The sequence below is a fragment of the Notamacropus eugenii genome, chromosome 1, assembly GCF_028372415.1.
Source record: "Notamacropus eugenii isolate mMacEug1 chromosome 1, mMacEug1.pri_v2, whole genome shotgun sequence".
Classification (NCBI taxonomy): Eukaryota; Metazoa; Chordata; class Mammalia; order Diprotodontia; family Macropodidae; genus Notamacropus; species Notamacropus eugenii.
The window spans coordinates 386,680,646-386,752,734 of NC_092872.1; the positions used below are offsets into that span (position 1 = coordinate 386,680,646).

The window sequence follows — 72,089 nt, forward strand, 5'->3', positions numbered from 1 at the left end:
AAAAACACTGATCTTGAAACTGACAGATATCCTTAACTTCAGAGTGTTGTATATTAACCTTTAAGGAAAAAATAAAATCTTTTAAATTTGGAATCTATTGATTCTAAGTTGGCTTAAAGATGTAACTTCAATATATAATGTTTCAGGTACACTTTCATAATTTTTATAAGCAATGACCAAGCAATCTATCAAATAAAATAATTCTTTTTAAAATACATTTGTAAGCTCCTTTACTTTAGCTGTGAGAAATCCTAGCCTCTCATCAAACCATTCCGTTATTTTAGAATTTCACAACATTCTTTCAGCAGCTTAACTTGCAGAATTAAGAAGATTTCATGACCTCACCAAGACTTAAGATACAAGGGACTGAAAATCTGGCAAGTCCCCAAAGAACTTCAGAGAGTTCCAAGAACTTTATAAGGTCTATGGTACTTTCCCAAATAGTAAATAATAATTATTATTTTAAATAAAATATACCCAATTAAATATTTAACAATTTATTTTAACCATAAGAACAACAGTCAATCACAAGAAGAGTTTGTTTTCTAATGATACAATTGTATCTTCTGGATCTCTGCTGGTAGGCTGGAGGAGTAGGTGGGACCCACCTACAGGAGATCAATCTGCAGGGTGAGTATCTAAGATTTCAGGTGAAATACAGTCCTTGTTCTTTTGTTTGAACTCTACATAACATAGGGGGATGTGTGGCACCTTGACCCAGGAAATTACTCAGGGTTAGAACTAACTTCACCTCTTTTATTGTTAAAATAGAATTCTTTAAGATGATTACCCAAGAGTTCTGGGAGGCAGTGCTGTCATCTGTTGAATTTGGCTATGAGTCCTTTAGCAGATATCTTTGCCTCTGTTCCTTTCACTCACTCTCTCTGTCTCTCTCTCTGTCTCTCTCTCTGTCTCTCTCTCTGTCTCTCTCTCTCTCTCTGTCTCTCTCTGTCTCTCTGTCTCTGTCTCTGTCTCTGTCTCTCTCTCTCTCTCTCTCTCTCTGTCTCTCTCTCTCTCTCTCTCTGTCTCTCTCTCTCTCTCTCTCTCTCTCTCTCTCTCTCTCTCTCTCTCTCTCTCTGTCTCTCTCTCTCTCTGTCTCCTTTCTTTTCCTCTCCCTACTTCCTTCAACCCTCTTGTGATGATTAGAAAAAACCATACACCTGTGCCTGTGATTATATGCTGTCTCTCTGATATCCTGGTGAATATGACACAGTGATCTGTGACTCAAATGCAAGGACAGACAGTTCAACCACAGGATCTGCTGGGAGGGATTCCTTTATCAGATATTTGTACTGTGCTTTGCCTTATTCTGATACAGTTCTTTGACAAACTGATCTTCTAACATCAGCCCTAAATCCATTCACTTGAGACTACCTCAGGTTAATGAGGGAAGCTCGAATGTGTATTAACTATATAAACTATTGTCCAGGGTCAGGCATGGACTATACACTCATATCCCAACAATGAGGAATGCCTTTTTCTCCCTCTTTACCATCCCTGTGAACTTCTCAAGAAAACCTCTGTGTGTTTAGAGTTATTTGTAATTTCTGCTACCTTGGATGATTTCTCCATAGACAACCATAAAGGTTGTGATATAAAAAAAGATGCAAAAAGGAACTTTAGAATGGTAGAATGGTTACAGACTTAATAAAGTTTCACACTTGAAACAGTTCTCCCAGATTTCTATAATGTCGTGCTAAATTCTCTTTCCCAATAAGCAGGAATTTATACCCACTTCAGATATCCAGCAGGAAATAAAGTTTTAGAAAGAAAAAAAGGGAAAAATTTGCAAGATACTTTCTCTCTGTCATTTTAGCTCTGGCCAGCTTGATGTTCCAAAACTAAAGACAGACAAGCAAAGGTTGCCTTTCTTTCCAGGAAATCTTTTTCCTGATTGGTAGAAATTTGTAGCATTATGAACTAGAGACTAAATTTATAATTGAAATGTAATCTCTTTGCTGTAAATTTCCAAGTTATCATTTGAAGTTGTTTGTTTGATTTGTAAGTGCTGAAAAATTTTAAGAAGGAGACAAGAATGTGACATTATTCCCATAAATCTTTGGAACTGAACTAATTAAAAGCATCAGGTTCTATAATTTGAGGTATTGGTAGCTAATGGCTCATAGGAACATTGAGGTTTTGAATGATACTATTTGTGATTATAATTCAGATTTTATTTGAGTTTATCCTGAAACTAAATTGTAATGCAATGTCATTAAAAGTGATAGAAATGTAATGTTTAGCCCTCTAGGTAGATCAGACCTTAATATGAAATACAATTGATATTTGGCATTAAGGCAATATTCTTAGAAAATTCACGAATAAGACCTCTATACTGGTTTTTGAATGCGTTTAGTACAGAATACAAAATTGATAGATGGATTTGATTTACAATGTAAGAAAATTCAGAAATGTATCCAGCCAAACAGACTGGCAAAAGTTTTGTATTATTTTTGAAAAGATCCTTAACATTGTTAATGTTATCATTAGGCTTTTAATTTTCTTGTTTTGTGATTTTTGGGAAACTTCTTAACAGTGATACTTCTGGTAAGCATATATAATCATTTGATGATAGTTTAATATGTTAATACCAGATTTATTGAACAAAGAAATCTCTATGGTTGCATTTCTCTACATGATGTCTAGTTAAACTAAACAGATTAAGTGCACCTATTGTCTTTCCATTTCTATTTTACCCTCTGGCTCTAGAATATCAGGGCAGTTTTCTTGATAATTTCTTGAAAGATGATGTCTAAGCTCTTTTTTGATCTTGACTTTCAGGTAGTCCAATAATTTTTAAATTATTTCTCCTGGATCCATTTTTCAGGTCAGTTGTTTTTCCAATGAGATACTTCACATTGTTTCTATTTTTTTATTCTTTTGGTTTTGTTTTATAATTTCTTGATTTCTCATAAAGTCATTAGCTTCCATTTGTTCCATTCTAATTTTTAAGGAATTATTTCCTTCAGTGAGCTTTTGGACCTGTTTTGCCACTTGCCTCATTCTGCTTTTTAAGGCATTCTTCTCCTCATTGACTTTTTGGACCTCTTTTGTCATTTTGGTTAGTCTAACTTTAAAGGTGTTATTTTCTTCAGCATTTTGGGGGGTTTCCTTTAGCAAGCTGTTGACTTGATTTTTAAGATTTTCTTACATAGCTCTCATTTCCCTTCCCAATTTTTCCTCTACTTCTCTTATTTGATTTTCAAAATCTTTTTTGATCTCTTCCATGGCCCAAAACCAATTTATATTGTTCTTAGAGGCTTTGGATGCAGGAGCTTTGACTTTGTTGTCTTCTTCTGGCTGTATGTTTTGATCTTCCTTGTCACCAATGACATAAGAAAGTATGTCTTCCCTGAGAAATTAAGACTCTATAGTCTGTTTCTTTTTCCCCTGTTTGCTCATTTTTGCAGCCAGTACTTGACTTTGGAGCTTTTTTAAGTGAAGGGCCCCAGAAGCAGCCTGTGCTTCAGCAGTGGCTGCAGCTGCCTTGGGGCTGTGGTCCATGCCAGACTGCACCCCTCTGCCAGCCTGGTACAATGACCCTTCCCGTCGACCATCCAGATTGTCTTGGGTGGAAATTTGCTTCAGTCTGTCATTTTGTGTCTTCTGCTACTCTAGAATTTGTTTAGACTCATTTTAGAGGGGTTTGAGGGGAGAGCTGTAGCAGATCCCTACTTCTGCTCTGTCATCTTGCCCTGCTCCCAAGTGTACCTATTTTTTAGATTATTACATGTAGCTGAATGGGTATCCATTAAGTTAATTCAACAGTTCATACACCTAGGACTGGAACTACAGGTATACAATTGAATATAAGGAGAGAACACAAATTGGATTACATTTAGGAGATTATGCAACACTTTCAAAGACCTCAAGGGGTTCCCTGGTACAAAACCCATGTTGTTTAACATCCATAGCCTTCTTTTTTCTTAGGCAATCAGTTAAGTAACTTGCCAGAGTCACACAGCTAGTAAGTGTCTGAGGCCATATTTGAACTCAGGTTGTCTTGACTCCAAGACTAGTGCTCTAGCCACTGTGCCACCTAGCTCCCCTTTCATGCATATCCTTCTGGTATTATAATTCATAAAATAGCAGCAGTACAGTCTCTGAAAATAATCCAAGTTGTGGAGCAATGGAGAAAGATATAAGGTAAGTATAAGCAGGATGTAATATAGAACTAGCATAACAGATGTCATCCAAGAGATTAGCAAAGAGGTTCTACTGACTCCTTTTTGCTAAATCTAGGATAAAACTCAAAATCCTCTGGTGAGCACTTCATAATCTGGCTTCAGTCTGTCTTTCTAGGCTTATTTCATATTGTTCTCCTTCATCATCTCTGAAGTCCAGCCAAATTGGTGTCCATCATCTCAGATGTTTCATTTTCCAACTTCTTTCCTTTGCACAGACTGACTCCATTCCTGGAATGTACTCCCTTCTCATCTCTGATTCATGGAATTCATACCTACCCTTCAAGGCTCAGCTCATATCCTACAAGGAGCCTCATTTAATTACCCCAAAGGCTGTAGCCCTTCCCAGAAGTTACTTTGTATTTGCTTTGTATGTTTCATATTTAATTGGAGTTTTTTGTATACTCTTTGTTTTCCCTCAATAGACTCTAAGCTTCTTGAGAACAGAGACTGTTTAATTTTGGGTTTTGTGTGCCCAACATCAAACTTGCAACCTGGCACATAATATAGTCTTCAAAAATGATTGCTGAATGTGAATGTATGATGAAGAAAGGAGGTGAGGTGAACTAGACAGTTATGAGGTATAAGAGAAAATAACAGATGGCTAGTTTGCATTGATACCCACAGAAAATTACAAGACTTAGGGAAGGCCTCAATCTTAGAGGATTTGCTTAAGAATATAGATAAGAATCTCACAGGTTGAAAAGGTGTGAATAGGTTGCAATCTGCAACCTATTAGAAAAGGCCCCACATTAATAAGATAATAGACCCAAAGGCATTGCTAAAATATAAGGCAGAACAAGTATCAAATGAGCGATATAGGTTTTGTAACTGCAGTGATTGTATTTTTAGTAAAAAAGGGGATACGTGGTCTGACAAAGGATGCTAGTTGTTCAAAGCTTAATTAAAACTACAGGGTCGGGGGAATCGCATAGCTGATCTGGGTCTCAGTCCTGAGTGGCAGCCCTGGGGTGAGGAAGAGAGTCAATATGGTGGAGCTGATGGAGTCCCTGGAGAAGGAATCTTACTCACAAATCCTGAGCATAGGAATGCTTGTGGTTGCTCCCAGACCAGAGCATAGGACAGGAGAGGAGTAAACTCTTCTCCCTTGATCGTGCCACCTTGGAGGAACTGAGAAATTACAGGTCGCTAGAGTATACCCTCCACTTGACAAAGGATTCAAAAGTCAAGTAACTGACTGGGAAAATGCCCAAAAAGGGGGAAAAATGAGACTATAGAAGGTTACTTTTCTGATGAACAGGAAAGAACAAGGCATACCACCAGAAGAAGATATAAAAGTCAAGGCTTCTGCATTCCAAACCTCCAAAGTAAGTATGCAATTGTCTCAGGTCATGGAAGAGCTCAAAAAAGATTTTGAAAATCAAGTAAGAGAAGTGGAGGAAAAATTGGGAAGAGAAATGAGAGCAATGCAAGAAAATCATGAAAAGTGAGTCAACAGCTTGCTAAAGGAGATCCAAAAAAATGCTGAAGAAAATAAAACCTTTAAAAATAGATTAACCCAAATGGCAAAATTCAATGAGGAGAAGAATGCTTTAAAAAGCACAATTAGCCAAATGGAGAAGGAGATTCAAAGAGCTCACTGAAGAAAATAGTTCTTTAAGAATTAGAATGGAGCACAAGGAAGCTAGTGACTTTATGAGAAATCAAGAAATTACAAAACCAAAAGAATGAAAAAATAGAACCCAATGTGAAATATCTCATTGGAAAAACAACTGACCTGGAAAATAGATTCAGGAGAGACAATTTAAAAATTATGGGACTATCTGAAAGCCATGATCAAAAGAAGAGCCTAGACATCATCTTTCATGAGATTATCAAGGAAAACTGCCCCGATATTCTAGAACCAGAGGGTAAAATAAATATTGAAAGAAACCACCAATCACCTCCTGAAAGAGATCTGAAAAGAAAAACTCCTAGGAATATTGTAGCCAAATTCCAGAGTTCCTAGGTCAAGGAGAAAATATTTCAAGCAGCCAGAAAGAAACGATTCAAGTATTGTGGAAATGCAATCAGGATAACACAAGATCTAGCAGCTTAAAGGAATTGAAGGGTTTGGAATATGATCTTCCACAAGTCAACGGAACTAGGACTAAAACCAAGAATCACCTACTTGAGTATAATACTACAGGGGAAAAAATGGTCATTCAATGAAATAGAGGACTTTCAAGCATTTTTGATGAAAAGACCAGAGCTGAATAGAAAATTTGACTTTCAAACACAAGAATCAAGAGAAGCATGAAAAGGTAAACAGGAAAAAGAAATCATAAGTGACTTTCTAAAGTTGAACTGTTTCCATTCCTATATGGAAAGATAATATTTGTAACTCTTGAGACTTTTCTCAGTATTTGGGTAGTTGGAGGGATTATATACATATATACAGAGGGCACAGGGTGAGTTGAATAGTAAGGAATGACATCTAAAAAAATAAAATTAAGGTATGAGAGAGGAATATATTGGGAGGAGAAAGGAAGAAATAGAATGGGGCAAATTATCTCTCATACAAGAGGCAAGAAAAAGCTTTTCCAATGGAGGGGAAAAGGGAGGAGGTGAGAGGGAAAAAGTGAAGCTTATCCTCGTCACATTTGGCTTAAGGAGGGAATAACATGCACATTCAATTTGGTATGAAAATCTATCTTACACTACAGGAAAGAAAGAGAGAAGATAAATGTGGTGGGGGAAATGATAGGAGGGAGGGCAAATGGGAGGAGGGAGTAATTAGAAGTAAACACTTTTGAGGAGGGACAAGATCAAAAGAGAGAATATAGTAAATGGGGGCAGGATAGGCTGGAGGGAAATATAGTCTTTCACAACATGACTATTATGGAAGTCTTTTGCATAACTACACATGTATAGCCTATGCTGAATTGCTTGCCTTCTCAGTGGTGATGGGTGGGGAGGGAGAAAGGGAGAGAAGTTTGAACTCAAAGTTTTAGAAACAAATGTTGAGAATTGTTTTTGCATGCAACTGGGAAATAAGAAGTGCAGGTAATGGGGTACAGAAATCTATCTTTCCCTACAAGAAAAGAGTAAATGTGGGGATAAGGAAAGGGAGGGGTGTGATAGAAGGGAGAGCAGATTGGAGGAAGGGTAATCAGAATGCATGGTGTCTTGGGTCGGGGAGAGGAGAGATGGGGAGAAAATTTGGAACTCAAAATCTTGTGGAAATGAATGTTGAAAACTAAAATAAATAAATAAATGAAAAATTAAAAAAAAAAAAGAAAAGGATGTATCTGCTGAAGGTATCCTAATTAAATTGAAACCAGAAGTTCCATTTCTATTTACTTTCTATTATATTTTGTTTCCTTATGAATCTGAACTTTTACTTTGTCTGTGATTGCCATTATGGCCCACTTAGGATTCAACTAGCAAAGAAATTGAAAATTGAAATTTCTGGCCTCTTCAATTTGTAGAGGTGTTGTATATGTAGTAGGAAAAGCATTGGGCTAATTATTTAAAGACCTTGATTCTTGTCCTGGCTCTGCAATTTGCATCTTTTACTAACTGTGTGACCATTGTTTTATGGTGGGAGGGGTCCCCTTACTAGGGGAAGTCCATATTGATTCTCAAAGACTATTTATTACAAAGAAATTTCAGTCAGTCATGGAAATATTCACACAGATGAAATAATTGGTATGTGACCTACTGACTTGTTGAAAAAGTGACTATGGATCAGTCACATAAGCTCACCAAGCCTCAGTTTCCCCATCTATAAAACAAGAATTCTTTTACTGTCTATCCACAGGGCTATTGTGAAGAAACCCTTTTACAAGCTATGAAGTCCTATAGGGGTTAGTACAGTCGAGTAGATTTCAAATTCTGTGTTTGATACACACTGGCCGAGTACTTTGACTTCTCAGATCCCAGGCAACTCTTTAAATGTAAAACTGACAGAACAGCTGCTGATTTACACTGGTGATTTGTATCACCAGGAGTTCCTTACACCACTGAAATCACAGGTACAGACCAAAAAAGGGGATAGGAAGATGCTTTCTAGGTATAAGTTCTATACACAGAAGGGGCTCATTGGACTGAATCAGAACCAGAAATCTGATGGAACAACCTAAACCCATTTAAGGCCATAACTGCTCTGAGACATTTTGGGGCATTACTCCATTTGGGGATACTTTTTATTGCACTTACAAGTTCCTTCTAGTCCCATACAAGCCTCAGTTATTTACAGCTTTACTTTCTCTGTCACTGTTTTTGAGTCCAATTTGGCAGAGAAGGGGGATAGAGAATAAACATTTATATAGCGCTTAATATATATGAGGCACTGTGCTAAGCATTTTTAACATATATTATCTCATTTGATCCTCATAGCATTCCTGGGAGGTGGGTCCTATCGTTGTCCCCATTTTGCAGTTGAAGAAACTGAGGCAATCAGAGATTGGGTGACTTCCCTGAGGTCACACAGCTTGTAAGTGTCTATAGCTGGATATTAACTCAAGTCTTCCTGACACCGGGCCCACTGCTCTATCTGCTGAACCACTTAGCTGTCTCCAGTGTAAATTTCTTTCATAATTTTAAGGCTATTTAAATAAAACCTAAACAACTAAGTATTAATGAGACTGAACAATAATTTAAGAACAGAGATTATGAAGACTCTTCAGAAATCATTTGTTGTTAGACAGACATGTCAGAGAGTGATTTCTGAATGACATAATGATAGCTAATACATTAAGTTTTATATATATATGTATGACTACTCTTATGAAGTGTTTTATATAAATAATCTCATTTGATTTTACCATCAATATTTTGAATTGAATTAATATTCTGAAGTAGATAATTCAAGTATATTTGTTTCCATTTTACATAAGAGGAAACTGAGGCCCAGAAAAGCTAAGTAATGCTTATAAGATCAAATAGCTCAAGTATTGTAGATACAGACCTTTTAAGTCTAGTGCTCATTTTACAACATATCACCTCAATAGTAAAAAGGTGTATTTGTGTAAAACATATGCATATAGTACTTGGTGTATATATTTATATATACTATACGTAATATACATATATACTATATGTTATGTATATGTGGTATATATACACTAGATATGCTATGTATATACAAATATACTGTATACATGATGTACTATATGTTATATATACCATGTGTATAGCATATGCATATAGGATTTGGTGAATGTTTACATATTATGTGCATAATATATAGTACATGTACTACATATACTATATGTATAGTATATGCACAGAGTGGTATTTAGTGTGTATGAAATAAAATATGCAAATAACATATAATATATGCATACATGTATATAGTATTTGGCAGATAACTGGTGTAGTGGATAAAGTGCTGGACCTGAATGTCAGGAAGACATGAGTTCAAATAAAACTTCGGACACTTGCTACAAACAGTGTGACCCTGGGAAAGTCACTTAACCTGCCTCATTTTCCTTATCTGTAGAATGGGGATGATTGTGGGACCTACCTCCCAGGGTTGTTGTGAAGATCAAATGAGATGATATTTCTAAAGCATTTTTCAAACTTTAAGTATTATTATTATATCGTTTGGTCTTAACAATGATCTTATCAGGTAGATAGCACAACTATTGCTAACCTTATTTTAGAGATGAGGAAATTAAAAAAAACAAACTACAGGGTGTCCTAGAAGTCTAAGCATTGAGATGAAAGATATGGGAATTTAAGAAGTATCTTTGGGACACCCTGTATATCTTTTTACCCCAAGGAAGTCATCAAGAGAAGAAAGTTGCTTCAACAATCAGTCAATAAGCATTTTTCTTCCTCTTTTCTTAGAAAAAACCCAACCATTATATGGTATATATGGGAAAATTCTCTGGGACGAAGGGGGAAGAAATACTGGGAGACATACTGACAAGGTAAAAACAAAAGATACCAATAAGTTTTTTTAAAATATATCTTCTATGATAAATGTTGGAGAAGATGTGAGAGAGTTGGACCACTAATTCATTGTTGGTGGAACAGTGAGCTGATCCAACCATTCTGGAGAGCAATTTGGACCTATGCCCAAAGGACTACAAAAATGTGCATACCCTTTGACCAAGCAATATCACTTCTAGGACTGTATCCCCAAGAGATCATAAAAATGGGAAAGGGTCCCACATGTACAAAAATATTTTTAGCAGCTCTCTTTGTAGTGGCCAAAAACTGGAAATCATGGGGATGCCCATCAATTGGGGAATGACTGGACAAATTGTGGTATATGAATGTAATGGAATGCTATTGCGCTATAAGAAAGAATGACCAAGAAGATTTCAGAGAGTCCTGAAAGGACTTATATGAACTAATGCTGAGTGAAAGGAGCAGAACTAGAACTTTGTACACAGTAACAACCACAGCATGCGAGGAATTTTTCTGGTAAACTTAATCCTTCACATTCCCAAAGGACTCTTGAGGCAAAATGCCTTCCACATCCAGAGAAAGAACTATGGAATTGGATCGCAGAAAGAAGCAGACCATTTTCTTTTGTATTATGTTTTTTAAAAAATAAAAGAAATTAACCAAAAAAATAAAAAATACATTTTCTTTTGAAATCAAGATTATATCAGAAAATTCAAAATCGACATATACTATAACTCTAGGGTAACTGGTAAGCCAGGATAGTGAAAAAAGGAAGGAATTTTTTTAGATTCAAGGAATTATTAAAGGATTCCTGAGTACTTCAGTGTCCATGGTGGGGAAAGGTATGGATGAGAAAGAGCCTTGGGCTAGAAGTCAAGGAATCTAGCTTCAAGTTCCAGCTACCTTTCTGTATATTTGGACAAATCACTTCTTCCCAGACCTCAGTTTCCTCATCTAGAAAATAAGGGAATTGGACAAATGAGCTCTTAGGTCCCTTCCAGTCCCCAAATCCTATGACAACCTTTGGTAACAGAGAAACTTCATTCCACTAAGCCAAAGGAACAGAAGGATAAAGGGTATGAATTTCCAACCTATTTCCAGTCTGGCTCATCCTTCCCAAGTTGCTCAAGCAGTGTACTCTTCTGATCATATTAGGCCACTATTTTAAAAAAATTGTTAGTGAGTCCCCATTGCCTATGAAATAATGAATGAATAAATAAAAAAGGCTTAAGTGTTTATTCTATATAAGACAGTCCCTGATCTCAAGTAGTTCATTGAGAGAAATACCTCATACAGAACTTTTCAGTCACAAGTCAGATGGAAAGGCCAAATGGTCCATGGGGTGTTATCCTATGGTGGTGGTGTGTGTTTGTTTGTGTATGGTATTATCCATAATAGATGGTAACAAGGTAATAAATAAGATCCCTGTTCTGGTAATTAGGCCTTTGACAACGTGGAGCATACTGGTACAGCGGAAAGAGCAATGATGTATTTAAAGTCAAGAGGACCTGAATAAAAATCCTGGCTCTTCTAATCAGTCAATAAAGATTTATTAAGCACCTACTATATACTAGAGACAGCTTGGTGGTTCAGTGGATATAATGTGGGCCTGGGGTAACCTGAATTCAAATCAGCCTCAGACACTCACTAGCTGTGTGACTCTGGGCAAGTCATTTAACCTGTTTGCTTTAATCCACTGAAGAAGGAAATGGCAAACCACTCTAACATCTTTGCCAAGAAAATTCCATACGGGGTCACAAAAAGTTGGACACAACTGAACAACAACATGAGTCAGGCTTTGTGCTAAACTCTGGGGATACAAAAAGAGGCAAAAGACAATCTCTGCCTTCCAGGAGCTCACAATCTAATAAGGGAGATAAGTAAACAAAAATGTACAAACAAGCTATGTACAGGATAAATAGGAAATAATCAAGAGAAGGGAAGGCACTTGATTTAAGAGGTCTGGGGAACAGCTGCCTGTAGAAGATGAGATTTTAGTTGGGACTTTAAGAAAGCAAGGGAAGTTAGTAGGCAGAGATGCAAAGGAAAAACATTTCAGGTGTGGGAAACACCCCAGAACTGAGAGATGGAGTGTCTTGTTCATGCAACAGCAAGGAGGCCAGTGTCACTGGACTGAAAAGTATGAAGTGGAAAGTAAGGTATAAACAGACCGGAAAGGTAAAAGAGGACTGGGTTATAAAGGACAAAGAATTTTGTATCTGATCCTAGAGGCCATAGGAAGCCTCTGGAGTTTTACTGAGTATAGAGTGAAGTCATTGAACCTGCGCTTTAGGAAAATCACTTTAGTGACTAAATGGTGAATTAATTAGAGTGGAGAGAGACTTGAGGCAGGCAGATACACCAATAGGCTACTGGAATAGTCCACCTTTCAAAGTGATGAAGACTTGTACCAGAGTGGTGGCTATATCAGAGGAGAAAAAAGATTATATTGGAAAGATAGGCCATGGAAACAGAATGGTTATGGGGCGTGAGAGATATTGGGGAGTTCAGGAAGATGCCAGTCATTTTCCCTGTTTTTCTTCCTTTATTTAACCAGGGGGTTAGATTAGATGATAATAACTGACATTTACATAGCACTTCCAGGTTTGCAATGCACTTTGATACATATCATCTCTTTTGATCTTCACAATAGCTCCAGAAGATAGGTGCTACAGGCATTAATCTCATATTATAGACAGGAATATGAGACTCATAAAGGTTGTCTCTGACCCCACAGTCAGGAGTAAGATTCAAACACAAGTTTCTCCTAATTTCAAATCCAGTACTCTTTTCTCTATGCCTTGCTGCCTCAAAGCCACTAACCCCAAGGTCCCTTTCAGATCTAAATACTTAAGATGTAGCATATAGAGTCCAAAAGAGAGTGTTGGACTTGGAGTCATAAAGCCCTGATTTGAATCCTGCCTCATAGTTACCAGACATGTGGCAAGGCAAGTCATTTAACTTTTCTCATGTTTCTCCCTCTGAAAAATGAGATAATTGGACTCAATGGCCCACAAAGTCCCTTCTAGCTCTAAATTGATGATCCCAGTATGTTCTCTACATTTCAGCTAACCCAAGCTATCCTCTATCCCCTTTCATATCCTGCTATCTCCAAGGCTGTCTCCTGTGGGTAAAACGAACTAATGTCATCCTTCCCATCCCCATCCTACCATGCCTTTCTTCAAGACCCAAGTCAGGTGCCACCTACTCCAAGGAGTCTTCCCTAACAACTCTAGCTGGAAATATTCTGTCCCTCCTCAAATATCTCATTAACTTTTTGCCTGGACTCTTGCTATACTCCTTGTTTCAATCATCTTACCTAACAACATATTCTCAAAGCTCTTTTTCCTCACAATGCTGCGAAGGGTATTGTATACCTATTTTTACTCTGCTTTGGCAGATAAAGAAACTGAGTTTCTGAAAGTTTATGATACACCCAAGATCCCACAGCTAGCGTCTGAGGCACTGTTCAGATGCAGGCCTTTTGGCTTCTTTCCCTAATATTAAAGTGTAATCTTCCCACCAGTTGGGACACCGGTTGTATCCTCTCTGTGTTGCCCAGTACCCCCTATCCCTCATCCTGTCCACCAGAAACACTTAAATGTTGAATTTATCAACAGGCAGTCACAACACCCCCTGACTTGTGTGAAAACCAGGTTTATTACAAGAGAAATGAACAAGCATGTGGAACCCAAAGAGTTCCCAGTCTTTACAGAAGGATACATTTTTATAACAGAAGGATACATTTTTATAACAGAAGGATACATTTTTATAACAGAAGGATACATTTTTATAACAGAAGGACAAAGGGAGGATGCCAGGGAGGGGTAGGACATGGGAGGGGAAACATTGTAGCAAAGGTGGGGAAAAAGACAAGACCCCTCCCCAAGGGGAGGAGCAAGGGGCTGGCAAAAGCCTCGTTCTCTTCCCTTGGGAACTGCTAGACTACGACGACAGAAGGGTCTGCTTCTCTGCCCAGGACTCCAGCCGCACGAGCGTTATCCCCGCCTGGAAGGGCCTGACTGGGGCCAGTCCTGCCTCCCAAGGACACACGGGGAGTCCAGCTTGGGGTGCCACGACAAAGCATGTCGGTTCGGGAGGAGCTTCGTCCTGGGCACATGCAGGGCCTCCTGCACGCTCGGGATCCAGTGTCTGGGGAAAATATGGCAACTCAAAAAGACAAGTTCAGGGGACCCTTGAACAAACTGGACTAAAAAGGGTGAGAAACTTGGCCAAGAGGAAGCCATCGGAGACTTTCGTGAGTGTGGTGTCTGCGGAAAAGTGAAGTGACTAGTGAGAAAGCTTGGAGAGAGGAAACAGAAATTCCCCCGTTATGCCTAGTGAGGGATCAGGGATCAGACTGGAGAAACTGACCGCAGGGGAAGGTGAAAGGGAAGGGTAGAGCGAGAAGAAGGTCCTCCAGGCGGGCTAGAGGAGCCAGGTCGGGAACAGGCACTTCCGGGGCGGGGCATTTTCTTCTCCCCGGCCGGAAATGTGGGTTACAAACACTGCCATAGTCGCCTCTCGCGTCTCTTCGGCCGTTGCTCGGTCTTGCCGTACAGTCTCCGTGAGCAGCTTCGCCATGGCCAAGAGCAAATTCGAGTACGTACGGGATTTCGAGACGGACGACAAATGCCTGGCCCATTGCTGGGTGGTCGTGCGGCTAGACGGAAGGAACTTCCATCGGTGAGAGCGCTGCCCAGCCAGGGCTTCGCGTGGCTCGCATGCTCTTCCGGGGCGGGTCCCTTCCCCCCTCCCCCACCTTGCCCTTCTCGCCCAGCCAGCCACTTCCGTTCGCTGTTGCCAGGGGAACCCCGCAGCCAATGAGCTTGCGGCAGGAAGCGTCACCCACACGCCCCGGAAAGGCCGCCCAAAGCCTGGAGGCTGGCCGTTAAGGAAGTTCAGAGAGGGGAAGAGAGCGCTGGCCTTGGAGCTAGAAGCCTCGGGTTCATTTCCAGCTCTGCCAGTTATTGGCAGCGTGGTTTTGAGGAATTCACTTTAACCACAACTGGGGAGTGTTGTGAAGAAAGGGCTTTGCAGGTCTTAAAGTACTTTATCAATAAAAGCAGAAGGTGTATATTTATTCTTTCTTGGGCTTAGATGGAAAGTGAGCTTGTAATTGGTGGCAAAGTACACCCTCCCCCCCTCCTCACATCTTTTCCCTCATGTTAGCAACTGGTTAATTAAATGATCCTGTGCGTCCACATTATCTAAATAGCGTCCAGATCTGTTTAGGATTTTGAGGGGGTGGCATACAGGAAGTCTATCTCCTGGCCTCTGACAGGCAGAGAAGCAGAGTTCGAATGTGGCTCTGACACACAGCGCTTTTATTTGAGGTCAAGTGACTTTTAGGGCCTTACTTTCCTCCTCTGAACTGAGGAGGTTAGAATAAATGGTTTCTACTGTTTATTGTGTCATTTAATATTTATTAAACGTTCATACTTTCAGAATTTTAGTTCAACTGGTTTCCACAAGTTGTTCAGATGTGCTAGACTACCTAAGAAGTGAGGGACAAAGGAAAATTAATGTGGCGTAGAACTGAAGGAAAGATAGATTCATGGGATAAAGTCTTACTTTACTTCTCCTGGTCAGAGCAGGAAAGGCCCTTGAGGAGACAGAAGTGAAGAGATAAAGCACTGTTATTGATAGTTTTTAACATGGTATTTAAAATGTTGCTTGAATCACAGATGTTAGGTGACTTCCCCTTGGTCACACAGCTTGAACCGTAGTCTTCTGATTGTAAACCCTACATACTACTGTGCCTTTGCAGGTTGCTGTTTCTGTTTTTCCATTGTATTATCTGTGCTAAACTTCCTTCCTGAAAACTTACCTTTGTTTCTCCTCCTTCCCACCATGAAGTTTTGCAGAAAAACACAACTTTACAAAACCCAATGATAGCCGAGCCCTGGAACTGATGACCCGATGTGCCCAGACTGTAATGACACAACTAGAAGATATTGTCATGGCATACGGACAAAGTGATGAATATAGCTTTGTATTCAAAAGGAAGAGCAATTGGTTTAGAAGAAGAGCCAGGTATTTCTCTTGAGTCTCCCATCTCTTCCTGTCAAGCCATTTTCCTCAAGACAAAGGTCACCCTTTTTGCTTTAATCATAGATTTATTGTTGTCACATGGTTTGCATTTACTTATCAGCTTGTATGTTCTTCCCCCCGTAAAATGTAAATTCTTTAAGGATAAGAACTTTAAAAAAAAATTTTTTTTTGTTCTTTGTATCCTTAAAGGCACCTACCACAGTGCTTGTTACATTTGTTGTTGTTGAGTTGTGTCTTAATTCTTTGTGACCCCATTTGGAGTTTTCTTGGCAAAGATAATGGAGTGGCTTGCCATTTCCTTCTTTAGCTCATTTTACAGATAAGAAAACTGAGGCAAACAGGGTTAAGTGACTTACCCAGGATCATACAGCTAGTAAGTATCTGTGGTCAGATTTGAACTTAGGTTGTCCTCACTCCAGCCCAGTACTGTATCCACTGCACCACCTAGCTGCCCTGTTACATAATAAATACTAAATGCATTTGTTTGAATTGAATTACTGTGGAGAAAAATAATAATAATAATTCAGTTTAGTAGACATTATTAAGTGCCCCTAAGTTCAAGAAACTGCTCTATGTATGAAGGGAATGGGAGGTACTGTCCTTAAAAACCCTGGGAACGAAGTATTACATTACAATTAATGTCACCAAATAGCTATAAATTCTTTATTGTACCCCACCATCCCTATGCTAGGTAAATATTAATATAACATGTTTTCTCTCCATCTTTTCTCTGTACTTACAAGTAAATTTATGACAAACGTGGCTTCTCAGTTTGCCTCCAGCTATGTCTTTTATTGGAAGGATTACTTTAAGGACCAGGACCTTCTATATCCTCCAGCCTTTGATGGAAGAGTTGTAGTGTATCCTAGCAACCAGACGTTAAAGGATTATCTCAGCTGGCGACAAGCAGATTGTAAGTATTGTTAAAAACAATAAAATTCCAAGGATATCTGCTATCTCATACAAGCTATTTTTGACTCTTCATTCATTTGACTGACTTCTGAGGAACTTAGAAAAAATTAGAAATTTAAATCACATAACTTAGAAAATGTTCCCTTAAGTTATTTTTCAATTAGCATTAATCTGAATGAAAAGAATAGTAATAAAAGTAACTGAAAACAAAGATTTGTCCACTAATATTAACACTTGTCTTACGCATAGTAGGCACTCTACATGTGCATTGTACTTGTAAAATATATATTTATATGTATATTTTAAAAACATATAACATTTTAAAATGTACATGCAAACATATACAACCCATTGTCTCTGAGTTCACCATCTGAAGTAGAAATGTTTCTTCAGGGGCGGGGGGAGGGGAATTGATAGGAAAGTGATTTCTTTGGACTATGAATGTTGCATATACATTTTTGAACTTTTTCTACCCAGGTCATATCAATAATCTTTATAACACGGTTTTCTGGATGTTGATACAGCGATCTAAATTAACACCCGCACAAGCTCAAGAGAGATTACAGGTATGAAAATATTACCTATTAATTTTGCCTATTAATTTAATTTTGTAGAAATTTTCCTGCAGAAGTTTACCTTTTGATGCAATTGTTTTTTGATAGACCAGAAAATTAGAGTATTGAGGTAAAAGGACGTAGAAGTCATCTAGTCCACCTCCCTTCATTTGAAAGACTAGGATATGGAGGCCAGTAAGGCCCAAGGCCACATAATGATAAAGCTGGAACTAGTATCTAGGTCTCCAGGCATTCAGACCAGTTCTCTTTTCACCATGCCACAGATACTTCCAAGATAATAGAGAACACTATATGTTTTTGAAAGCCAACTGACATTTTTTAAATGAGGCTTTTCACTAGGTTATATGTTATTTGAAAAGACTGTGTTATAGAATGCCATTATAACACAGGACAGTGACATCCCCTTTTCTGATGCATCACAAGATAATGTGGAAAAGAGTGCCACCTTTGTAGCCAGGGCACCTGGATTCACATCCTGGCTCTGACACTTTCTGTGTGATCTTGGCTTCTGTGAGCCTCAGTTTCCTCATTTATGAAATGAGAAAGTTGGATGAGATCTCTACTAAAGATCCTTTTGGCTCTTAATCTATGATTTCACAATAAGTCAATGCAGGACTAGCTTTAGTAAAGCCAATTATAATGTAGTTAGCTTATAAGCTTCTTAAGCGTAAGGATTATTAATTCTTGGCATTTGTATGTACCCCCAGCACCTAGCATAGGACCTGGCAGATAGCAGGTGTTTAATAAATTCTTGTTGATAAAGGTAAGTGTTAGTCTTGTCCCTCACACCATTAACAAAGGTGACCATTTATATTTTCTTCTATCCTTGGGTCACTATTTTGGCTTGTGAAGTCACTGGTTTGATGATGGCAGGTGGAGAGTTTTATGATTTTAGAAATTGAAATGGTTTGAACTGTTCTTTAAAACATTTCATAATTATGGATAAAAGCCCTTAAAGCATTTAAAAATTTTGTCTCCCTTCTTACTGTTTTACTAGTTTATTGGCATAGATTGAGGATAGGGTTAAGAAGTATGTAAAAAAACCTTGTGTATTTTTTTAATTCTAGGGAACACTTGCTGCAGATAAGAATGAAATTTTGTTTTCTGAATACAACATTAACTACAATAATGAACCACCAATGTACAGGAAAGGAACTGTACTCATATGGGAAAAGGTAAGAAGTATGATTTCAAATGGGATGGGGTAGAGGAATGACCATAGCTTCAGATTAGCTCCTGTATTTTTAATAAACTATTAGTAACTGTTTAAAACTTTCTTCTTGGCTGCTACTTTTAGGCTTCTCTTTATAATTCTACCTCTAAGTCCGTAAAATGGTGTTCATTTGAAAAAAGATGCTGACTAGTCTATATTCTATAAACTCAGTCTGAATATTCCGAAGGATAGATAGAGTCATGTGTGGAATGTGTGTGGAATGCCCATCTCATGCAATTTAGATCATAGAATTTTAGAGCTAGAAGGGATATAAGGAATAATTTCATTTTACAGTTGAGGAAAATTAAGCCTCTGAGAAGTGAAGTAATTTGTCGCAAGGCTAACCAGAACTAGGCCTTCTGCCCAGTGTTCATGTAAATCTATAAGTTAACCAAGATGTATAAGTCAACAAAACATTTCTATAACGTATGTAGTGGGAATCAGAAGACAGATTCAGACTCAAATCCTAGCTCAGGCAGTTACTAGCTATGTGTTCTTGGGCAAGTTAACTTTAAAAGTACTTTAAAAATATAAGCTGTTAAACAAAACTCCACTGGGGTAAAATGTAATTTTTTTTAACTGTAGGCATGAAGGTAGAAACAATCATCTTGCCTACTTTTTAATACCAGGGAAAGGTTGGGGAGAGAGATTGGTGATATCTTCCTAGTTCTTGATAATCTCTTATAATTCAATAAACTTATTTTTAGATTAAAGAAGTTATATCAAAGGAAATCAAGCTTCCAGGAGAAACAGAAGAAAAAAATGTTGAAGTGACACGAACAAGGACTAAACCAGTTGCTTTACACTGTGATATCATTGGTGACGCTTTCTGGAAGGAGCATCCTGAGATCCTTGAAGATGAGAGCTGACTTGTTTTTCTTTTCCTTTCTTGGGGTTATCCATGCAGGTATCAGATTCTTGCTAGCTAACCTACCTCTGACATTAGGCAGAGTTCTGTGAAATACACATTTTATGTAAGCAGCAAGAGAGATCAGTTTTGGGGGGAGGGAAAGAGGGAGAAAGAGGTAGCATATCTTACTCTTCTGAAGTAGAGCACCTTTTTTGTACCATAGAAATATGGTTCCATTTGCAAAAACACAAATAAAATTGTGTTACTATTTTTGCAAAGCAATTAGCTGTATCTTGCATAATTAATCTTTTTAGACTATAGTAAAAATCACTTTAAAAACTGCCACCTACTCCTAACTAGCTTAGAGTTAGGATACAGTGACTTTGAAATTCTTACCCTTCTAAATGATCTGTGTATGTTTCTCCTTGGCAGACCTGGAAATAAACATGGACTACATGTTCATGAATTATATGTCTTTTTGTATCTCTTAATTATGGTAACTCTAGATTGGCCAGCTGTATACACTCCAGTTGATTGAATCAGTCATTCTATTCCTGTGGGCTGTACTATTATCTTCAGCTTTCCTCTCAAGAGTAGCATTTCAAATCCAAATTTCTAAGAAACAGACATATTCCTTTGGGGATGAGAGGTACACAGAAGGGGTGCATAGAGGAGTGGAACAGACCTGAGCAATTCTTTGCATTTTTCAACAGACATTAAATACCTACTGTATTTGGGGAAAAGAAAGTTTGTATAAGTAATAGTTCTTCCTTAGAAGGCTTAGACATAGCATAGGAAAAAGATACCAACCCAGAGAGCTGTTTATTATAACAGTATTACATACATTACATTTTAAAGTCATCCATATTCAATATCTAGACAGCTTTTCTACTTGCAAAGGTGAAATTGGCTCAGTTCTATTTCATAGTTTTTTTGGTTTTTGTTTTTTTAGGGATCTGTAAATGATTCTTGCCCTGGGACTTAGACTGGTTTTGAAGGGCAGATGGATGATCTTTGTTTGTATTTATGATCAGACCACAGGGGCTTTTTTTTTAGAGTGATGCAGAAAGTCCCTTGAATATAGTCAGTCTGGACTGTTCCTTCTGAATTAGGGACTCTAAATGTCTCCTGGTGATACCAACCTGAACAGAGATAGGGCAAGAACAGGCAGTATCACTGTAAGGTGCCAGTTTATTTAGAACTGATTGTGAGAGGGAATGAAGTATAATTAGGAGAATGGAAGGAGAAATAGAAATTCCTGATGTATTCATCAGGAACTCAAAGAACCTGTATCCTGATTTTTCATAAAGCTTAAAGCCAAGAAGTAAATATATCACTGAAAAGTCTGAGTCTGGGCTCATCCCTCACCATTTGAAATACCATCTGTTCAACTTCCAGTCTCTCTTCCTATTCCAACAAGAACTGTCATGAGTTAGACATGGCTGATTTATGGTGTTAACTGTGTGAACCTGTAGAAGGTGAAATAAAGGATTATGGGTCTCTGTGGTATGATTTTCCATTTCTTGATACAACTCAATATTGCATCAGCTTTAAAGAAATATGGCTTATTGTGCTTGTCCTATAGCTAATGCTGTTTGCAGTATATTAATTGCTACAGCCAGAAGATAGTATTGTTTAGAGATACATCACCTTTTTAGGGGTGAATTTCCAGGGTTTGGCATCTCAACCTCTGGTTCATACCTGAACTTTAGGCTCCTACTCCCTAAGAGCTATTTTTGAGTATCCCCTTAACTAAGTTAAAGTTAAGTGTGTATTATAGCTAAGGCATTGTAGTAAGTGCTGGATTTTAATTTTAATTTGGCCCTCCAAGATGAAGCTAATCATTGTCCTAGAAATTTTCTGGAATCCTAAATGGGAAACTTGTCAGAGCCTATTGAGTTACCTACAGTAACTCAATTGTATAACATGTACGTCACAGGAAAGCACTGTTGCTATTAAGTCATCTGTTCCAATAAATTATCAAATCCTGTCATTTTGCCTCTACTAATTTACTTCTTCAGTTATTCCCAACTGCCTCTACCCTAATTCAGGCATTCTTTAGACCAGGGGTGGGGAACCTGCAGCCTCAAGGCCACATGTGGTCATGTAGATCCTTGGGTGCAGCCTTCTGACTGAGTCCAAGCTTTACAGAACAAATTATTAAGTGGATTCGTTCTGTGAAGTTTGGATTCGCTCAAAGGGCTGCATTTGAGGACCTAGAGGCTTCAAGGCTGCAGGTTTCCCACCCTTATTCTAGTATAATAGTATTCTAACTGGTCCCTGATTTTTAGGTTCTCCTTTCTACTTACAGGCCTGCCAAATGCATCCTTCCAATTGTCACTTTTTTGTTTAAAACTGTTTTTTGGTTCACAGCTGCCTACAGGGTAAAATGCAAGACCTATCTTGGCATGTACCACACTGCCCATTGTGGCTCCACATAAGGTTCTGGCCTTATTTCATACATCTCCCCAGCATGCATTTTACCTTCTAATCAAACTGGACTCTTAGCTCTTCCCATCCTGCACCCTCCTGGGCATTTGTGTAGGCCATCTCCCCTGCCTGGAATGCCTTTTCTAACTCTACTCACCCTCACCTAAACATCTCTTGTCTTTCAGGCTTCAGAGCTGGATCAATCAAGCTGCTTTCTATGGTCCAACTTGGAAGCCTTAACCCATCACAGTTGAAAGTGATTTCTTAAAACTCTGTTTAGATCTCTTCTTTACCCTCATTCTGTCTTGTTTCATTTTTATGTGGATAAGCTACGACCCTCAAACCCCAGCATCCCTACCCCTGAATTGCCCTCAGGGAATCCTGTGACTTTGGTTCAGAGTGTGCTCTGGGAAATTTATTTTCTTTGCCAATAAGCCAACAATCAACCTGCCAGGTATTTAGTAAGTGCCTAGTATGTGCCATGATCTAGGGGTAGAAACACAGAAATGAGACCCTGCCCTGCTGTGATTGGAGCCCTGTATTCTCTCAAAAGGTATTCAAAGTCACCATATTTAGGTGCCCTGAATCTAGCACCTAATGCTTCTTTCTTTCCTTAGCCCATTATTTTTTTCCAGACTAGTAATGTATTTTTCCTGATTCCTGTAGAGTATTTGACTTCCTGAGATCATACCAAATTATATAATCCGTTCACCTTTGGACCAAATGTCCTGGATCTGTCCTGTCCCAAGTCAGCACCAATTCACTGTTTCATTCTTTCTAGCCAGTCTCAGACACTGCATCTGATTGCCCACCCTAGCTATCCCTTTGTCATTAAACCTATGTGTGTATCCCCCACAATCACTCGCCCCCTCAGAACAGTAATCAAACCAAAACCGACACTGCTTCTGAAAATGACTTATTGACTCCTCTGTGGTTCTACTCACCAAACAAGTCCCTGACCATCACTTTCTTATATATGTCTATCCCCCTATTCAAACATAAGCTCTCTGGAAAGATGGACTATCTTTTGTATCTGTATCATCAGCACTTATCACAGTGCTCGGCACATATTCAAGGAAAAAGAGCACTTGAAGATATAACAATAGTAAGGTTCAATTACCCTGAGTGGTTGAAAGCTATGCTAGCAGAATACAGAGAGCCTCCGAATAGGTTCTCCCAAGGTGGAAAAGCTTCAAGGACAAAGCAAGACCAATTACTTATCAATAGCTATAATGGGAGAGCTTCATTAGCAAAGGTGATCAGGGTAATACATTAGTTTGGTGGCAGCAACTCATGAAAAAATCTCCCAAAACTTAGAGGACTTGTTATCTCTCTCAGGGTTGAGGGCTGGAGTGGGAGGAGGAAAGAAGACCTACTGATCTCTAAACATTGGGATAAATAAAGTTCTCCTTTATTTTTTTTAAAAAAGAATCTGAAGTAATTGTTCAGAGCATTCATATTGGATAGTTCACTAACTTGCTAAATTATGCTATACCGTATTTCCCTGGGTGAATTCTCTAGTTGATTTTTATCCAAGGCCTCCACATTCTTCTCCCTCTGACCCCAGAAGAAATTCTATCTATCAAGAAATCTCCCTCTTGATTTGGAATTAGCTTAAGCAGGTGCTTAGGAGAAAGTTCATAGCTAGGTTGTAGCACCCTTCTCACTCTTAGGAAGCCTCCTCAGGGATGGTGGTCTTTGGATCCTTTAACCACACTTTCCAATTGTAGTTACTATATAAGAACCATTATTCATCCCCCAAATGAGACTAGGAGTTCTCCCAAGCCCCAAGCCCTAGGCTCTCAAGATTCTCCTATTCCAAAGGCCTACCACAATCTGGGCAGCTAGCTGGTTCATGGATGGAGAGCTGCTGGAGTCAGGATGGCTTCAATTCAAATCTGTCAAATAGACACTTACCAGCTGTGTGATCCTGGGTTACTTAGCTAACTGTCTGCCCCGGTTTCCTCAACTATAGAATGGAAATAATAATAGTACTTACCTCCCAGGGTTACGGTGAGGATGAAATGAAATATTTGTAAAGTGTCTAGGATAGTAAGCCCTTAATAAATGCTTGTTTCCTTCCTTCCACTCTTCCTTTCCAGCCTGATTTCATACTTACATAATATTCTAGCCATTCTGTAATTTTGGAGTTCCCTGTATGTGATTTATGTTTTTCCACCTTGATGACTCCACCAATTTATTCAGTTCCTTAGTCACTACAGCTGCCTTGTAACCTTAGCAAAATTAATTTCTTTTTTTTTACTAAAGACCCCTTGAATCTTCTTTTCATTATTTATCTAAGCACTTGAGATAATATTTCCTCAGATACATGTTAGCTAAAGGATCCAGGTGCTCAGGAGTGCTTCCGAAGGGGTGTTGTAAAGAATTCTCATTAAATAATGCAGTATCTTGTTTACTACTGTGTCTCCTGTTACATCCTAAGAGTATGCCTGACTGCACTCCAGTAGGAAGAAGCAATGGCTGGGGCTTATCCATCAGTATTATTTATTTCCCAACTTTAATTTTAGCTGAATTCATTTCCCCAGAACATCTGCGATGGAGGGGCCCATTGGCGTGAGTCAGGGAAGTGCCACTAAGTCATGGGAGATGGGCTTATCCAGAGCCCTCCTTCCTGCTTTAACATATACCATTGAAGAGGGATAGTAATTACATGACAGCGGGCAGTGCCCATCCCCAGAATACCGAGGGCTGCTCTAGGAGGCAGCAGGGGGTAGGACGCAGGCTGGGGCATGGGAGGGCAGGCGGGTTCAAGGCCGGACTCTGGGTGGGCTACTTGGGGCAGTGATCTGGTGGGTCTTGGTTTCCTCCCCTAGAATGAGCAGGTGGCACCAGTGTCTCCAGCTGAAGTGACAAACAGCGGCCTGTGGTCCGCAGGGTTGGGCTGGAGCTTCTGCTACTGACCACCCCATGGGGTAAGCCCAGAGCCTTAGCCAAGGCCTCCCAGCGCATGCTGGGCCATCTCCAGTCATCCTGATGAATCCTGCTCACTGGATTCAGATGGCCCAGGAGGAGAAGTGAGGCTGGGGACCTGCACAGCCCTCCCTCACTCAAATCCAAGTCCAGTGCAAGTCAGGTCATCACGTCCCTGATGGCGTGGGCAGCGAAGGGCGAACACACAACGACTACCCCTGAATGGCCTGGTCTGTGAGGGAAGCGGGGAGGAGACGGGACCGGCCAAAGGACTTTGGAGAGCCCACCCCCGAGGAAGCTGCAGGCCTCAGCGTCGCTGCTGTCTCCCTGCAGGACCCGGGGCCCAGCCGCTCTGTTTTCGGAGTCAGCCCTCCGCCCCGCGCCCCTCCCTCCAGGGGGCCATCCAAGCCCGCTCCGCTCGCCTACCCCGCGGGCGGGGCTCTGCTGCCCCCTCGTGGCGGCGCGCGGCGCCGCGCCTGCTCCTTGCCGCCCCCTGGCGGCCGGCTCCTCAGGGACGCCTTCTTTTTCCCATCGTCCTCCGCTTGCGGGTGTTTCAAACATGGAGGAGCGGGAGCGGCGAGGGTCCCCGGTCAGGGCGGGGAGCCCCGGGAGCCCCAGGAGCCCGCCCAGCCCACGGCTGGACGTCAGCTCGGACCTCTTCGACCCGCTGCTGGCCCTGTACTCGCCGCGCCTGCCGCCCATCCCCTACCCCAACGCGCCGTGCTTCAACAACCTGGCCGAGTACGAGAGCTTCCTCCGGCTGGGCGGCCGGGGCCGGGGCCGGGGCCGGGCGCGGGGTCAGGCTGCTCCCACGGCTCCGGGCGCCCCGGCCCCGGCCCCCGGCCCCGCCTCGTCCGCCTCCAGCACGGCGCGCCGGACCTCCCGCCGCCGCGGAGCGCCCGCCCCGGACCCCGAGCGCATCCAGCGGCTCCGCCGCCTCATGGTGACCAAGGAGGAGGCGGACACGGGGGCCCCTGGCCCGGGCAGCAGCGGCCGCCCCGGCCGCAGGAGGAAGGCGCCGCGCAACGTCCTCACCAGGATGCCCCGTGAGTGCGGGGCAGGCGAGCGGGGCTCTGCGGGGCTGATGTGGGGTGAGGGGAGGGTCTGCGGGGCTGATGTGGGGTGAGGGGAGGGTCTGCAGGGGTGATGGGGGGCGAGGGGAGGGTCTGCGGGGCTGATGGGGGGTGAGGGGAGGGTCTGCAGGGGTGATGGGGGGCGAGGGGAGGGTCTGCAGGGGTGATGGGGGTGAGGGGAGGGTCCGCGGGGCTGATGGGGGGCGAGGGGAGGGTCCGCGGGGCTGATGGGGGCGAGGGGAGGGTCTGCAGGGGTGATGGGGGGCGAGGGGAGGGTCTGCAGGGGTGATGGGGGGCGAGGGGAGGGTCCGCGGGGCTGATGGGGGGCGAGGGGAGGTTCTGCAGGGGTGATGGGGGGCGAGGGGAGGGTCCGCGGGGCTGATGGGGGCGAGGGGAGGGTCTGCGGGGCTGATGTGGGGTGAGGGGAGGGTCTGCAGGGGTGATGGGGGGTGAGGGGAGGGTCTGCAGGGGTGATGGGGGGCGAGGGGAGGTTCTGCAGGGGTGATGGGGGGCGAGGGGAGGGTCCGCGGGGCTGATGGGGGGCGAGGGGAGGTTCTGCAGGGGTGATGGGGGGCGAGGGGAGGGTCTGCGGGGCTGATGGGGGGCGAGGGGAGGGTCCGCGGGGCTGATGGGGGTGAGGAGAGGGTCTGCATGAGGGATGAGGGGAGGGTCCGCGGGGCAGATGTGGGGTGAGGGGAGGGTCCGCATGAGGGATGAGGGGAGGGTCCGCGGGGCTGATGGGGGTGAGGGGAGGGTCTGCATGGGGGGTGAGGGGAGGGTCCGCGGGGCAGATGTGGGGTGAGGGGAGGGTCTGCGGGGCTGATGGGGGGGTGAGGGGAGGGTCTGCAGGGGTGATGGGGGGCGAGGGGAGGGTCCACGGGGCAGATGTGGGGTGAGGGGAGGGTCTGCATGAGGGATGAGGGGAGGTCTGCATGGGGGGTGAGGGGAGGGTCCGCAGGGCTGATGGGGGGCGAGGGAAGGGTCTGCGGGACTGATGCGGGTGAGGGGAGGGTCTGCATGAGGGATGAGGGGAGGTCTGCATGGGGGGTGAGGGGAGGGTCCGCGGGGCTGATGGGGGTGAGGGGAGGGTCTGCATGGGGGGTGAGGGGAGGGTCTGCGGGGCTGATGGGGGGGTGAGGGGAGGGTCTGCATAGCAGATGTAAGGCAGTGAGGAGGATCTACATGTCTAATACAGGGTGAAGTGGAGAGGGTCCAGTTTTATTAATATGAGGAGATGGTCTTGCTTGACTCTTGGAGAGGATGAGGTGGTGGGTCTCCATTACTGATATGGGGGACGTATGGATCTGTTTGACTGACAGAGAAGTTTAAGGAGGGTTGGCATGTTTGATGTGGGGAGAGGGTCTGTGTGACTAACAATGGGGAGATGTCTGAAATGTCTCTGTATGATGGATGGGCTCTGAGCTCCCTTCCAGTCCTCCATCTGTGATCCTGTGAGATAGGGAAGTGTGGGAATGGTCTGTATGGATGAGTCTACATGCCTGATATTGGGGAAGGGGAGGGGTCTGCATGACTGATTGGTAGAAGGATCTGCATGGCTGATATGAGAGATAGGAAGATTTGTAGAAAGTCTTTGCAGTTGATATGGGAGGATTTAAGGAGAGTCTGCATGGCTGGCTTGGAGACGATGAGCAGGGTCTGTATGGCTGATATGAGGGGCCGGGGAGGGTTTACTTGGCTGATGTGGGAGATAGTCTGATGGTTGATTTGAAATGAGTTTACTTGGTTATGAAGAAGTTTTTTTTTTTTATTATTTGATCTGGTTTGAGGAGGATCCGTATATGGTTGACTGAAAAGTCAGCTAGGCCAACAGTTTCAGCTAAGCATCTTTACGATGGGATTTGTGAACATCATGAAGGACATCTTTTCTTCCAACTTTCCCTCTGCTTATGTAGGGAGTCTCCTGTAGACTCCAGAATCTTTAAACATACATCGTTTAATCAAAAGATCTGGAATTTGGCATGCAGTGGCTACTACTGAGAAAAACACTTTGTATGCCTTCTGGCTGCATGAACTATGTGTGTGGATTCATGTTACAGTAGCAGTGGGTTTCTTTAAATTCCAGAGGTTCAGATAGCATGAAGGAATTTCTCAAAACCTTTTAATAAATTCCAATAAGAGATCTGTCAGAGACAGAGGTTGCTAGAATGTGCAGTTTGGGTCTTGTATAAATATAATAAACACATCCAGGCTTATATCTTTGTCATATGGCAGGCAGTTCTGACATCTGCCCAGTGAACACAATGACCTACTTAGCCATCCAAAGCATCTGTATCCTGATAGCTTAATTGTTATAATATGCCTCTTAAATGAGCCAGTGTGTTAAATGAGTGATGTTCAGGTTTCTTTTAGTGGTTTGTTTATTGAAAAAGAACATCTCCATTGACAAGATATAGAGCTGTAATAAGTTAAGATGAATGATTTATGGTACCATAAGATTCCTTCCATGAATGTACAGCTCATGTTGCCTGTCTACAGCATGTCTATAAGTTGTTCCTAAATGGGAACAATAAGGGTTTTATCTCCTCTGCTAATTAGATATAGCTAGGTTTTAGAATGTAACACTAATTAATTAGAAGGCCACTATCTGCATAGTTGTGTTGCATTGTTGCCAAAATGCACTATTGGTGAGACCATAGAACATTCTTGGAACAGTCTGTTCAAGGAAGCTGTACTCTGAGCTCCTTTGAATTGACAGAAAGCAGTATAGTCAACTCTCACACCCCATATCATGCCTGGAGTGCTTGGAAAACTTGGACTGGGAATAGATATCTCTCAGTGTCACTGGATGCAGTTAGGTATGTTTGGCACATGTGCATAAAAAAGAATTATTAGCATTCACAAAGCAAGAGATTCAGTGATAATGCGTAGAGCAGAAGAAGCAAGTGAATGCCAAGGGCAGTATAAAATAAGAATCATCAGGCTGGCAATAGCGCCCTACAGGAAGTGAACATTAGGTTCTGAAAGAAGGAAAGGACAGAGGTTGGAAAAGAAAAGTGGAAAAGTATGTACAAATATGTAAGGTTGAAAATGAACAAGTCACATACAAAGAGTGATTAGCAAATTTGCTGTGGTGGAGCAGATACTTGGTGTTGATCACAAAGAGAAAGGAACTTTGAGATAAGGAGTGGGAAGCAGAAGGTTGCTTTGGTAGAAGATCTTATAGGCCAGACTAAAGCATAGATTTGATGTGCTAAAAGTAGAGAGCCACCCTCAATTTTAAAGCAGGGGAGTGAGATGATAACATTATTTGAAAGAGATTTTTCTAGCAGGTATGTGTATATATTCATATGTGTGTGTGTGTATATATGTTTTATATATATGTATTATATGTGTGTGTGTGTGTGTATGTGTGGAGAGGGAGAGAGAGAGTGCACACGATGTACAAGGATAAGTAAATAACCAAGGTGAATTTAAACGTATCTAAAACTTATTTCAGGAACATTGTATAGAAAGGTCACCAATTTTATTAGTACATATTCAGATGTAGTTGTACCATATAATGAATAATGCCAATATTATAAGTTATAATGATGCTTACAAAAATTAAAACCCACCTTTTTGACTCGTGTATTTGAAAATGCGTGGGCGAGGTAGAACTTTTTTTAAAGTCAGCATCTCTTCCAACTCTTTTAAAAATACTATTAGATATTATGAGAGAGAGTGTTATGGGAGACATAGAAAACCAAAGCAAGATTCAAACGTTTTCCCTAAGTGTTCCTATTTAGAATCATAGAATCTTGGAGCTAGAACTGAACTTGTACCAAACCTTCTTTCTTATTGACCTTTCAAGGTGAAATAACCTCCCATGTCACATTTGCCAAGCTTCTTTCCTCCACTTCCTCAAAAAGGAATTTCCACTACTAATCTGTGTCTGGACTACAGCAAGCCAGTCCATGAGTAGGAAGAAATAGGAATCCAGAAGTTTAAACAAGAGCAGAGACTATTATTTTTCTTTATAATAACAACACAGAGTAAGAAGTTTACAGAAAAGGTCTTTGGCATGTACATTCTAAATGATTCTGCCTTGCATATCTTGGGTACAGCTAGCAGGCTGCGAGTACTTAAAAATTAAATAATAGCAATTTTTATAAAATTCAGCACTGTCCCTACTTAGAAAAGACTCCCTCATTGAGTTGAACAGTAAAAGCTGAAGTTCATAGTCCCAGAATTCCTCTGTGAGTCATAATGCTGCTTTTACATGGCACCTTTTTGCAGTCTTATAGAATACAGATTTATGGCATGTGCCTTCTACACCATCACAGCTTTGTTACAACCAGTATTTCTCTTGATATGAAGACAATGTGTAGTGAAATATTTTTCATTGCAGAGAGTCCAGATATGGAATAGACTTGCTCTTGTATCCAGACAATATACACGGATATCTTAGTATTACGTGTATTTAGGGCAAATTATTAAGTTTTTCATTCCTCTAAACATGTGCATGTTGAGTTCTTTTTGTGAATCAAAATAGAAATAGAATTCAAGAGAAACCTACTTAAAAGCAGTATCTTAAGGCATGGAGCTAAGAACAATTATATTTAACAGGTTATGTGGGAAGCAGATTAAATTGCCTTGAGTCGAAAATTTGCCAAAGGGAAGGGAAATAGGTGAATGAGACAGAGCATTTTGTTAGAAGGCTTTGAAGACAGGACTGTTTAGATTTGATGTGATAGATAATAGAATGAGCCAATGTAAGAAGAAGATCTTCATCCTAGTGGATAATGCAGATCACATATATTATAAAATGTATGTGTACATCTACAAATCTATATATGTGTGTATACATATATTCATGCATACATCGTTTAGCTATGTTATATTGGGGACTTATGTTGCTGTGTGCAGGGAATGCAGCAATGAGACATCACAACATAAACTGTTCTTTTCTGGGGTTGGGTGGAGCTTAAAAATTCATCATCCGTTTATTAAATGCCTGTTGTGTGCAGGGCACTCTGCTGGGCTCTGAGAGAGTCACAAAGATAGAAGAGACCAAGACTCTGCCCTTAAGGAGCTTACAGTATATTAGGGGAATAAGATATCTACACAACCATAATACAAAAGAGAACATGGTAAGTGCATAAGCAAGTACAAACAATCCCAGTGCCATCAGACTTCTAATAAGAGAGAAAGACCCTTTTTGATTGGTGTTGATCAGGGATCTTCCTGAAGGGTGGGTAGGATTCCAGCTGGTGTGATAAGGAAGATATTCCAATCAGTCAGTCAGCAGGCTTTTATTATGTGCCTGCTGTATGCCAGGTGTTATTTGCTAGGGATACAAACATAAAGAATGAAACGGTCCTACTCTCAAGGTGCTTATGTTCCAGCAGGGGAGACAAGTACATATATATGTTGAGTACACATATATATGAGTGTGTGTGTGTGTGTCTGTGTGTGTGTAACCAGTATGAAGAGAATAAATATACACTAGTGAAATATGAGATAGTTTGAGAGGAAAAGCACTAGCAGTTGAGGGAGGGGGAAGAAAGGTTTCATGAAGGTGATGCTAGAGTTTTATCTTGAAGGAAGAAGAGGATTCTTTTATTTGAAAGTGAGGAAGGAGTACATTTCTGGCATTGTTAGTGCATAGGCATGGAGATGAGAAATGGAGTGTCATGTTTGAAGAACATAAAGGTCTATTTAGCTGGATCCCAGCCAAAGAATGGTTGTAGCCAGGTTGTTAAAACTTTAAAAGTTTAACAAAAGGAGTTTATATTTCATCCTAGAGGCAGTAGTAAGCCAGTGGAGTTAGCTGAGCATGGAGTGCCATGGTCAGATCTGTGTTTAAGGAAAATCAGTTTGGCAAGTGTCCATGATGAACTGGAATGAGGGGAGATGAGGCAAGAAGACCATTTAGGATGCCTTTGCAATACTCTAGGCAAGAATTTATGAAAACTGGAATTAAGGTGGCTATGTGAGTAGAAAAAAAGTGCTAAATGCAAGAGATATTAGCTCGGGCAGTGAGGAAGTGAACATAACACCAATGTTATGAACCTGGAAAACTGAAAGAATGGTGATGCCTTCAACAGAAATAGGGATGTTTGAAAAAAAGAGGGCATTTGGGGCTAAAGATAAGTTCTGTTTTAGACATGTTGAGTTTTGAGATTTTTTTATGGGACATCCAGTTTGAAATGCCCAATAAGTTGACAATTCAGGACTAATGCTTAGGGGAGAGAATTGCGGTTGAATATAAAAATATAAAGTCATCTCCATAGAGGTGATAATAAACCTGTGGGAACTGATGAAGTCACCAAGAAATTGTAGAGAGAGCAAAGAGAGGCCAGGACTCCTGGGGTACATCCAGATTTAAAAGCTGTGTATCAATTGTGAAACTGCAGAGGGGACTAAGAAGAACAGTTAGACATGTCAGATGAAAACCAAGAGAGTAGTGTCAGAAAGGCTGAAAGGAGAAAATTTCTGTTAAGAGAGAGTGTGGTCAGCAATGTGAAATGCAACAGGTAGGTTGAGCAGGATCAGCTCTGAGAAGAGACCTTCAGATTTGTTGATTAAGACATTGCTGTACAGAATGGTTAAATCAGTTCACAACTCTGCTGATAGTACATTAATGTCTTATTTTTCCCACATCCCCTGCAACATTTGTCAGTTACCTTTTCTGTTCCATTAGCCAATCTAATAGGTATGAAGTAGTACCTCAGAATTGTTCTTTTTTTTAAAAAAGACATTGCTTGTAACTTTAGAAAGAGCAGTTTTATCGTAGTGATGAGGTCAGAAGCCAGATTACAAAGGAAGTAAGGGAGAGGGGAGGAAGTAGGGGCAGTGAGTATGGACATTTTTTAATAGGACTTTAGCTAAGAAACTGAAAAGAGATATAGAGCAGTAGCTTAAGGAGATGGTGTTTTCTAGTGAAGGTTTTTGTTTTGTTTTTTAACTTCATTAGAAGACAGACCTGGGTGTATTTGAAGATAGTAGGGAAAGAACCAGTGTATAAGAGAGATTGGAAATTAAGAGGTTAGTAGTTAAGGTTGCCATCTGCTGGAAAAAAAATGGGAAGAGATGTGATCCAGGGAACATGTAGAGGGGTTGGCCCTGGCAAAGAGAAGGCCCTCCTCTTTGTCAGACTAAGAAAAAGGAGGCAGAGTGGCAGATGACATCCAAAGGTTTTGAAAAGAATAGAAGGGGAGAAGAAAAAAACCTTTTTTTTTTTTGCCTTGTTGCAGGGACAAAAGAAAGTTGAAGCTGGATAACATGCATGTATAATGCACCCACTTGACATTGTTGTGTGACTTCCTCGGCCCCTCTTCAGCATTGTGTGAGCAGGAACAGAGGAGGTGGATGATAGGAGGAGTGCAGCTCTGAGATTTGGTGAGGGAGATTTAGCAGTAGTGGAGTGCAGTGTGGAGTTGGTTTGCTGAACTTATGGAGTCAAGATTGGAAAAAGAAAAAAAAATGAAGCCAGAGTAGAGGTCATAGCCCAAGAATGTATTGAAAGGTAGAGGAATTGAAAGTTTCTGTCAAAATGAAGAATAGACTTAGGAGAGGTGAGATAGGGAGGGTTGGGATGCTAGGAGGAAAAGTCAGACAGAGAATGTCAGAGTTTTTGAATAACCAAGTGGAACAGTTGTTTATAATGGTGAGAACCTGCGTCTAACCAACTCTGCGTGTTATTTAAGCAAAATTAAGGCGTATGTCATGAAGGAGTCTGAAAAATTGAGGTCAGGTAATTTGGAGGAGCATCATTATGGATGTTGAAATCTCCAACTTTAAGGTCAGGATTTGCAGTGAGGAGGAAGGTGAACTGCCTAGATGAGTGTCTCCCCCAGCCTGGATGTTCCTCCTCCTGTGTGGTTGAAGGAGTGGGGAGGCTTGGGCAGTGCTGCTCCAGGAAATATAAAGTGGGATTATAGGGACGTATTCATGGAACAGGGAGTAGTCCAGTTCTACTAGAGCATAGCGTACATAAAAAGAAGTTGTACACTACAAAGGTAGACTGAAAATGGAAAATATATTGGACTTTATTCAGTAGATCATTCTAGTAAGGAGAGCTGTCTCAATGACACTTGGCACAGACATTCTCGTGCTACCCTGATTGTTGTTCTCTTTTTATTCCAGTGCATGAGGGCAGCCCACTGGGTGAACTTCATCGATGCATCAGAGAGGGGGTGAAGGTCAATGTTCACATTCGCACTTTCAAGGGACTTCGAGGTGTCTGCTCTGGCTTCCTGGTTGCATTTGACAAGTTCTGGAATATGGTAATTAGTTCTTTCTATGGGGTTGGAAAAATATCTCGTAGGGACTAACCCCTTTATTTGATTAGGGAACCAATATAGCCTTTTTAGAATAGCAGTAATACTGATCATTGCATTAGAGAAGAGCTGGTATCCTTGAACTCTACTGGAACAGGCATGAGATCTGTGCTCAACTTGCTTCCTTTACCCCCAAATCCAATTCTCTTATCCATTCATTCAACAGGTATTCTTTGAGCATCTATTATATGCAAAGCCCTGTGCTGGACACTGTAGGGGGGATACAAAGATATATAAGACAAAGACCCTGCCCTCCAGGAACTTACAGTCTAGTAATGGAGAGAAGACATGTACACAAATAACTGTAATACAAGGTAATATATAGGTGTCATTGTTCTGGAGTTTCTTCTCCAGTAGTTGTGGTTACCTTCCTCCTACAACTTTTCCAAGTTATTCAGTGCACTTTAATACTGCCGCCCCCGCCCCCCTCCACATACATCTTCCTAAACAAGTTTGACAAGTGATGTCTTATTCTTAAATACCATCAAAGGGAAAGTAGTAGGTGATAATTAATACATGATAGTAGTGATATCATGAGATCTTATTGACTAGGGACTCATCAATGGCTGATGTGTTACCTGAGTCATTTCCTGTTAGTTGCTGACATAGACAGCAGGGAAGGGAAGGAAGCTAGGGAGTGTATGGAATGGCCCCCAAAATGGAAATGAGTGCAGTCCAGGAGGCACATTTTAATGTTGCCAGAGGTTTTACAGGGGGAAAAAAATGAATAAGGATCACAAATAAAAGTGAATTTTTGACGCTGTGAGCTTTGGCCATAGATGATTTGGAACCAGTATGAAAATTGCTTTGTTTGTTACCAGTGCTACTTATTTTCTTCTTTTTGTGAACCAAGATAGCTAATGGTTGTAGCTGCCCAGTGATGAGAGTGCTATTTTTGAGAACATTGAATCTGTAAGGATTTGACAAAACTTCCAATTTTTCTCTTTTTGTTTTCTTCAAAGGCACTTACTGATGTGGATGAGACTTACAGAAAGCCAGTTCTGGGCAAAGCATTTGAACGTGAGCCTCCTTTAACTCTCACCAGGGTAAGAAGTTTTCCCCTACTTAACCAGCAGCCCAGTATGCTTTCAGTATTAGGAAATAAGGTATTGGGATAGGGTAAGGGAAGTAAGGCAGGGATAGAGGGTAAGGGGTGTAGAGACTGGTGTCACTATTCTCCATATTTCCACTTAATAAAAGCCTTAATTGCTAGAAACAAGGTTTGATGGTGGTAGAGTCTTGATTATTCTCTACTATACACCCCAGTTAAGTGTGATCTATATGTGATTCATGTAACAGGCTGTATCACCTGAAGATGAAATGTCTTTTAGTTCAATATAAAAATAAACCTATTTGTCATTATAACATAATATCACATAATATGACAGGTGACTTTTACCTTGATTGTCCCTTTATTGACTTAGCTACTGGTTTGAATAGGAGAAATAGGTGTTGACTGATTTAGAAAGGTAAAGTCAGAGTCCTAAAGTGACATTAATGTATGTTTTTAAAGGGGAATATAGAATGCCAAGAGAGCAGCTAACATTTGACTTTTTCTTCGTAGCTGTTTGATCGGCTCAAACTTCAGGATTCCTCCAAAAAGGAAGCTGACTCCAGGTCAGCAGTTGAAGACTCCACATTGTCTCGATATTCACAGACATCTACTTGGAAAATGGCCACAGTGTGGGGGAGAGATGATGAGGATCGGGGATCACAGAAACGTTCCCGTTCAGCACCTTCTTCACTTCTGGCAGCAGGAAAGGAAGTTTCCAGGTCTGACCTGTCAGGCAGGACTACACGGACAGAGGGCTCTAGTACAGGGGGTTCTAATTCAAGGGGCCGGTCTCGTAAGAAAAGGCAGAAGCCCAAAGTGGATTACCAGCAGGTATTCACACGACACATTAACCAGATATTTATCCGAGGAGAGAATGTTCTACTTGTCCACCTTGCCCAGTGATCAGCTGAGGTTTTAGTATTTTATTTTTAGAAATAAACTGCATGAATTTTATTTGCACTGTGCTTCTTAGCATTTCACTGAAAAGCTAATTTGGAATGATTCCCTCTGATCTTGGTTGTAGAGAGGAAGGAGCTGAGTCTAGGACCCTGTGGTATATCTGCTTGTCCACAAAGCTAGAGACAGCATGCTACCACATAAAGAAGACAAACCCTTTTTAGAATGGATGAATGTTCAGAGGCAGAAGGCATCGTTATAAAATACAGATCTACTCATTTACACATAGATATAAATCAGATTTGATTTCATGTGTTACTATCAATACTCTTAAGGTAAACTAGAAAAAATGATAGCCTTTTTGACTCTACTAGGGTCATGATGTGTCTGTAACTCACCACAGATACCACAGCACAGAAAGGGAATCCATTCTTAAAATGGTGTGGTATCTGTGGCAAATGCTCATGGAATTTCTTTTTAAGAGATAGTGGTGTGAATTGGACTGCCACCTCCGCACTGACCACTACATTTTACATTACACCTTTCATCTTTCTGGACTTTTCTCCTGACCGAGGACTAGAATTTATGTACTTTATTGAGCATTCTTAACATTCATGAAACCCACCAACTTGTATTAGGGTGGGATTTATACAGGTGGTATGTTATAAACACCCAGCAGTAAATCCACCATGGTTGTCCTGTTGTCATCATGAACTTAGTAGCTAGATTAATATGTTTACTCTCCTGATGAAGTTAGTTTCTGTGTATGGTGGACCAGATGGGAATTGTGTCCTGTCTTCTTGTCCTTTTCCTGTCTCTGACTTGTGTGGCATGCTGTTGATGCATGAACTGGTGTGGCATAGCATGAAGTTCAATATGAGTTGTCTTGTGAGCTGTGTGGATTTGTGGTGCCATGCAAATTGCTGTGCTTGATTTAGATTAAGTGAGTTCAGCATGAACTCAATAACATAGACATATCTTAACTGCTAGAACTCCCTCTCCTGGAGCAGGGAACAAAGGGTGCTTTTTAGCTTGGTTCTAATGTGAAATGGGGAAATTGTTTTCCCCTCATATCTGGCCAAAGAGGCTTTTGCAAGCTACAATGATAGGTAGTGTTCATGTCAGAGGGACATTGTAGCCCAAGATATGGTATGTGCAGCCATAGAAATGTGACTTCCAGCAAACCTGTTGTGCTTCTACTATAATGGTTCTTTGCTCTTTAACTCAGCCAGTGCAGAACAGGCTACATCCTGAAACAGACTGTTAGGCAATACCTGACTGTTTTGGGGTTGACTGTTTTCTTTTCTTTTTTTTTTCCTACAGCAAGAGTTAGCTTTTGTGCAGAATGAGAATAAGCTTACTATATGGTTAGTTGCTCAAGTATGTGGAAGAAAAAGTGCTGTGTAACTTATGGCAGAAACCCTTAGAGAAGGATGGGGAGCTCAGGTATAGAGAGCTGACTTGAGGCCTGCTGCTTTTTCATCTTGTGACCATAGGTAAGTCAGTGTAACCCCTTGCTGCCTCAGTTTTCCCCATCAGTCAAATGGGGAGATAAGACACCTACCTCACAGGGGTATTGGAAGAACCTGAAAAGCATTTTGAAGACAAAGTGTATTATTTAAGTGCCAGGTATGATCTTACTAATTGTTCTTTAGCTTTTTAAGGCTTCATTATCTTGTGGTCAAGGCAGGTGCTATGTAAGATAGTCATTATTTGTCTTTAGGGATATATGTGATCTTCCCATAATTTTAAAACCAAAAGACTATCAAGTTCTTAGGAAAAATCTGTGTTCCATTCCCAGTTTCTAAGGAGTAATTTTGTTCCTTAGGAAAATACCACAAATATGGAGACAGTACCAATTTGGGAATCCTTATCCCTCCCCATTCTTTGTCTTTTCCTTTGGTATCCGCCCTGGACTATGCGAGGGGGCTTATAGTGCCAACAAAAGAACAAGTCCCTAAAAGTGCCTCACTTTCAAAGGGAAAATCATGGGAGCTTTTTACTTTAATTTTTAAATAATTTTTAAAAATCTAATTCTGGAACCTAATTATAGATACTAGAGTTAGAAAATTATACAGCAGTCAAATGAAAATCACCTCTGAAAATTAACAAAATGAGTAGATTCAATTTTTTGTGATCTTTAAAACATTTTTCCCACAAAGTTAGTCTTCAAAAATTGTGTTAGGGAGACCATAGTGGTAAGATGGGCATCAGCCCCACCTAATAGTATTGCCATTTTAGCTCTCCCTACTTCTGCCCCACTAGAAATACTCACTTTCTCAGAAAAATATATCTTAGGAAAATAACCAAAGGGACTTTGGAAAACCTTGCTTAATTTTCAGTAGTCATGATGACTGGTTTCCATTAGACATAGCCTAATTTTTCAAAACTGGCAACTAATTTCATGGTGACATCTGCAGTGTGCAGGAGCTCACCACTTTTCCATTCAGTTTCAGAAACCTGTTTATCTAACTGGTTTTTATAAGTTGTGTATGATATGTGAATCATATACATCATGACTGTCTTCTTGCCTGTGGTTTCAGTTTTGATTCTGCAGTGATTACTGTCTAGTAAAAAAAATTACAAAATGGTATTGTGTTGAAAACTTAATAGGACAGTCTTTTTAAAATAACTCATCTACACTGCTTGGAAAAGAAAAACAGTATTTTCTCCTTATTCCTAAAGAAATATTTTAAAAGAGAAAAAAAATCACTCCTTAGGAATTCATCTGTTGCTCAAAAAAATAATCTTTGAAAACACATGTTGGTTGCAATGAATGTATAACAAAAACGACAACCATCAGAATGAGGGAAAAGCCAAGGAAGGGAAAAATAAGGTTCTTAGAAGTATCCAACCTGATTTATCTAATAAAAAGACCTTAAAACAATATAGCCTGACCGTTGTGTATAATAAATCATTTAAACATTTCAAGAGGTAAAACTTCTTTGGATTAACTGAAATCTCTTATTGATTATTAGAGCAGGAAGGAAGGGAAGTGGGTAGCTTCATGTGTTTACCAAATTAATTTCAGGAGCCATCCTGTGTATAGAGTTGTTACTACAAACCCATCATTAAAAGGATATGCACTTTAAGTTATTTTTCCAGTACTAGGGACAGAATTATCTAGACCTTTTTTTTACCCTTTCTACCTTTTGGACAAAGGTGCAATCTAGTTGGGCAGGGATTAGCAGTGGGTATAACTTAAGACTTTGAACACTATTTCCTGCACAGGTTGTGTCTATTGAATCAGAACAATAAATTAGCAAAACTGAAAGCTAGAAACATAGCTGGATCCTAGTTAATGCAAATGAGCCCGGCTAAATGGGTCATCACTTTTAAATAATTGTAACTTCAAATACCATAAACTCAAATGCATTCGACTCCTTTGGGGATTCATTGTTTGCACCAGTTGAGACCTTCTTGTACAGAAATTGTTGCCATGAAAAGTCAGGCATCCATAAGTGAGCTCCTCTGTTCTCCCGTCTATACAGAACTGTGCAGAATTCATGTGTGCTAGTAAGACCTAGCCTATTTCTATCTTTCTAGAAAAGGCTAAATCTGTTGTGGATATTGATGGTTTTTTGAGCTATTGTTAATACTAGCTGCCAATGGGAAATCATGCATTGGACTATATTTTGTAAATTGTTTCCACCAATCATGTTCACCAAATGTTTGCCATGTAGGAAAGAAGACATCCAAAGACATTCGCTGTTCACTGGTGCTACCCCCAAATCTCTGTTTTTACAGGCAAATTCTGTAATGATGCAGCTATTGGTACAGGAGTAATAATGACCTCTAACTATATAATCTTTGGAATTTCTTATTTCTCAATAGGTCAGGTACAGAGTTCAATGGAATTTTTTTAAACAATAAGGTTTTAATCATTTATTTGGCCTCAAACCTGTGTGTATCACCACCACACAGTCAACTCTTAGTATTTTTTCAAGAAGTGACTACAGAGTGATCTCCAGAAGTATTTCTTTAGTGGTTCTAGGCAGGGAAAGCCTGGCCCACCTAGCTGATGTTGGGAAAACCGACTAACTTTTCTTTTCTGGCAAATTGATTTATTACTAGACAGTAAGACTAGAGCGTTCTGGTCAAAGTTCCAGAGGCCCAGAAGGAAGAGAAGGATTAAGGGTCTGTTGCTCCTTATGCTTCGGTCCTTTTGGACATGTCTGGAAGGGCTTTTTTTCTCAACTAGTAGAAGCAAAAGATTTATGTCAAACAGCAGCTTAAGATGGTTCAGGAGATCTAGGGGAGAAAATAAGTATAACAGAGACCTTGAGTATTCACTTAGAATGAAGAACAATTTAATCAACTTATGTATAGGCATGTGGTTGACTTTTTTATTTAAATCCCTTCTGAAAAGATGGGAATTGTCTCTCAGGAAAGATATGAAAGTCAGTCCAACTACTTTTGCACTTGCTTTTGATTTTCATAGCTTTGGAACAAAATGCAACTACAGCTAGTGTTCTTATTGTGTTACAACTGGGGAAAATATTTAACTTTTTAAAAGGGCATTATTTAAGGTAGGACTGGCTGCCAGATTCTCAAGTGTTCTAGTCCCAGAGGTACTTCATGGGCTAGGATCCATTATCTAGTTGTCATGACAGTAAAGCAAACAGCAGATGATGTTGGGGAAAGTAGGTTATTTACCTCCTAGACCTGTCTCAAGGACCCTTCTCATTGGTATCTTATCCCCCAAGGGTTCTATGAATAGCTATCTATACTTTGACTTATTACTCTTTTTCTAGAAAAAAGCTAAACTGGGGTAAACATAGGTATTTCTATTTGCACTATTTGGATACCAGCTAAAATGGGAAAAACCATGAGTTGGAATCTATTTTGTAAATTGCTTCTAACTGTCAAGTTCACCCAAACAGTTGCTCTTTAGGGATGAATTGCTGCTAAGAACCTTAATGTGAATCTGCAATGTTCTGCTTTAGTTATAAGTACTGTACATGAACTGTGGAAACTGCAATAAATATGATTTTAATAACATACTGGCTGTTTGGTTTCTGCTGATTTTTGGCAAATCTCTCTTACGGGGAGAAATCCCATACTGGTCATGAACCCTTGCCTGAAGTTAGGAAAACCATAGGACTGATGGCAGTGTCACTGTTGTTGCTTGGTACCTTTTCTTTGCCAAACACATCTTAATCTTCCTCTTTCCCACCCCCTACTTTTGACTAATTACATTTGAACCAGCATTTGTCAGCTTTAAGCTATGGCAAACCTCCCTGTAAGTTCAACTAGTGGTAGCTTACTGGCATCATCAACCTATTTCCTTTTTGTTCTGCTAAAACCCGCCACATCCCTATTCCCAGACATTTTAAAAAACCTGAAAAGTATGTCATCAGGCTGCCCATCTAATCACTCACTAGCCAGAAGGGCCAAAGAATTTGCTCTGGTGATTGACGGTTTTCTGTGCATGTTCAGAATACTATTAGAAGGTGTTAAGTAGAGGCAGCTAGGTGACACAGTGGATACAGCACCAGATCTGGAATCAAGAAGACCTGAGTTCAGATCTGGCTTTAGACACTAGCTGTTTGACACTGGGCAGGTCACTTAACTCTGTTTGCCTCAGTTGCCTCATCTGTAAAATGAGTTGAAGGAAATGACAAACCACTCCAGTATCTTTGCCAAGAAAGCCCCCCAAAATGACCTCATCAAGATTTAAACACAACAACAAAGATACTAGTCCAAATGACAGATGTACTTAAAACTGTGGGTCAGTTTTTTCCCCTCACCAAGAAACAAATTGGGAAAACAGTTCTCTGCTTTTCAAGAACATGACTACGGGTCAGAATCAAAATTTTGGAATTGGCAGTAGGCAGGCAAGAGAATAGATAGAATACTAGACCTAGGAGATAAGAGGCATGGATTTAGTTTCTAGCTCTACCACAGCGAGCTCACTGTGATCATGGGTCTTCTCTTGGTGAAGGCAAGTCACTCAGCCTTTCTTGATGAAGATGAACTCTGAAGTCTCATCTAGCTCTAATATAAATTGATAAAACCTTAGAGATTATCTAGGCAACTAGGTCAGCGGATAGAATGCTAGGCCTGGAGTCAGGAAAACTCTTGATCAGGAGTTCAAATCCATCCTCAGACACTAGCTGTGTGACCCTGGGCAAGTCACTTAATCTGCTTGCCTCAGTTTCCTCATGTATAAAATGAGCTGGAGAAGCAAATGGCAAAACACTCCAGTGTCTTTGCCAAGAAAACCTCAAATGGGGTCACGAAGAGTCGGACATAACTGCAAATGACTGAACAACAAAGAGATTATCTAGCTCAACTTCCTCATTTTATAGGTGAGAAAACCGAAACCCAGGAAAGTTGACTTGCCTAAGATCACACAGCCAGTCGGTGTTGAAGTTTATAACCACACAGTAGGAGTGATGGGATACTGAACCTTTCACTTCGTGGTACTCTATAGAAAAAAAACTGACATGTTTAGGTTAAAGTGGAAATGCTTTTATGTTTCATAATGACACAAGAGCTAGCTTGACACTTTATACATGACATAGCCAAAAAGAATTCTTAAAAAACAGATTCAGTATTGGAGAGGTTGTAGGTTGGTTTAACAATTCTGGAAAAGTTTGGAATAATGCTAGAAAAATGATAGCCTTTAACCCAGCTATTCCTTGAAAGGTTATGTACTCTAAGGGGGTCAAAATTAGGACAAAAGGTCCCATATATACCAAATTAAGAGCATTGTAGCCAAAACAAAACAGATGAATGAAAATGGGTAGCCATTTAATGGGGAGTGGCTGAACATAATAAGATGCATGCGATAAAATATTCTGTAAGAAATGATTAATATGAAAATTAAGAAAAAAATACAAGAATGCTTGTGTGAACTGATATAGGTCGAAGAAAGCAGAATATACACAACTAACGTTACTGTAATAACACTAAATGGTCACTGAATTCAGCCTGAAAGGCAGTGACCAATATTTCTCCCACAGTATAGATGATCAAATATATCTCCCTTCTCTAGGTAGATAGGGAACTATGGGTGTTTAATGTTGCATATTTTGTCTGAAATAGTGGTTATATGGGTTGGTATTAACTTTTTTTTGTGACAAGGGAAGGTTCTGTTTACTTTGGGAGGGATATTGGAAAATGTCTGTGATGGAAAAAACAAGAGGCATCAATGCAACTTTAAAAAAGTAGGGAAAGATGGTGTTGTAGAAAACTAGAATGTAATACATTGGTCCCCTTCTCTCACTAAGCAGGTACAGACATGGAAGGAAGGTATCTTTTCCTTATACTCAGCTATGGCTTGTTTCAAATAAAGCATTTTAAAATCTGCTCCATCACCACAAGGTGGCAGTTGGCTAAAGGGTAATGACTAAAGGGATGTCCCAGAGGTGATGGAGTCTGGGTTAGACTGATCACTGCCGCTATTTACTGCTGAACATTTACCAGCCTGGACTGAGGTAATAAAGGAAAAACAAGATCTAATCAGCCCAAGTGGCAACATAAACATTTCTTATCAATATTGAACTTACTTAATTTGAAGCAGAGGGAAGCCAGCTAAGTAAGCCTAGCCCTGCTTTTGGCAGTCAGTTGATGCATAATCACTGTGTATAGACTTGCTACTGGAGGAAGGTGTTGGAAAGAAGCTATTCATTTCTCAGAAAACAGTTATTCTAGGGATTGGTTTTACTCTTCCTTCACTGGGTCCCTCTCTTAGGATGCTAGCCTCACTCTTTCCATAGAGTCGTAAGAACAGTTTTTTAAAGCAATTGAAGAGACCTCCAGACACCTCAGAAAAAGACTGAGTCCAGCACACATCTGCCTGATGAAGAAACTGAGGCTTTGTGAGCTGGAGTGACTTGCCTAAGGTGAACACCCAGACTTGGAAGAACCCAGGGTAAGATCACAACTTTCAGTTCACCAGTTCAGTGCTCTTTCAGTTGAGACTTTGCTTGACATACTGGCTAAAGCATTGAATTTGGAGTTGGGAAAGCTCAGGTTCAGGTAACTTTGACCGTAGTTATGTCATGATCTCTCTGAGCCTCAGTTTTCTCATTTTCAAAATAAAGTAACAACTACCCCACAGGCTTGTGAATCCCAAAGGAGGTACCACACTTAACTGTATGCAGAGCACTTTGCCAACCTTAAGCTGTGCAGTGGCACACAAGCCCAAGGAAAGAATTTTTCACTTATTGCTTGATTTTTTTTTTTTTAAAGTTACTGCACGGAGCTTTGATTCCCCAGAACCAGGTGACAAAACAACCTGCAACTTTTTGATTCTTCCGAGACCAGAACTGAGGTTCTTACTGTGCTGTACTCACTGCTCATCCCCCTCCCAGAGGTAAAAAGGTTCTTGATGGTATTAGTTTTAAAGCAAAATGGTACTTGACCTTGGGGAGACCAAAGCCTATTGGGCATGTAATAGCCAGTGAGTCTCTTTGCAGTACTTATATCAGAGACTGCGCTATCATAGTTTTTGAAAACTACCTCTCCCAATGTTAGCATACCCCAGTTACCTTGAAAAAGAGGAATAGGTCACCTATGAGAACATGAACCCTTTATACTTCACCAAAACCAGAATGCAAAGCTGATCTTCCCTTACAGCTTTCTGGACAATGGCAGCTCCCATAATTCTATCTGTCCAAGTTCAGTGGGTCTAACATAGTCTTTTTAAAATTTTTTTTTTATTATGATGTTGACAAAACACCAACAGATATGTACATTTCCATATCCAAAGAACAGAAAAAAGATTATAAATGAAACAGTGAATCTTAACTATGTACTGCTTGTCTTTTTTAAAGTACATATGCTATTCAACAATATAGCACCAATACTGTCCTGCTTGTCTGTGTCCCCTTCTGAACTTTGTCTATGATCTGCATATTTTTAAAATGAAACTTTTAAATGGACACTTTTTATTTTTTTGTCACCATCACTAACCCCAGATCCTACTCCCAACACATGTAAATTTAATCTGCATTATTAACATTTTCTGTATCACTTTCTTAAGTCTAGATAATAAACAAAATAATAAATCAAGCCCTGGTTGCTATCATTTGCCGATTTCTGAGGTGTACATGCTCATTTTGAAATTTTAACAATCAGCTCTCTTGAGCTGAGACAAGCTGGCTCCAGCATATCTCTTCTTCCATTTCTAACATTCTCCAATTCAAGATTCATCACATCCCCCTTTCCCAGGGCTATTGTAGGAATATATGACTAAGTGAGCAGAACAGAGATCGACGAGAGATAGGAACACAGTTATTCCTATCTCTTGCCCCACTCCCACATAATTCTGCTTGTCTCATTGAAAGTGTATTAACCTGAGTGATTGATTAAGATAAGGCATCATGGCACAGTGGTCAGTTTGCTAGATTTGGAGACAACAAAATTTGACTTCAAGTGTCACTTCTAAAACTAGCTATGTCAACATGAGTCAATGCTTAGTTTTTTGAGTCTCAGGCAGTTTTCTAAGACTAAAAGTTATAGGTATATATTAACATGTTGGTTAAGGTTCTAGACTGGTCAAAGGGAAGCTGGGGATAAAATGAAGTTCTCCCTGATACTGCTTTTAAGAGTCCATTGTTTGTTGTTGTTCAGTTGCATCAGTCTCTTTGTGACCTGTGGACTTGTCCATAGGGTCTTCTCGGCAAAGATAACAGAATGATTTGCCATTTCCTTCTCCAGTGTGTCCCCATTTTATATATGAGGAACTGAGGCAAATAGGGTTAAGTGACTTGCCCATGGTCTGAGTGCCTAAGTGTGTGAGGCTGGATTCTTCTTGACTGTAGGCCCAGTGTTCTATCTATGGCACCACCTAGCTGCCCCATTATTCTTAACTTTCTTAAATAATTCTCTCAACCTTCCTCTTCTACCTTCCCTCCCATTACAATAATTTGATTTGATTGAAGGAGCTCTTGGGAGGACCCAGGCATGGTGAATGGGAAACTGTTTGCCTAGCCCCCTTCTTTAGTCTCCATGGGTACTAAAAAGGAATTTTTGAGAACATACTGTGATATGAAGAACACTGGACTTAGAACTAGGAGGTCCAGGTTCAGTTTGCAGTTGTGACAATGTGTGTGACCATGGAAAGGTATCGCTTAAACTTTTTGAGACTCAGTTTCCTTATCTGAAAAATGATGCTGATAATAATGCTTGTACTATCAGCCTCATAGGGCAGTTGTGAGAAAAGTAATTTAAAAAACATAACATTAGGCATAAAACACATAAGCATAACAAAATATATCTATATATACTCTATCACTACTGTTACTGAGAGACATCATGGTGAATAGAAAGTCTAGGAGTTAGGAAGATATAGGTTCAAATTCCACCTCTAACACATATTTACTGAGAGATCCTGAACACTCTCAACCAGACAATTCCTCGAGACCACTAAGTTTGAGATTTGCATTGGCGGAGGGAGTTTTTTTCCATCAGAAATCACAGATCTGGAATAATGACAACAATCAAAACCTTACTATTACTATACATCTTTCTTTTTTATAATGCTTGCTAAATAATGTTGGTGAAGCTTCACTATTTCTGGTGGGGGGAGTCTAAAAACCAGAAACAACTAAGGATCTAGGGAATAAGGTTATCCGGGCTATGTTACTGACTAAACTATGTGATGGTTGTAGGATCCTTAACCTTAGTTTCTACCTTGGAAAATAGGGCTAATGCTGATGTTGAAGGGTCCTGTGGTAATATGTCAAACTTCACATACGTAATCTCACTTGATCCTCACATTGACCCCAGAAGGAAGATAGTGCAAGCATTATTATCCCCACAGGGGAAGAATTGGGGGCTTCAGTTAACACAGGGACTTCCGAATGGCTCTCCTGTCTAAGGTCTGTGGGTCACATGTACCCTCTTGTCCAAGAAAAGAGAATTAGCAAGTCACCGACTCAGCATTGGTGATTCAACTCTCCTGTCTCACTCCATAGAATACTCTTTCTACTACAATTTATCAGCCATTTATATTATATGCCTGCCATGTGTGTAAGATGCTACTGCTAGGTTCTGGGAAGACAAAGGCAAAAATGAAAGGGCCAGGGTCCTTGAGCTTCAGTTCTACTGGGGGACACAACATGTACATGGGATAAGCAAGTATACAAAATATGTACAATAGAATATAAAATTACTTTTAAGAGACGAAGAGTTCTCCTAAGTGAGAGAATCAGGAGAGGCCTTGTGTGAGAGGTGGAACTTGAGCTGTGCTTTGCGAGAAGCCAGAGATTGAAGAGAAGGAAGGAGGGAATTCTAGGGATGGGGCATGGTGGAGGAGGATGTAATATCACATACGGGGAACAGAAAGCAGGTCACATTGACAGGAATGGAGAGTGTGGTGGGGAGTATTATGAAATGAGACTGGAAAGGTAGATAGGCAGGGGGGGAGCTATACTGTGAAAGACTTTGAGTATCAGATTGAGAATTTTGTATTTTTTTCCTAGTCAGTCAATAACCTTTATTAAGCACCTATGTGCCAGAGACTTAGTATCAATGCTTAGTAAGTGTTGAGGATAGAATGAAAGGCAAAAGACAGGCTCTGATCTCAAGGAGCTCTTAGTCTAATGGAGGGGACAATGTGCAAAGATCTTATGTATACAAATAAGATTATACAGAGAGACAGAGACAGAGAAAAGAGAGAAGGAAGAGAGAGGAGAGAGAGACAGAGGATGAAATGGAGACAATAGAGGGAAGGCACTAGCATCAAGGGGGATGGGGAAAGTCAGAAGAAGGTGGGAATGCCGCTGGACCTTCAGTTGAGGAGATGGAGACGAAGAGGGAGAGAATTCCAGGCATGAGGGACATGCAGTGAAAATGCCCAGTGTCAGAAATGTGGAGTGTCTCATGTGAGGAACACCAAAGAGGCCAGTGTCATTGGATTTCAGAGTATGTGGGAGGGAGGACATAAGGTATAAGAGAGAAAATAGGGAGACCCTGAGGATTTCTAAGTAGGGAAATGACATGATCGGATCTGCTTTATAGCATTGTCAATTTGGCACTTGTGTGGAGGGTGAATTGGAAAAGACATTGGAGCAGGGGAGACTGGTTAGGAAGGTATTTCTAGAGTCTTGGAGAGAAGTACTGAAAGCCTGAACTATGATGACCAATGAAAAGAGATAAGGGAGCAGATGCAGGTGTTGTGGACGCAGAAATGACAAAAGACTTTGTAACTAAATGGACATGGGGGTTGAGGGAGAGGAGCAAGTCAAGGATCACTCCAAGATGGTGGACCTGAGTAAGCAAGATGCTGATGTTACAAAATATTTGAAGTTTTGCAAAGAGCCTTAGAGACATTAGCTCATTTGCTCCTTATAATGACCTCATGAGATACTGTGCTGTGCTACCTTTATATCCACATATAAGTAGCCATAAAGGAAAGTTCTCTACCTTGCTTCTCACTTTAGACCTTGCAGATTGCAGTGTCTAGGGAAAGAGAATAGGATTGACTGTTGACTACTTCAGTTCTGTTTCTAGAAGCTTAATCTTTTCTGATAGTTTCTTCCAAGGCCCCCTTAGTCTTAATTGCCTCCATTGGCTTTCACCGTGTTAAAACTTCAATATATCACTGAGTCTTATACTGCCAGTGGGGTTATAATACTCCCCAAGCGTCCATTAGTCACTATGGGAGATTCATTAACTAAGGTCACTAGGGTGGCGTAGAGCACTAGAATGGTAATTTCCTACATGGTACTCTAGTGACCTAGAGCCAGCTAGCTCAGCTGGTCCAAGCATGTGGCTAATGAGACTAGGGTCATGGCTTCCATCCTGCATGGCCAATTAGCTTCATGCAGAGAAAAACTCCCTTCTAGGATTACAGTCCCTTATCCTCAGCCAACCATCTTACAAATGTGTGCCATTGGTCACAAAGAGGATTGGGTGAGAGTATATGGATGGATCAACATAGACTATCACTACTTCAAAAAAAATAAACCCCAAACAGCTCAGACCTCACATCCTATGGATGGTAGGGTGGTAGCAGCAAAACATTATACAGCACTATATTCACCTCACTGACCTGGAAAATAGCATACCCCTTGAATAAGATCTTGTCCAGTGAAAATAATTTAGAGTTCCATTTTCCTGGAGAGAAGCCAAGAGGTTCATACCTTGTAACCACCATTCATGAGAAGCCAATGGAAAAGGAAAGAAAAAGACTAATCTTGATCAGTCAGACATAGATGTCAAGATGTGGTTTAGAAATTTTGACCTGGTCATTGTTTCAGCAAATCCAATTCTGGTTCCTGCCTTCCTCCTTTAAAATATCACTTAAACATACTCAGATACTCATTTCTCCTATACTAACTTTGCAAAGCAAGCCCTTCCATATGACAAAATACCCAAAAAACTTAACATCATATAAGCCTAAGTCTATAGACTGAGTATATAACAGTCCCTAATATATGTGCATAGTCTATAGAGTATGCAAGTAACAAATATGAATGTTATATATTCCCATCTGTGTATTATGGTTCTCCATTGATAGTGAGTTTCTCCAGATGTTTCTGTTCCTAGGACTTTGTGCTGATTGCACTGAGCAAAGGAATACTACAGTAACACTAAAATGATTGACCTATCCCTCTATTCAGAAAAAAGCAAGTGGAAGAAGAATGCATATTTCTAAGGTTATGGCATATATACTCTATGTCCAGTGCTCTGTTCACTGTGCCACCTAGCTGTCTAAAGTTAAGTTGGAGGTGATCTCAGAGGGAAGGCACTAAGATTAAGTAAGGCTGGGAAAGGCTTCTTGCAGAAGGTGTAACTTTCATTGAGATGTGAAGGAAGGCAGGGAAGCTAGGAGGCAGAGAGAAGAGAAGAAAGTGTTCTAGGCATGGGGACAGCCAATGAAAATTCTTGGAATAAAAAAAAACAAACCTCTTTGAGTCAGGAGATGCAGTGTTGTTTGAGAGAACAGCAAGGAGGCTAGTGTCAGTGGATCATATGAAGGGGAATTAGATGAAAGAAGCCTAAAAGGTAGGAAGGAGTCGGATTATAAAGGGATTTGAAGGTCAAACAGTAAACTAGCTATGCAAAGATAGTGAAGGATAATAGATTGTAACCTGAGAACTAGAATGGTATCTCAGAGATAACAAAGATGAAGGTTTCAGGTTACTTAGGTAGATGCTCTATGGATAATTTATGCATATGCATGGAGAGGAATATCCCAGGATGAGATGGTATAGAGGAGTGGGGGAATTCCCTCAATGAAAGGAGTAACCATATCGGCAAGGGAATTCATTCATTGGAAGTATTGAATTATATGAAAATATTATTTAATGATAATGTCCATACAATTAGTACATCCATCACTTAGGACTACTTTTACTTCTACTCTTTGAGATTAATGTATAGGTGTAGTACAGGTGCTCCCCGCTTTGCTGTTCCATAAGGAATGCAATTTTAGATGGGTTTCTCATTTTAGAACCTGGACCCAAAGAAACATAAAATGGTAGAGTTGGAGGTAAACTTAGAGGTCATCTATCAAAAACCTCAGATTCTACAAAGGAGGAAACTAAGGCCCAGAGAAATACAGTGACTTGTCCAGCATCACATAGTGAATTAGAGGCAGAAAAGAGACTTTTCAGTCTCTTTCTATTATATGAGGCAGCCTCTTTCAGTCAAGAGCATTCTCATTCAGTCAAGAGCAGGCTCAACTACATCTAAACTGAGCTTGACATTTCCTGCTCCCCATATTACTTATCCAAGGATATATATAGTTCTAAGGAAAATTGACATCTCAGTGCAGCCCTATTTCTTGATAGTTTTCTAGCAAGAAGAAAGGAAAGGACTAAGAACTAAGGCCATCAGAAAAGGCTTTGTGTGGGAAGCAGCTAAGGGTTCTTACGGTTGGGATTCTTCTGTCTTAAAAATACTTTGGAGGGGCAGAGCCAATAATTAGAATAAAGGCAAGGACTCTTACCTGAACTCTCCCCAATTCCCCTCCAAACAATGTTAAAATAACTCCTCAAAACAAATTCTGAAGCAGCAGAACAAAAGGATGGGGTAAAATAATTTCCCAGCTCAAGATATCTGAGAAGGCAAGCAAGGAAGGTCTATCTCACTGGAGTGATAGTGGAACACAGTCCAGCATAGGCCATACCAGCACAAACTGTGCCCCAACCAGGCAACAGGAGGCCTTGGGGGTAACTAAATTGGAGGTGGTGACTTACATAGCTCTCAGCTCACAGATAGTAAAGGGGTTGAATGAGCAGTCAAAAGGAGATTATAGGGGATCATTTGCTGGCACTGGGAGCAGGACTGTGTTACATTGCTCATACATGGTTCCAGGTCACAGTCCCAGGGTGAGGAGGGGCACTGGCAAGAATGGGGATCCTGATCAGAGTTCCAGGGCAGAAAAGAGTATATATGGTCACTCGCAGACCAGAACACAGGCCAGAAGAGCAGTGACCACACCTCTCCTTAGATCTTACCACCTTGCAAGAACTAAAAGTTTACAATCCCCTAGAACGAGCTCTGAAAAACAGCAGCATGAAAAACTTGAAGCTTGGAATAGTGCCCCCTCTACTCCAAGAGCACAGCCCAACTCTAACATAAAGTTAAAAATCAAGAAACAGACTGGAAAAATGAGCAAACAACAACAAAAAAAGAACCTGACCATAGAAAGTTACTATGGTAACAGGGAAGATCAAAATACAAACTCAGAAGATGAAAAGAATATCAAAATAGCTACATGCAAAACCCCAAAGAAAAGTGTCAATTGCTCTAGGGTCCCCCCCAAAAGCTGGAAGAGCTCAAAAATGATTTTAAAAATCAAATAAGAGAGATAGATGAAAAATTGAGAAAATAAATGAGTGTTAAAAAAAAATAGCTTGGTAAAGGAGGCACAAAAAGTTCTAAAGAAAATGATACCTTGAGAAACAGACTAGGTCAAATGGTAAAAGAAGCACAAAAATCCATTAAAGAGATGAACTTAAAAAGCAGAATTGGTCAAATGAAAAAGGAGGTACAAAAGCCCACTCAATAAAATAATTGCCTAAAAATTAAAATTGGGCAAGTGGAAGCTAATGACTCCATGAAATATCAAGAAACAATAAAACAAAATCAAAAGCATGAAAAAATAGAAGAAAATGTGAAATATACCATTAGAAAAATAATTAACCTGGAACGTAGATCAGGAAGAGATAATTTAACAATTATCGAACTACCTGAAAGCCATGATTAAAAAAAACAAGGGGGTGGAGCCAAGATGGCGGAATAGAAAGACACACATACACATAGCTCCGAACCCACAACCCATAGAACATCTACAAAAAAGTAACTCACGGCGAATTCTGCACCCAGAGGCCACAGAACATTGGAGCGAGGGAGATTTCTGTTCCAGAGAGACCTGCAAACCTCTCGCTAAAGGTCCTTTGCGCCGCGGACTGGGCGCTGGGACTGGGAGCTGAGTACAGCCCTGCCGCGCCCGCGGCACCAAGAGGAAAAGATCCGAGCGGGCTTCAGGGACGGAATCTCCAGCGGCCATGCGGGTCCCTCCACCCACAGGTGACAGGGGTCGGTGAGAGGGTCTCTTTGGTGGGTCGAGAGGGGAGTGGGGTGCCCCCATAACTCAGGCCCCCTCGGGAGGCAACAGCGGAGGCGAGAGCAGACCGGAGCTCCCCAAGCAGGCAGGAGCCCAGATCCATTGTTGAAGGTCTCTGCATAAACCCCCTGAGGGAACTGAGCCCATGAGGCAGCCCTGCCCCGACCTGAGCACCTGAACTTAATCACACACTGAATAGCAGCCCTGCCCCCACCAAAAGCCCTGAGGCTGGCAAGCAGCATTTGAATCTCAAACCCCAAGCGCTGGCTGGGAGGATCCGGAGGTGAAGTGGGTGTGAAGAGAATATTCAGAAGTCAAATCACTGGCTGGGAAAATGCCCAGAAAAGGGAAAAGAAATAAGACTATAGAAGGTTACTTTCTTGGAGAACAGGCATTTCCTCCCTTCCTTTCTGATGAGGAAGAACAATGCTTACCATCAGGCAAAGACACAGAAGGCAAGGCTTCTGTATCCCAGCCCACTCAATGGGCTCAGGCCATAGAAGGGCTCATAGAAAATCAAGTTAGAGAGGTGGAGGAAAAGCTGGGAAGAGAAATGAGAGACATGCAGTCAAAGCATGAACAGCAGATCAGCTCCCTGCTAAAGGAGACCCAAAAAAATGCTGAAGAAAATAACACCTTGAAAAATAGGCTAACTATTGGCAAAAGAGGTTCAAGAAGCCAATGAGGAGAAGAATGCTTTCAAAAGCAGAATTAGCCAGATGGAAAAGGAGATTCAAAAGCTCACTGAAGAAAATAATTCTTTCAAAATTAGAATGGAACAGATGGAGGCTAATGACTTTATGAGAAACCAAGAAATCTCAAAACAAAACCAAAAGAATGAAAAAATGGAAGATAATGTGAAATATCTCATTGGAAAAACAACTGACCTGGAAAATAGATCCAGGAGAGACAATTTAAAAATTATGGGCCTACCTGAAAGCCATGATCAAAAAAAGAGCCTAGACATCATCTTTCATGAAATTATCAAGGAAAACTGCCCTGAGATTCTAGAACCAGAGGGCAAAATAAGTATTCAAGGAATCCACAGATCACCGCCTGAAAGAGATCCAAAAAGAGAAACTCCTAGGAACATTGTGGCCAAATTCCAGAGTTCCCAGATCAAGGAGAAAATATTGCAAGCAGCTAGAAAGAAACAATTCAAGTATTGTGGAAATACAATCAGGATAACACAAGATCTAGCAGCTTCCACATTAAGGGATTGAAGGGCGTGGAATAGGATATTCCAGAAGTCAAAGGAACTAGGACTAAAACCAAGAATCACCTACCCAGAAAAACTGAATATAATACTTCAGGGGAAAAATTGGTCTTTCAATGAAATAGAGGACTTTCAAGCATTCTTGATGAAAAGACCAGAGCTGAAAAGAAAATTTGACTTTCAAACACAAGAATGAAGAGAAGCATGCAAAAGTAAATAGCAAAGAGAAGTCATAAGGGACTTTACAAAAGCTGAACTGTTTACATTCCTACATGGAAAGACAATATTTGTAACTCTTAAAACTATTCAGTATCTGGGTACAGGGTGGGATAACACACACACATGCACATGCACACGCACACACATATAGAGACAGAGTGCACAGAGTGAACTGAAGAGGAGGGGATCATATCTTAAAAAAAAATGAAATCAAGCAGTGAGAGAGAAATATATTGGGAGGAGAAAGGGAGAAATGGAATGGGGCAAATTATCTCTCATAAAAGAGGCAAGCAAAAGACTTTTTAGTGAAGGGAAAAAGAGGGGAGGTGAGAGAAAAACATGAAGTTTACTCTCATCACATTCCACTAAAGGAAGGAATAAAATGCACACTCATTTTGATATGAAAGCCTATATTACAATACAGGAAAGTGGGGGATAAGGGAATAAGCAGGGTGGGGGGGATGATGGAAGGGAGGGCACGGGGAGGAGGGAGCAATTTGAGGTCAACACTCATGGGGAGAGTCAGGATCAAAAGAGAGAACAGAAGTAATGGGGGACAGGATAGGATGGAGGGAAATATAATTAGTTCTTACACAACACTACTATCATGGAAGTCATTTGCAAAACTACACAGATCTGGCTTATACTGAATTGCTTGCCTTCCAAAGGGAAGGGGTGGGGAGGGAGGGAGGGCAGATTGGCAGACAGGGGCAATTAGAACGCTCGGTGTTTTGGGGTGGGGGGAGGGGACAAAAGGGGAGAAAATGTGGAACCCAAAATTTTGTGAAAATGAATGTTAAAAGTTAAATAAATTAATAAAAACAAAACAAAAAAAACCAAACCTAGATAGTACATTTCAACAAATAATAGAAGAAAACTTCCTCTGATATCTTAGAACCAGAAGATGAAATAGAAATTGATAGAATCCCCTCATCATCTCCTGAAAGAGTTCCCAAAATGAAAACTCCCAGAAACATCATAGCCAAATTCTACAGAATCAAGGAGAAAATATTGCAACCCTCCAGAAAGAAATAATTAAAATGTCATGGAGCCACCATCAGGATAGCACAAGATTTAGCAGTTTCCCCCTTAACAGATTAGAGAGCTTGGAATACGATATTCTAGAGGGCAAAAGAGTTATAAGTACATCCAAGAATCACCTATCTAATAAAGCTGAATATAATCTTTTGGAGGTGGGGGGGATGGTTTGGATATTTTAGTGAAATAGAGCTGATGAAAAGACCAGAGGTGAATAGGACATTTGACTTTTAAGTATTAGACTAAAGAGAAGTTTAAAAAGGAAACAGGAAAAGAATATCATAATGTATTTAATAAGGTTAAACTGTTCAACATTTCTACATGGGAAGATATTTGTAACTTGCAAGAACTTTTATCATTATTAGGGCAGTTAGAAGGAATATACATAGATAGAAGGCATGAGTGTGAGTTTACTATGATGGGATGATTATATATATACGTGTGTGTGTGTGTGTGTGTGTGTGTGTGTCTGTGTAATTAAGGGGTATGAAAGAGAGATACACTAGGAGAAAAGAGGAGGAAGAAGTAGAATGGGGTAAATTATTTCATATAAAAGAGGCACAAAAGAACTTTTACAGTGGAAGGGAAAAGGTGGGACAGAGGGAGGCAACACTTGAAACTTACTCTCTTTGGAGTTGAATCAAAGACGGAATCAGATACACACTCAATTGGGTATGGAAATCCATTTTATCCTACAGAGAGGGGCAGCTAGGTGGCGCAGTGGGTAGAGCACCAGTGTAGGAGTCAGGAGGACCTGAGTTCAAATCTCACCTCAGACACTTGACACTCACTAGCTATGTGACCTTGGGCAAGTCACTTAACCCTAACTGCCTCATCCTGGGTCATCTCCAGTCATCCTGATGAATATGTGGTCACTGGATTCAGATGGCTCTGGAGGAGAAGTGAGTCTGGTGACCTGCACAACCCTCCCTCACTCACTCAAAACGAAGTCAAGTGCAAGTCATGTCATTATTTCTCTGATGGCATGGTCTTACGAACACACATCCTGCAGAGAAGTGAAGTGGAGGAGAATACGAGAAGGGGGTGGCTGATAGAAGGGAGAATGGATTTCGGGAGGCAGTGGTCAGAAGCAAAACTCTTTTGAGGAGGAGCAGGATAAAAGAAGATAGAGAAGAGAAAAAGGGGGAGAAAGTAGGATGGAGGGAAATTCACAGTTAATAATCACAGCTGTGAATGTGAATGGAATGAACTTACCCATAAAGTGAAAACAGATAGAGTAGACTAAAAACCAGATCCAACAATATACTGTTTACAAGAAATACACTTGAAATAGAGACACATAGAGAGTTAAAATAAGGTAACAGAGAAGAATCTATTATGTTTCAGCTGAAGTAAAAAAAAAAGGCATAGTAATCATGGGCTGAGACAAAACAAAAGTGAAAATAGATGTCAATAAAATAGAAAAGCAAGGAAACTACACTTTGCTAAAAGGTACCATAGACAATGAAATAATATTAATACTAAACATATATGCACCAACTGGTATAGCATCCAAATTCTTTTTTTTAATAGTTAACAAAATGATATTTAATTAGCCATGACATAAAAAGGATGCTCAGTAAGACGGCCATAGTCTTGTAAAAACAAGGCATCCTATGTCTTCATGTGGAAAGAAGTCAGATTAGGAGAAGAAGGTATGGTGACTCCAGTGGCCTTGGGAGTCTAAACAGCCAGATTCTATATAGATGGGATTTTTTATGCTTTTAGGAAGGAAACAAACATTTATTAAGTGCCTACTACATGCTGGAAACTGTGCTAAGTGCCTTATGACTATGATAGCATTTTATCCTCACAATAGCCCTGTGAGAGAGATGCTGACCCTATTTTACAAAGGAGGAAACTGAGATTAAATGACCTGTCCAGGATCACACTGTCCTGTGTACAAGAGGCCACTTCCACATGATTGGAGGTCAACATGAAACTACTTTAGTAGCTAGACAGTTTGAACCTTAGTCCTCTGTGCCAATCAAGTCTTAGGGACAGCTTCCCTGCATTTTAGGGGGAAAAAAACTAGCCAAATCTACTTGGGAAAGGAGTGGGAGAACCTTGGTAGATACTGAATCTATCACACTGGTCCAATTGCTTTTCCTCACACATGACACTTCTTTGAAATCTACTTGTTTTTCCTGATTTTGTTAAGACTAAATTAAGTGCTCAATTAAGTCAAAATTCAATTAGGTAATCTGGCTGAAAGCTTTCTCATATTAATTTACATCTACAAGCTTCTATCTGTATGAGGGTTTTCTCCAGGATGAACAGTTCAATGTTGAATCAGAGTCATGCTTTCATGGAAGACCTTCCCATAGGCATTTCATTACATTCATGGGGCCTCCCTTCAGGATATTGTTTCTGATGTTTTCTAAGGCATATAGCATCCAAATTCTTAAACGAAAAGTTAAATGAGTTACAGGAGGAACAAGCCAGTAAAACTATGCTAGTGGAAAACCTCAACTTTCTCCTTTCAAAACTAGATAAAATCCAACCAAAAAATAAAGAAAGAAGAAAGGAGATGAATAGAATATTAGAAAAGTTAGATATGATAGACATCTGGAGAATACTGAATGGGAATAAAAAGAAATATACCTTTTTCTCAGTGGTACATGGCACCTACACAAAAAATGACCATCTATTAGGGCATAAAAACCTTACAGTGAAATGTAGGAAAGAAAAAATATTAAATGCATCTTTTTCCAGATCATAATGCAGTAAAAACTACATTAAATAAAGGGATTTGGAAACAGATTAAAATTAATTGGGAACTAAATAATCTAATCCTAAAGAATGAGTGAGTAAAAGAACAAATCATAGGAATAATCTATGATTTCATTAAAAAGAATGACAACAATGAGACATTATACCAAAATTTATGGGATGCAGCCAAAGTAGTACAAAGGGGAAATTTGATATCTCTAAATACTTATCTAAATAAATATCAATCAAATATTGATAAAATAAAATAAATATCAATAAAAATCAATAAAATAGAAAAAGAGCAGATGATTGAATTGAAAACAATTTTAAAAACCTAGGTAAAAAGACAAATTTAAAATCTCAAATTAAACACCAAATTGGAAATTCTGAAAATCCAAGGAGAGATTAATAAAATTGAATTCAGAACTGTGCTCAAAGGGCCATAAAACTCTGCATATACCTTTGATCCAGCAATACCACTACTAGGTCTGTATCCCAAAGAGATATAAAAAAGAGGGAAGGATCTATTTGTACAAAAATATTTATAATCTTTTTTTAATTTTTTATTTTTATTTATTTATTTGTTTATTCCTTTTGTAGGGGCAAAGATTTTGAAACTGAAGGGCATTCATTGGAGAATGGCTTAACAAGTTGTAAATGCCTGTGATGAAATACTCTTGTGCTATAAGAAATGATGCATAAGATGTTTTCAGAAAAGCCTGGAAAAACCTGCATGAAGTCATGCAAAGTGAAGTGGGCAGAACCAGGAGAATATTGTACACAGTAACAACAGTATAGTAAAGATGGTCAGCTGTGAAAATCTTAACTACTCTGATCAATACAATGATCCAAGACAACCCCAAAGGGCTTATGATGAAAAATGTTATCCACCTCCAGAGAGAGCATTGATGGAGTATGAATGCAGAGTAAAACACACTTTAAAAAAAGCTTTATTTTTCTTGGAGTTGTCCTTGTCTGAGTTTCTTTTACAACATGACTGATATGGAAATGTGTTTTGCATGGCTGCTGTAACTTATATAAAACTGCTTACCTTTTCAATGAAGGGCAGAGGAGGGAAGGAGGGAACTTGAAACTCAAGATTTTTAAAAACTAATGTAAAAAATTGTTTTTACATGTGATTCAAAAAGAAAATACTAAAAAAAAGAAAAAACCCACCCTATTTTGGTTGGTTTAGAACCATAAAATAATCCATTGCCTTTAATAATGGATATTTAGATATGAAATTATCAAGAAAATTTTGATCATTTTGACTTAAGAAAAAGAGTGTTTTTTTTTTTTTGTGGGTGAGTGTATTGTAAAGTTCTGTCTTGGGTTCTCTACTCCTACTACTCTCTACACTCTCTCTCAGTGATCTTATCATTTTTTCATGGTTTTTAATCATTAACCATATGCAGATAAGTTATAAATCTATATATCCATGCCTAAATCTAAAGGAAAATGATGATGTAATGGATAGAATGCTGCATCTGAAATCAAGAAGAAAGACTTGAATTCAAATTCTACCTTAGACACTTCCTAGCTGTATGATCCTGGACAAGTCCCTTAACCACTGTCTGCCTCCATTTCCTCAACTGTAAAATGGAATAATAACAGCACTCATCTCACAGGATTGTTGCAAGAATTGAATGAAGTAATTTTTGTAAAGCACTCAGCACAGTGCCTCACACATGATAGGCACTTAATACATATTTCCTTTCTTCCCTTCTAACGGCTTTTTGGAATTCTAGTCTCATATTACCAACTGCCTGCTAGACATCATCACCTGGATGTCTCCTCAGAATTTCAAATTTAGCTTGACCAAACATGGAACTTGTTATCCTTCCTTTCCTAACCTCCCCAAACCCATTCCTCTTCCTAAATTCCCCTTTCTGTCATGGGCAGCAGCACTCTTCTAGTCACCAAAGTTTCTCAGCTACTTTCATCACCCTCACCCAGGGTTGTGAAAGTGACTGTTTAACAGCTGGCTCTCAGAAAAATAAAATGTGTGCTCGCAACCCATTTTTAAGTTCAACAAAACAATTAAGTCAAGCTCTAATTTGTAGGTTTGCTAGTTTCAGGGATGTAAACTCTTACAATGAAAATTTAACAGTTGACTCTCCAGAGTTGATGGGAGCTGGCTCCAGGACACTCCTCCCCTTTAATTCCCCCCCAATTCTATCAGTCTAGATAGGTCTACTACCTTCCCATCACCACTTGCATCTGTTCCTTTCTATCCAACCACATTGCAGCAGTCTTAACTCAGGCCCTCATCACTTCTTGCTGTAATAGGCTCCTTGAGGTTTCTTCTAGTCTCTCCCCTCTCCAATCAACACTTCATACAGCCTTTCTCAAGAACAGGCCAGATTCTGTGACTCTACAGCCTTGAGCTTTTCTGCCTGGCATCTAAAGTCCTTAACCAACTTGCCTCCCACCTAATTTTCCAGGCTTAGTTCATATGATTTCCCTTCACATTTTTCCTAGCCAAATTGTCCTACTAGCTATTCCCTGAGCTTAATTCTCCATTTCTCATCTCCATGCCTTTGTGTGGGCTTTCTTCTATACGTGGAACACACTCTTTCTTCACCTTTGCCTCTTAAAGTTGTTAGCTTCCTTCAAGACCCAGCTGAGGTACCACATGGAGCTTTTCCTGATTCTCTAAATTATGTGAGCTCTGTCCCTCCTCAGATTACCTTGCATTTTCTTACCTATGTAAATATTATATCCCACTAGTAATATCTTTGACAGCAGGGACTATCCTGCCTTTCTAGCTCTGGTGCCAGTCCAATGCCTAATAGTGTCTATTGAGCTATGTGTGGGTGTAAGGTTTTATATTCCAAACTCCATTTGTGGGGGATTGAGGATCATTGAAACAGGTTATCTCTCAAGGGATGGACTAGCTCTTCTATCCCCCTGCTTTTTTCATCCTCCTTCCATTCATCAAAGACAAGAGGAGCTATATAATTTTCCTTCCAAGCCAGGTTCTTTTAAACTAGACATAGATTAAAAATCTGTATTAGCTCATCTTGCAGTCCTATATCTTTTAAAAAGGAACCCCTGTCCAAAGTGCTGAAGAAGGTTCATGTCAATGAAACTCAGGGGCTTCTCTTAACAAAGCACTAAATTGTCAGGGAGAATCCTACTCTAGGGAAAACTGGGCAGGTGGGACAGACCAGAAACTCCTCTTCTAAAGGCTCAGTGCCACTGACCAATTATTCCTGAGCTTTCAGTAGTACTAACCACAATATATTCTGTCAAGTTTGTAAGGTTAAGAAATAGCTTTTGAGGTTTGGCTTTGGAAACTCTGATATAGTCTTCCCCTTCAGAGTGCAAACGTTAGGGCTTCCCCCAACAACCCTGCTCCAAATCCACACATGCCTAGGTTGAAATTAAACTTGTGGTATTGCTGAAAGGCAAAAGTTACCCCAACTGGTGGCTTCTGACCTGGAGAATCCTCTGCTAAAGCCTGCTGCCATGTATAAATCTGAAAGAGCTGGAAGAATTTGGTGGTAACCCATCATCATCAACATTTTGTTAAAGGACTAATTGCCAAGTAGTGCATGCACATGGGACCATCAGTAATTCTGTAGCTATGCAAATTAAAACAGTGATGTATGATTTATAGCTTTAATAATGTTCTGAAGGCTCTTAAATTTTAATCACTTGCAACATCCTTTTTAATATTCAATTACTTTATTAACTAATTAGGTCACTTGCTGAAAAAGCACATAAGGCTGGTGCTATTTTAATATCAGCTGAGTATCACAAAATACCTTTGAAATGGTGTAAATGGTTTATTTATTTTAAACAGATCATTAAGATGCTATAATTAATAAACCAATTATGAAGAATGGGATGAAAGTGATGGATGCAAAAGTACAATAGCTGTGTCCATTAGATTAGTCATTTTTACCAACATATATCAAGGGGGCAAAACTTAAATGAAAATCACTGCAAAAGTGCCTTCCTAAATAATTCAGTCATGCAATGACTGATAACCAGAGCCTAGTGAACTTAACTTGAGGCTTGTTCATTACACAAACCTGTAATGTGTGTTTTAGTTCAGCCTAATGATACTCAGGTTGGAAAAGCCTTTTGCAAGCTAAACTTTGTGTTCTCTGATTGCTTACAAGAGCCCTAATTTGAGGACAGGGCCATGTGCTTTAGTGTGTGTTGGTGGTTTGGAAAGATGAGAGCCACCCAGAGGAAAAACAGAGGGGAGTATCTAAAGGACCACTGATACCTCATCTGCTTTATTTTTCACTACCAGAGACTTGAAAACAAAGGATGTTGAAAAAAAGATTCAGGTCCATTCCTATAGGATCTTTCAAACCCTGTCACTTCTGCTGCCAAATTGAGAACCAAAAAGCTTATAGAATATAAAACTGGAAGTGACCTTGAAACATACAATGTCAAAGCTAGAAGGAACTTTAGAATGTAGAATGCCAGAGCAGGAAAAGACCCTTAGAGGATAGAACGTAGAATTCCAGAGCTGGAAGAGACCTTAAAACATAGAATGTTTGAGTTGAAAAGTGAACTTACTATACAGAATGACAAATCTGGAAGTGACATTAGTACACAGACAATGTCACAGTGAGAAGGGACCTTGGAATGTAGAATGTCAGTAGGGGACCTAGAATATTAGAATGGGAGGGACCTTAGAACATGAATTGTTTGAGTTAGAAGGGACTTTATTTTAAAAATAAAATTTATTTAGATAACAAAGCTAAAAGGGATTTTAATATATAGGATGTCAAACTTGGAGATAAGCCTTCAAATGTGGAATGTTAGAGAAGGAAAGGGCCTTTAGAGCATAAAACATAGAATATCATAACTGGAAAGGATCTTAGAAAATATAGTGTCAGATGTGGAAGGGACGTTTAGAACATAAAATATTTGACTTGTAAAGTACCTTTATAAATAAAATAGCAAAGCTGGAAGGGACCTTTATATATAGAACATCAAGTTAGAGCAGGAACACATATCATACTACATAGAAAGGCCTAGAGTGCTGGGCTCAGAGTAAAAAGATCTCATCTTCCTGAATTCAAATCTGACCTCAGACATTTCCCAGCTGTGTGACCCTGAGCAAATCACTTCACCCTGTTTGCCTCAGTTTCCTCATTTGTAAAATGAGCTGGAGAAGGAAATGGCAAAGCACTCCAGTATCTTTGCCAAAAAAAACTGTAAATAGGATCCTGAAGAGTGATGTTTCATAACTGAAACAACTTCACAACAACATAGAATATGAGGGCTGGAAAGAGCATCAGAGTTCATATATAATTCAACCTCCTTGTTTTGAAACTGAGAAAACTAAGGCCAACAGAGGTGAAGTGACTTATCCAAGGTTGCAGTAACATTGTTTTCAAATAGCACTCCACTAACCCTTCACTGTTAATTGAGAAGGATGGAGGAATCCTGGCCATTCAGTATTATGTGGTCTCATTTTTTAGTTAGTTAGGATACTAAATCCCATTCTCTATCAAAGTTTTATTGACTGTGGAAACCAGGTCAGTTCTACTAGGTCAGGTAATTCTTTGGTCCTATATTCATTTAATAATACTTATTAAACATTAAATAAATATGATATATTAAGTAATAAGTTAATGTTTATTAAATGCCTACTATTGACACTGATGAAAGACTGGGGATATAGAGATATGACACAGGTGCTGCTTACAAGTAGTTTAATAATTAGGAAAGACATGTACACAATTAACTATAATATCAGAGAGTGTGCTAAGTACAAAGGAGAGGCCCAGCCATCCCATTCAGTCAGCAGTCATTTGCTAAGTGCTTCCTATGTGTGAGGCACTGTGCTAAGGCTGAGAAGCAAAGAGAGGCAAAAACCATCCTTTCTCTGAAGGAATTCACATTTGAATGAGGAAGACAACATGAAGATAACTATGTATATGAAACATATACAGAAAGATGGAAGGTAATATCAGAAGGGAATGGGCTGGAAGCTAGAGGGAGGACAGGGAAAGGCCTCCTTCCTAAGGTAATATTGGAGCTGAGTTTTAAAGGAAACCACAGTAGCCAAGGGGTAGAAGTGAGGAGAGAGAGCAAGGCGAAAGAGGAACTTGAGGAAGGAGAGATGATCAGGATGTTTCCCTGGAAGAGGTGAAAGGTAAGACTTCATAGACAAGAACACGAGTTGGGTCTGGAATTTAAATATAAGAGAGACAGAGAGAGACAGAGAGAGAGATAGAGAGACAGAGACAGTGAGAGAGACAGAGAGAGTGATAAAGACAGACAGACAGAAACAGAGATAGAGACAAAGAGAGAGACAGACACAGAGACAGAGAGATAGAGACAGTGAGAGAGGCAGAGAGACAGAGACACAGAGAGAGACAGAGAGAATGACAGAGAGAGAGACAGATACACAGAGAAACAGAGAGACAGAGAAACAGAAAGAGATGCAGAGAGCGAGCGAGAGAGAGCTGTTCATTCTAGGAATAAGGAGTAGAGTGAACAGTAGTAGCAGCAGGAGAAAAGAAAAACCAGAAGGAATCTCCTTAGAGATCATTTAGTCCAACTCTTATCTTTTAAAAATTTGATTGGTGCCTTTTGTTTTTGTATCACATTTGTCTCTGAATAAGAGGTACTAGGGTGAGGAGAAAAGAGCCATGGACTTGGAGGCAGAGAGATCTGGGTTTAAATCCTGTCTCTGCCACATGCTGTTTGTGTGGACGTGGGCAAATTCTTTCCCCTCTGTTTTCTCATCTAGAAAATGAGAGGAATTTTCCCTTCTGGCTTGAAATGGATTATACTTGGGCTGTGATGCTCTCATCTTCAAGTGAGGACTCCCTTTTAACAACAACTACAGCAGCTAAACAAAAGCCAACCTGCTTGTCTACATCCCCTTCTGAACCTCCATCTGCTCTTACCTACATTTTTTAAACATTTCACTAATACTCTTTCCTTTTCCTTACTTTGCATCACGATCACCAACAACCAATTTCACCCCTCCCTCCATGCTTCAATTGTCTCTTATAAGAAGCAAGCATAAGACAAATAGATATCCTATGTTTCTCTAACTTGAAACCTACATTAAAATGAAAGATATGTTGCTTTTATGATCTCTCACTCTCTGAGCTTTATCTCAGTAGGGGCTCTAGGCTCGGGTTCCCAATTAATGCAGGTTACTCAGTTTCCTCCTGTGCGGGATGAGGTGATTGGGCCAGATCTAAGAGTCTATAAGACTCTCCACTTGCTTCAATAGAAGATCATATTGGTGGCTATGTTTAATACTTCCTATGACCTGGGATCTGTACACCAATTTTATACCTCCTAGGGAGAGTCACTGACAGACACCTTCTGACAGAGGCTCAGAGGCAAAATTCATAGCAAAGCTACCTTGAACAGTAACATCACTAAGACTCCTCTGGCTCCATCCAACACGTTAGGATTCCATTTGTTATTTCAAAGGTAAGCTGTTTTTATTTCTAATTATTTGTTTTGATGCCTTTTGTTTTTATATCACATTTGTTTCCTGATATCATCTTTGCAATCCCCTAGCTGGCAGACCTTCCATTGTAACAAAGAACTAAAAGAAAAAGAAAGTTCAGTAAAAACAACCATCCCACTGACCATGCCTGACAACATGTGTAACATTTCACACTGACAGGCCCCCCCACTTCTGCAATGAAATGAGGGAAGTAAATTTCTGAACTCTTCTCCAAGGTCAAACTGGGTGCCTATGATCACATGATGTGCAGTTTCTTTTTTATCCTGTTTTCCATTTACATGGTTGAAGTCATTGCATATGTTGTTTTCTTGGTTCTACTTACTTTTTAAAAATAAGATTTTATGTGTCAAAGTATCTCTTGGCTTTATATTTTTTATGCATGTAGATGCCAGCATTTAGTAGAGAAGTTGGAAAAGAGAAAACTTAGAGGTTGAAGTGATGGAGATAATTAGGCTGCCAATTTTACCCCTATCTTTTTACTTTTCAAATGGGTACATGTGACTTTGGGTAGACTGGGATGGCTTTAGCAGAATTTATTTTGGCTTGCAAAAAGTCAGAACTGAAGAGTGCCTTAGAGATCATCTGGTTCAAATTCTCCCCCACCCTTCTCCATTTTAAAGATTAGGAAACAAAAGTCTAGAGGGTTGAAGTAAGCTGCCCAGCACTACACGGCGGGTTAGTGCCTTTATTAACTCCTAGTCCAATGCTTTTTTTGGTGCCATTATGTTGTCTCCTCATTCACAAACTGCTTTAGGAGAAAGATATGCATGCTACACACTCTCCATGCACTTTATTATATGATAAGATGGATAGATTATCTGGGTGAAGTTGCAGTATTTGAAGTGCATACATGAGTCCTAGTCTTGTCATTTCCTTCCTGAGTTATTTTAAAATAAGGGTTTTGGGGGAATACATTTTTAATGGCTACAGTATCATAGAACATATCGTAATAGAGACAATCTCTACTTCTATATTTACTTGTTTGTTTGTTTATTTTTGAATCTCCACCATAGTCATCTATCTTCACCCTCCTCCACCTATTCCTTTGCCTATAGGATGTAATGTATGTAGTTAGGCACTTAGTGGGCAGTTAGGTGGCGCTGCAGTGAATAGAGTGCTGGTCCTAGAGTCAGGAAGACTCACCTTCCTGATGTTCAACTATGACCTCAGACACTTACTAACTGTGTGACCCTGGGCAAGTCACTTAGTCCTGTTTGTCTCAGTTTCTTCAAGTGTAAAATGACCTGGAGAAGAAAATAGCAAACCACTCCAATGTCTTTGCCAAAAAACAAAACCCTAAATGTGGTCACAAAGAGTCAGACATGACTGAAACAACTGAACGAGAACAACAGCTAGGCTTAAGCCAAGGATGTTAACATGCCAAGAAGATAACTGCACCAGGTTGTTTATGGTTGTTTAACCCCCTAGGAAAAGCTTTCTCTTTTCTCCCCTTCATTCATTTGAATGTTCAAGAAAGACCTTGACCATGACTGAGTAGAATAAGAACTGTTCCCTGGATATTTTTGTTTCAAAGAAAAGGAATTCCACAAGCTTTGAAAAGAAAATTGATATAAGATGCAAAAACCTGGAAATAAAGTGAGTGACAGTGGATAGGAAATGGCTGGGGAAAACCCAGTGGTTTGTGGATATAATGGAAATATTGTGTTGTAAGAAAAGATAAACATGAAGAATTCAGAGAAACATAGGAATGTTTGTATGAGATAAAAAATGAAGTAAGCAGGATCAGGAAAGCAATATTAAAAATGACTACCATACTGTGAACTAAAAGAAGACTGAACTCCAAGCAGCTGTAATGACACATGTTAGTACTGGAGAACATACCTTTGCACCTCAGCAGAAACAGGAGCAGAATACTGAATGTGCTGTCAGACATGACTGCTTGTTGTGTTGGTTTGTTTTGCTGAACAGTAGTTCTTTGTTACAAGGGAGATTCAGTAGTGAGGAGGTGAGGGAAGGGGACATATATACGGAAAGGATATTTATAACAGCTAACATTGAGATAGCACTTCCTATGTCCAGACACTGAGTTAAGTGCTTTATAATTATGATCTCATCTGATGTTCACACCAACCCAGGGAGGTAGGTGTTATTATTATCCCCATTTTATAGATAAGAAAATGAAGACAAAGAGAGATTAAGTTACTTGCCCAGCATCCCAGAGCTAGTAAGTATCTGAGGTCCGATTGGAGCTCATGCCTTCCTGACTCCCAGTTTGGTGTTCAGACTGCTGAGTTATTAAGTTTCCAGGAAATGACAATGATGTGATAAAAGATATTACTTAAGCTTATTTTTACAAAGTACATTTGACAAAAGAACTGAATTATCAGCCTCTAAAGCTGGTATGACTGAATGAAGCTGAACAAAGTTATGAAACTATGCCAACTGGGTCAATTATAATCAGTTAGTGATCAAGCATTTATTAAGTCAAATCTGCTAGAGACTATGCAAAAACAGTCCCTTCCCTCAAGGGGCTTACATTTTAATGTTGAATTACATTTGAGATTATATATATATACATACATATATATGTAAAAACATATAAGATAAATACAGAATAAAATGCATGATATATAATCTCAACTCATCTTTCATTGTAGCAAAGCACAATTTATTCCTCCTTAATTGATTTAATTTAATTGATCCCTAACTTTTGTTCTTCCTTAATTGATTCATTATTCTACTCCATCACCACAGCTATTCCAAATCTTTTTTCTCCTCAAGTCTCCCGTGGTAGTGAGTCTCATCTCATACTTTATAGAAAAAATAAAGCCATTTATTGGTAGTTCCCCTTTCCCCTTCTCTATATCTTATAACTCTTTGACATTATTCCCCATTCTTTCTTTTATTTCAGTCTCTGAGGGCCTTGCCAAGACCAACCCCTTTCCATGTATCCATGATCTCATGCCCTGCTTGCCCTTCCCATTTGCTCTAGTAGATTGACCCCACAGTCATCCCCTCTCTCTAAACTTCAATTGTTCCCTAACTGTTAGTTTCTTCCTTACTATCTATAAACATGGCCAGGTCTCCCTTATTCATTAAAAAAGCCCTCACTTGATCCTACCATCCTCTCAATCTGTTATCTCCTCTTTCTTGTCAAACTCATGGAAAAAATGTCATTTAAAGTCATTTTTAAAGTCTTTTAAGTCATTGTTACCTTCCCTTCTCTCCTGACTCACTCCTAAACCATTTGAAATCTGGCCTCCAACTGCATCACTCCAGTGAAACTTCTCTCTCCAAAGTTACTGTTGCCAAATCTAATGACCTCTTTTAGATTCTCTCTTCCTTGACTTCTCCGCAGGCATTGATACCATTGTAAAAATGCCATTGGCCACCATCTCCTCCTGGATAATTTTTGCTCTCTGGGTTTTTTGCTACATTGTTCTTCTTTGGTTCCCTTTCTACTTGTCTGACTGCTCCTCCTCATTCTTCTTTACTGGTTCCTCCTCCATGAAATACTCACAAACTGTGGATGTCACCCAGCCATGTCCTTGGCCCTTTTCTCTCTCCCCGCTCCCTCATTTGGTGACCTCATCAGTTTCCATGGGTTGGCTTATCATCACTATAGAGATGACTTCCAAGTCTATACATTGTGCCCTTGTCTCTCTACTGAGCTCCAGTTTCACGTTGCCAATTGTCTACTGTACATTTCCAACTAACATGTCCTGAAGGCATCTTTGTGTCCAAAATAAAACTTAACTTTTCCCCCAAAACCACTTCTATTCTGAACTTCCCTATTACTTTTTAATGAACCACCATTATTCTAGTCATCAAGATTCTCAACCTCAAAGGCATCTTTGACTTCTCACTTGCCTCATAGATCCAATCACTTGCCAAATCTTGCCAGCTTTACCTTCACATGTCTCATATAATGTCTCTTTTTCTCTACTCACACAGCCTCTACCCTAGTTCTGGACTTTATTACCTCTTACCTAGACTACTACAAAAGACTTTTAACTGTTCTTCTGCCTCTCTGATCCATCCTCTTCATAGCTGTCAAAGCAATTTTCCTAAAGCATATGTCTAGTCATGTCATTGTCCTACTCATTAAACTCCAATGGCTCCGTTTCCTCTGAGATCAAATATAATCCTCCTCTGTTTGGCATTTTGAACTCTTCACAACCTGGTCTCAAACCTTTCCAGCTGTATTATACACTCCTTCCATGAATGCACCAACCTGACTGCTCCTCACACACATCTCTTGTCTCTGTGCTTTTGCATGGCCTAGACCCTTATGCCTAGAACACATTATCATCATCTCTCCATTCTAGAATCTCCAACTTCCTTTGAGATTCAACTCAAGTTCTACCTTCAGTAAATGAGGCCTTTCCAGATTAGCTCAGTTACTACTATACTCTCTCTCAAAAAATTACCTATCTGTTTTGTACATAACCCTATATGTATATGCTTATCTATCCCAATAAAATAAAAGCTCCTTGAAGAAAGGGAATGTTTGGTTTTTGTCTTTGTATCCCCAGAGTCTAGAACAGAACTTGGCACAAAATAGGTGCTTAATAAATGCTTGTTGATTGATCCATAAGACCCCATTGGCTCTTCTCCAAAAGTTTTAACATTCCAATCAACCTCATTGAACCTACCATTCCCTTAAGCATCAGAATATACCCATGATAAAATGGAAAAGGAATTAAATCTGCAACAAGAGCCTAAGGCACTAGACTTAGGGTCAGGAAGGCCTGGGTTCAAGTCTTCTGTCAGTTACTTGCCTGTGTGACCTTGGGCAAATCATTTAATCTGTGCTGGCATCAAAGAAGGCACTCTGCTTTGTGAGCAAAGTGGAATTTAGTTCAAAAGAAACATGAGATGCCCAAATTTAGAGACATCTTAGGCACTAGGCTAATAGTTGTGTTATCTAGACCACAAGTCTCTGGTTTATTGATTAGGATGTCTTGAGAGATGCAATCAAAAGCTGTTCCCAAATGGAGCAAGATTCCATCTCTCAACTCTCCTCCAGCCACCAGACCTGTCACGGCCCTCAAAGGAGATCAGAGCTTTCTGGGAGGGCTTGTTCTCATAGAGCTAAGTTAGTTGTTACCCAGGGCTTTGTTCTCATTAAAGTACTTGTTATTGATTTTGTAGAGGTGAGCAGAAATAAGGGGAGGATAGGGGGAAGGAGAAAGAAGACTAAAGACTCTAGCGCCTCATGAATGAATGAATGAATGAAGCATTCCTTAAGTGCTCACTACGTGTTTATCTCATCATTAAACATAATGGAAACACATTAAAGTAGAAAAAGAAATTGTCTTAGGATCATAGATTCAGAACTGGAAGATGCAGTTTTACATAGTTGCTAGGCTACCAGACTTGGAGTCTGGAAGATGTGGGTTCAAATCTCACCTCAGGCACTTACTAGCTGAATGAATAAAGCATTTATTAAATACTTACTACGTGCAAAGCATTGTATTAAATGCTCTGGATACAAATAGAAATGAAAGACAATCCTTGTTCTCAAGAAGATCACATTCTAATGAGAGAGACACCAAGCAAAAAAAAGGTTTTAGCTGCAAGTCAGATGGAAAAGTCTAGGGGATAGTGGCAAAGCAGAAGTTAATGTTTCTTCTTTAATGTCATGTCCACCGATAGAAGCCTATCAGTTCCTGGTGTTGAACTATTTGACAGTGTGAGGGACTGTGGTGGCAAGAACTTCCTTTTCTGGGTCTTTTGTAGGAATAGCTGTGGCACCCATAGTTGCCAGGCTCCATCTTCATCAGGCACTCCTTCCCAGAAGGATGGCTGTCAGACTCAGGGCCTTGGGCTGTCTGCATCAGGCTCCGAGGGGAGACGGTGGAGTGATTATCAGTGAATGTATCTCTGTAACCAGATGGAGGGCAGGACAAGTGATTACCTGCAGACACACAATAATGGTGCTGTAGACCAAGGATTCTTCAATGCCCTGAGCATCATCCTTTGAACCTATTATTCCTAGTAAATATTTCTGGCTGGGATTCTTGTCTAGAAGGAGCTGTAGTGGAAAGAATATTACCTTAGGAATCATAATCTGGATTCAAATCCTGCTGCTACTTACCAGCTCTGTAACCTGGGCAAGTCATTTGCGCTTTTTGGGGGTCTCCTTTTCCTCATCTTTAAAATGAGAGGAGTGGACTTGATGCAGTTAACATCAGTATTTATTTTAAATTTTTGTGTGTGTATGAATATATGTATATATGTATATAGGTCAGCTAGGTGGTTCAGTGGATAGAACACTAGACTTGGAGTCAGGACCTGCATTCAAATCTGGCCTCAGACACTTACTAGCTGTGTGACCCTGGGCAAGTCACTTAAGCCCATTTGCTCAGTTTTCTCATCTGTAAAACAAGCTGAAGAAGGAAACGTCAAAACTAAGGGTGGGGAATCTATAGATCAAGTAGTTGTGGAAGTTGTAATTTGAAACTTCTTGCTGGACTTAATCTAATTTAATCATGAGTTTTCGATATCAAAAAGGAAATTTTTAAGAAAAAAAGAGGAATTTGCATATCAAGTGGCAAGGCCTAATAATTCCATAGGCACACTATAAAGAAATCAATGCTTAATATGCTATTTGGTGTCTCACTG

At 40.1% G+C, this 72,089-nt stretch overlaps 2 protein-coding genes across 3 annotated transcripts; both read left to right on the forward strand.

Annotated features, from left to right (window-relative positions):
* The first annotated feature begins 13,965 nt into the window (after positions 1–13,965).
* THG1L (tRNA-histidine guanylyltransferase 1 like) lies at positions 13,966–21,157 on the forward strand. Of its 2 annotated transcripts, none has more exons than XM_072630850.1 (6): positions 13,966–14,732; positions 15,906–16,082; positions 16,844–17,013; positions 17,490–17,578; positions 18,655–18,762; positions 19,508–21,157. In XM_072630850.1, exons 1-6 carry the CDS (start codon positions 14,539–14,541, stop codon positions 19,667–19,669), a joined length of 900 nt encoding a protein of 299 aa, XP_072486951.1. In that variant the 5' UTR covers positions 13,966–14,538; the 3' UTR covers positions 19,670–21,157. The 2 variants fall into 2 exon arrangements, with proteins under 2 accessions (XP_072486951.1, XP_072486952.1); XM_072630851.1 differs by lacking the exon at positions 13,966–14,732 and adding an exon at positions 14,908–15,118 and having other exon boundaries at positions 19,508–20,121.
* Positions 21,158–25,518: 4,361 nt separating this feature from the next.
* Positions 25,519–41,320, forward strand: LSM11 (LSM11, U7 small nuclear RNA associated). The gene is made up of 4 exons (XM_072630852.1): positions 25,519–26,057; positions 34,173–34,312; positions 35,329–35,412; positions 35,931–41,320. Exons 1-4 carry the CDS (start codon positions 25,571–25,573, stop codon positions 36,321–36,323), a joined length of 1,104 nt encoding a protein of 367 aa, XP_072486953.1. The 5' UTR covers positions 25,519–25,570; the 3' UTR covers positions 36,324–41,320.
* The last annotated feature ends 30,769 nt before the right edge of the window (positions 41,321–72,089 follow it).

Excerpts from the sequence above, each read along its gene's own strand:
- THG1L (XM_072630850.1), top strand. The coding sequence starts at position 14,539 with ATGTGGGTTACAAACACTGCCATAGTCGCCTCTCGCGTCTCTTCGGCC. Across the intron at positions 16,083-16,843 it reads TGGTTTAGAAGAAGAGCCAG|TAAATTTATGACAAACGTGG; the intron begins GTATTTCTCTTG and ends TGTACTTACAAG. Across the intron at positions 17,579-18,654 it reads AAGCTCAAGAGAGATTACAG|GGAACACTTGCTGCAGATAA; the intron begins GTATGAAAATAT and ends TTTTAATTCTAG.
- LSM11 (XM_072630852.1), top strand. The coding sequence starts at position 25,571 with ATGGAGGAGCGGGAGCGGCGAGGGTCCCCGGTCAGGGCGGGGAGCCCC. Across the intron at positions 26,058-34,172 it reads CGTCCTCACCAGGATGCCCC|TGCATGAGGGCAGCCCACTG; the intron begins GTGAGTGCGGGG and ends TTTTTATTCCAG. Across the intron at positions 34,313-35,328 it reads TTGACAAGTTCTGGAATATG|GCACTTACTGATGTGGATGA; the intron begins GTAATTAGTTCT and ends TTTTCTTCAAAG.